We start from the raw sequence: 72,089 nt of genomic DNA, 5'->3' as shown, positions 1-72,089 counted from the left end.
TACTAAAACTTTATTCTACTATATCAAGATATTATTAAAAGGATCAAACTAAGAAAAATGGTAAAGATAGGAGTGTGATGGTGATACGATACTGGGGCACCTCCCCCAAGCTTGGCAGTTGCCAAGGGGAGTACCCATACCCATGTGTTTATGTCTCCTTCTTCGGAGGTGGTGATGATGGAGTTGTTGATGATGTAGGCTTGTCGTCCATCTTCCAAGGCATAGGCTCACCATCATAGAAGGATGATTGAGTCTCCGGGATCCTCAAATATGCAGCCAAACTCATCCTATTGAATCTATATTCATACTCACAGTTTTGGTTTTGCGGGTCATAGATCTGGGCTTGGAGGTGCTTGATTTTCTCATGAAGCTTGAAGATGGTCTCCCCATTGTTCTTGGCATCCATCTTGTGGTTATTGGTGAACTCCGCGATCATCATATGGTTGGCATTGAGTCCGCGTTCCACCATCCCTTGGCACTTGAAAACTTGTTGTTCCATTGCTTCGAGTCTTGTCTCCACGCTTCCGGTCCTCCTTGGTCCCTCAACATCGCGGATGTGCAGCACTCACTCACGCTTCTCAATGGTTTGAGGGTGTTGCAGCACCTCTACAAGGTAGGGGTTGATGACCTTCTTGAAAAACTTGTCCTTGGGGGCGCTTGAAGACGTCATGGTGATCTAGATCTGTCAGAAAAACAGCTCGAAACAAAGACAGAGGATATTTGCGTGATACGGTGGTCAAAACCTTCGAGAGATTATATAATGAGTTTTACCGACCAAAAGAAGTATCGTGCAAGAAAATAGAGTCCGGAGAGCAGACGAGGTGCCCACGAGGCAGGGGGCGCACCTAGGGGGGTAGGGCGCACCCTCCACCCTCATGGACGCCTCGTGTCCTTCCCGGACTACTTCTTATTTTCCTATTTTCTTGAATATTCCAAAACAGAGAAATATTTCTATTAGAACTGTTTTGGAGTTGGTTTACTTGCCATACCACATACCTATTCCTTTTCGGAGTTTGAAACATTCTAGAAGTGTCCCTTATGTATTCCTCCGGGGTTACGATTTCAATAACATTGGTTTCAACATTTATGGGATTACCTGAGATATAATGTTTGATCCTTTGACCTTTCACCACCTTCGGATTTGTGCCTTCGAAGTTGTTGATTTTTATGGCACCGGAACGATAGACCTCCTCGATAACGTAAGGCCCTTCCCATTTAGAGAGGAGTTTTCCTGCAAAAATCTTAAACGAGAGTTGAAAAACAACACATAATCATCTACATTAAACTCACGCTTTTGTATCCTTTTGTCATGCCATCTTTTAACCTTTTCTTTAAATAGTTTGGCATTCTCATAGGCTTGAGTTCTCCATTCATCAAGTGAGCTAATGTCAAATAACTTCTTCTCACCGGCAAGTTTGAAATCATAATTGAGCTCTTTAATGGCCCAATATGCCTTATGTTCTAGTTCGAGAGGTAAGTGACATGCTTTTCCATAAACCATTTTATATGGAGACATACCCATAGGATTTTTATATGCAGTTCCATAAGCCCGTAATGCATCATCAAGTTTCTTGGACCAATTCTTTCTAGATCTATTAACAGTCTTCTGCAAAATTAATTTGAGCTCTCTATTACTCAGTTCTACTTGGCCACTAGACTGTGGGTGATATGGAGATGCAATTTGATGATTAACATCATACTTAGCAAGCATTTTACGAAAAGCACCATGAATAAAATGTGAACCACCATCAGTCATTAAATATCTAGGGACTCCAAACCTCAGAAAAATAACTTTTTAAGCATCTTAATAGAGGTGTTATGATCAACACTACTAGTTGGAATAGCTTCTACCCACTTAGTAACATAATCAACAACAACTAAAATATGTGAATACCCATTAGAGGAAGGAAATGGTCCCATATAATCAAAGCCCCAAACATCAAATGGTTCAATAACAAGAGAATAATTCATAGGCATTTCTTGACGTCTACTAATATTACCAATTCTTTGACATTCATCACAAGACAAGACAAACTTACGGGCATCTTTGAAGAGAGTAGGCCAATAAAAACCGAATTGCAATACCTTATGTGCAGTTCTATCTCCAGCGTGGTGTCCTCCATAAGCCTCAAAGTGACACTTGCGTAGCATTCGTTCCTGTTCATGCTCAGGTACACAACGTCTAATAAAACCATCTACTCCTTTATAAAGGTGTGGGTCATCCCAGAAGTAATGTCTTAAATCATAGAAAACCTTTTTCTTTTGCTGGTATGTGAAACTAGGTGGTATAAATTTAGCAGCAATGTAATTAGCATAATCAGCATACCATGGAGCAGTACGAGAAGCATTTATGACAACTAATTGTTCGTCAGGAAAGCTATCATCAATAGGTAGTGGGTCATCAAGAACATTCTCTAACCTAGACAAGTTGTCTGCAATGGGGTTCTCAGCTCCCTTTCAATCAATAATATGCAAATCAAATTCTTGTAGTAGGAGATCCCATCTAATAAGTCTAGGTTTAGCATCTTCTTTTCCATAAGATATTTAATAGCAGCATGATCAGTGTGAACAGTTACTTTAGAGTCAACAATATAAGGTCTAAACTTATCACAAGCAAATACAACTGCTAAAAATTCTTTTTCAGTAGTAGCATAATTTCTCTGGGCACTGTCTAGAGTTTTACTAGCATATTGGATACATTTAATTTCTTATCAACTCTTTGTCCTAGAACAACACCTACGTCATAATCACTAGCATCACACATAAGTTCAAAGGGTAAATTCCAACCAGGTGGCTGAACAATAGGTGCAGAAATCAAAGCTTTCTTAAGTATTTCAAATGCTTCTACACAATCATCATCGAAGACAAAAGGAATATCTTTTTGTAAGAGATAAGTCAGAGGCCTAGAAATTTTAGAGAAGTCCTTAATGAACCTCCTACATGACCAAGGAAACTTCTTATACCTTTAATGTCTTTAGGACACGACATCTTTTCAATAGCATCAACTTTAGCTTTATCAACTTCAATACCTCTTTCAGAAATTTTATGCCCCAAGACAATGCCTTCATTAACCATAAAGTGGCACTTCTCCCAATTCAAGACAAGATTGGTATCTTCGCATCTCTGCAAAACTCGATCAAGGTTGCTCAGGCAATCATCAAAAGAAGATCCATAAACGGAGAAGTCATCCATGAAAACCTCAACAATCTTTTCACAAAAGTCAGAGAATATAGCCATCATGCATCTTTGAAAGGTAGCAGGTGCATTACATAAACCAAAAGGCATATGTCTATAAGCAAAAGTACCAAAAGGGCAAGCAAAAGTGGTCTTTTCTTGATCCTCTTTTGACACAGGTATTTGAGAGAAACCAGAGTAACCATCTAGAAAGCAAAAATGTGTATGTTTGGATAATCTTTCTATCATTTGATCAATAAAAGGCAAAGGGTAATGATCCTTTTTAGTAGCTTTATTTAATTTGCGGAAATCAATTACCATCCTATAACCTGTAACAATTCTTTGTGGGATCAATTCATCTTTATGATTAGGAACAACAGTAATACCTCCCTTCTTAGGGACACAATGGACGAGACTTACCCACTGACTATTAGCAACGGGATAAATTATACCTACCTCCAGGAGCTTTAGTATTTCTTTTCTCACCACTTCTTTCATCTTAGGATTTAATCGTCGTTGGTGATCAACAACTGGTTTGGCGTCTTTCTCCAATTTTATTTTGTGTTGGCATAGAGTGGGACGAATGCCCTTAAGATCATCAAGAGTATATCCAATAGCAGCACGGTGCTTCTTCAGAGTTTTCAATAATTTCTCCTCTTCTTGCTCTAAAAGGTTAGCACTAATAATAACAGGATATACCTTCTTTTCATCAAGATAAGCATATTTAAGAGTATCAGGTAGTGGTTTAAGCTCAAACACGGGATCAACCTTGGGTGGTGGAGAATCCCCTAGAATTTCAACAGGCAAGTTGTGTTTCAAAATAGGTCCCTGTTTAAAGAATACTCATCTATCTTCCTTCTTTCATTCATAAACATATCATTTTCAGGGTCTAGCAAATATTGTTCTAAAGGATCATTAGGAGGCACGGCAATAGAAGCAAGACCGACAATTTCATCTTTACTAGGCAATTCTTTATCATGGGGTTGTCTACGAAATTTAGCAAAATTAAACTCATGAGACATATCCCCCAAACAATAGTAACAATATCCTTTTCGCAATCTATCTTAGCATTAACATTGTTCAAGAAGGGTCTACCAAATATAATGGGACAAAAGTCATCTTGTGTGGAACCAAGAAGAAGAAAATTAGCAGGATATTTAACTTTCCCACACAAGACTTCAACATCTCTAATAATCCCAACTGGTGAAATAGTATCTCTATTGGCAAGCTTAATTGTAACATCAATTTCTTCTGTCTCAGCAGGTGCAATATCATGCATAATCTCTTTGTATAAGGAATGAGGTATCACACTTGCACCAGTACCCATATCACATAAGCCCTGATAACAATGATCTCCTATTTTAATAGAAATAACATGCATGCCTACAACAGGTCTATGTTTATTCTTAGTATCGGGTCTAGCAATTCTAGCAGCTTCATCACAAAAGTAAATAACATGCCCATCAATATTATCAGCCAAGAGATCTTTAACCATAGCAATACTAGGTTCAACTTTAATTTGCTCAGGTGGTGTAGGTGTTCTAGTATTACTCTTACGAACCACAGTTGAAGCTTTAACATGATCCTTTATCCTAACAGGGAAAGGTGGTTTCTCAATATAGGTAGTAGGAACAATAGGATCATTATAAGTGATAGTCTTTTCTTCAACTTTAATAGGTGCAACTTCTTCTACTTCAATGGGAGGATTATATTTAAACCACTTCTCCTTAAGGAGGTCAACATGAGTAGCAAATGATTCACAAAAAGAAGCTACTATCTCAGAGTCAAGTCCATATTTAGTGCTAAAATCACGAAAAGCATCGGTATCCATAAAAGATTTAACACAATCAAACTTAGGTGTTATACCTGACTCTTTACCTTCTCATGATCCCAATCTTCAGAGTTGCATTTAATTCTTCCCAATAAATCCCATATGAATTCAATAGTCTTCATCATAAAAGAACCAGTACAAGAATTATCGAGCATGGAGCGATTGTTGAGAGAAAGCCGAGCATAAAAATTCTGAATAATAATTTCTCTTGAGAGCTCATGATTGGGGCATGAATATAACATTGACTTAAGCCTCCCCCAAGCTTGAGCGATGCTTTCTCCTTTGCGAGGCCAAAAATTATATATATAATTACGATCACGATGAACAAGATGCATAGGATAAAACTTCTGATGAAATTCCAATTTCAATCAGTTGTAGTTCCATGATCCCATATCATCACATAGCCTAAACCATGTCAATGACTTTCCATTCAAAGATAAAGGGAAGAACTTCTTCTTGATAACATCCTCGGGCATACCTGCAAGCTTAAATAATCCACAAACTTCATCCACATAGATTAGGTGCAAATCGGGATGCAATGTTCCATCTCCTGTAAAAGGATTAGCTAGCAGTCTCTCTATCATACCCGAAGGAATTTCAATTTTAATTAGGTTCAGTAGGTTGAGGAGCAACTCTTTGCTCTACTGGTCGGGGTGAAGATACCCCGAACAAGCCCCTCAAAGGATTACTTTCCATAGTAACAAGTGATAGTAAATATCAGCACACTATATAAAATTTTCCTTACCAAGTTCCACTTACCAAAGGTGCTTCACTCCCCGGCAACGGCGCCAAAAAAGAGTCTTGATGACCCACAAGTGTAGGGGATCTATCATAGTCCTTTCGATAAGTAAGAGTGTCGAACCCAACGAGGAGCACAAGGAAATGTCAAGCGGTTTTTAGTAAGGTATTCTCTGCAAGCACTGAAATTATCGGTAATAGATAGTTTTGTGATAAGGTAATTTGTAACGGGTAACAAGTAACAAAAGTAAATAAGGTGCAGCAAGGTGGCCCAATCCTTTTTGTAGCAAAGGACAAGCTTGGACAAATTCTTATATAGAGAAAAGCGCTCCCGAGGACACGGGAATTATCGTCAAGCTAGTTTTCATCACGCTCATATGATTCACGTTCGTTACTTTGATAATTTGATATGTGGGTGGACCGGTGCTTGGGTACTGCCATTTCTTGGAAAAGCATCCCACTTATGATTAATCCCTATTGCAAGCATCTGCAACTACAAAAGAAGTATTAAGGTAAACCCTCTGTTGGAAAAGGCAGTGCCTAGGAGGTGCTTAGGCATGCCTAGGCGCTAGGCAATAGCAAAACGCCTCGCCTAGGGCATAAATGGAGATCTAGGCACGACGAGCAAGGAATTGCCTACCCAAGCAAGAAATATGCCACATACTGCACAAATATGCCAAACAGGTTATATTCCAATGACAGTAGATAGTAATTAACTTATTTATATGCCCTAAACAAATATCAACACCCATATAATAATCATAAATACACTACGAGTAAAAACTATATTACCGCCTAGGTCGCGCCTAGGGCGCTTAGGCACCGCCTAGGCACAAGGCAAAGGCCAACCGCCTCGCTTATGCCTACCGCCTTTTCCAACCTTTAAACCTAACCATAGCATGAAACATATGGATCCAAATCAGACCCTTACGAAGCAACACATAAACTAGGGCTTAAGCTTCTGTCACTCTAGCAACCCATCATCTACTTATTACTTCCCAATGCCTTCCTCTAGGCCCAAACAATGGTGAAGTGTCATGTAGTCGACGTTCACATAACACCACTAGAGGAGACACAACATACATCTCATCAAAATATCAAACGAATACCAAATTCACATGACTACTTATAGCAAGACTTCTCCCATGTCCTCAGGAACAAACATAACTACTCACAAATCATATTCATGTTCATAATCAGAGGGGTATTAATGTGCATATAGGATCTGAACATATGATCTTGCACCGAATAAACCAACTAGCATCAACTACAAGGAGTAATCAACACTACTAGCAACCCACATGTACCAATCAGAGGCTTTGAGACAAAGATTGGATACAAGAGATGAACTAGGGTTTGAGAGGAGATGGTGCTGGTGAAGATGTTGATGGATATTGACCCCCTCCCGATGAGAGGATCGATGGTGATGACGATGGTGACGATTTCCCCCACCCAGAGGGATGTTTCCCCGGCAGAACAGCTCTGCCGGAGCCCTAGATTGGTTCCGCCTCGTGGCGGCGGTGTCTCATCTCGAAAGCTTGCTTATGATTTCTTCCAGGGCACCGGAGGCCTTCCAGGTGGCCCACGAGGCAGGGGGCGCTCCCAGGGGGGTAGGGCGCCCCCACCCTCGTGGCCAGGGTGTGAGCCCCCTCTGGTACTTTCTTCGCTCAGTATTTTTTATTAATTCCAAAAATAACTTTCGTGGAGTTTCAGGACTTTTGGAGTTGTGCATAATAGGTCTCTAATATTTGCTCCTTTTCCAGCCCAGAATTCTAGCTGTCGACATTCTCCCTCTTCATGTAAACCTTGTAAAATAAGAGAGAATCGGCATAAGTATTATGACATAACGTGTAATAATAGCCCATAATGCAATAAATATCGATATAAAAGCATGATGCAAAATGGACGTATCAAACACCACCATGAAGCTTCACCACAATGGATTGTGACTTCGAAGTGATCTCTTCCGTCTAGGATGCCCAAGCACCCAAGAGTAACAAGATCGTCAAGGGATCAGGGGGAATCAAATATCTCTTGGTGGAAGTGTAGATTGAGGCCTTCTCCTCCAAACCCTAGAGCAACAACAAGATTTGTTGGCTAGGGAGAGAGATCGGGCGAAAATAAGCTTTAGAGAAACAATGAAGCTTGGGGGGATAAGAGGTGAGTCTTCTCGGCGAAGAAGACTCCATAGAGGGGACAAATGTGACGACCCGATCCTGGTAGAGCCCCCGAATCTCTGCGCTTCATGTGTTAGTCCCTAGATCAATTGCTAGCATGCACAATTCACGTTGAAATACCAGAAATAACACATATGAAAGTATTACATCGCAGATCCAGTCTTAAATACAATACATACCTGCTAGCTCAAGACTAGCTTGATACATTATGCGGCCGAAATACAATAATATCTTGTGGCATCCATCAACTCATAGGCATCAGTTGAGTATAGCATTGTAACCCTACTTCATATATCTTATTCGATAAGGAAATCCTGCAACATGATAGGTTGCGGCCACGAGGGTTAATACATTTAATGTATTAGCAAGCTACACCTAATAACAACATATCCTCCAATGTAACAAATGAGTAAAGGAGTCTCCAACTTGTTGTGTGACAAACCCTTTTCCAAATCCAAACCAACTATTTTTCAAGCTAGGGTGAAGAAGACATATCTACCGTTCCTAGCTATTGACCAGAATCATCCTGATTCCTAGATATGACAAGGGTCTTCTTTTCCAAGTGCGCTTTGTCAACAATGCAACATTGGGGACTCCAGAGCGCATCTATCATCGACGCATATCACTCGAAAAGGAAAAGCCTCGAAGTACAAGTGCGCACTCTATCACTGGTGCATTCAATGGGGAGTCCAAAGCGCATTTACTAATGACACATTCACCTGTTGTCAAGGCCCGAGCCTACACTACGACATAGACTCAACACTCAGTGTAAACATGTGGCTAACCTATTCCAGGTTCAGCATAGTATGACAGCAAAATGAAACATAGGAAGTATTATTAGAGATGCAACTTGCCTGGTAATCGATGAAGTTCTTCACATAAATAAATCTTGGTAATTGATGAAGTTCTTCACTCACACACAATCTTGATAAGGCTACTCTTCATTCTCTGAACAATCTATCATAAGTAAAGAGCAATCATAACCAGCCATACAATACAATCAAACATACACCAAGTGTTGCGCATGGTGTCAGTGTCATTGTGTTATGAGATCATGTGTCAAAGTTAACTCATAAGAGTTTGGAAAACAACATAGTGGTTGTCACTTGGAAAACATGTGACATAAGGGTTCACATGCAAGTTTCATAGTAAAGGTTTCATCACATAAGGAGTATGTAATGTCAAGTTGTGGTTGTAAGATCCCATTAGAAGAATCTTAACAACAGGAGTCATGGTGTATGAATCTTGTATAGCCAAGTTCATGTTCAAGTTTGAATGACAACTGTAAGTGCATCTAGTGCCCCTTAGTGATTTTGGTGTATTGAAGACTTATAGGTTAAGGGACTGATGCATTTGTGAGTGTACACAGGTCTATAAGTCTATGAGGAGTTTGATATTTACAGAGAAAGTCGACCCCTAAAAATGAAGTTCTTCGACTGAAGACTTTGATATTCTGAAGACTTTGAAAGTGAAGAAATTGGTGTGACCTTGAAGACTTGATATTCATTTGAGGAACATGAAGCGTGAAGACTTTTGTTTTTGTAGTTTCATTTTCTCTTTCTTGAGTCATAGGAAACACCGTACTGTTAAAGGGGGTCGAGGAAATACTAAGGAAAAATTTCCATGTGATGCTCAACTCAAAATCCTACACCTACCAATCCCTTCGAGTGAAGCCTTTGGAAATCTCATACAGTTCAGTCATTTTCTTTAGTGACAGAGACGAAGTTCTTCTGGTCGCTGATGAATTTGTTCTGACTGAGGAGTTAGGAATTCGCAGTGCGAATTGCCTACATAGTGAGGAACATGATAGCCCTGAGGAATTTGAGAGTCAAATTTCCGACCGTTGTTGTGCTGCGCGCCAGCTGTCCCAAAATATCCTATCCACCTAACGGTCATATCATTGAAGGGCATTTATGTCTTATCATGTCGGGCTGCTCCCTAGGCTATGAATAGCCGCCCCCTACAACCACTAGCTGGTTGGCTGCTCCTAGAGAACTTGACACTTTTCATTTGAGAGCAACCCATCCTCCGAGGACTTTGAGCAAAAATCATCAAGTGAGGAAAACCCAAAACCAAACCCCCACAAACCCAAAGTGATTGAGCATCACTGAAGAAATTGATCCTGCGTGGATCCGACGCTTGTTACCTTTGAAGACTGTGCTTCTTCCAGACGGTTAGGCGTCATGGTCTAGAGCATCCAAGAGGAATTGTGGATCGCCGAGTGACCAAGTCTGTGAAGGTTTGGAAGTCGCCTGAAGACTTACCACGAGTGATTGGACGAGGTCTGCGTGGCCTTAGTTCAAGGAGAATACGGTGAGGACTGGGTGTCCTGAGCTGCGTGCTCAGCGACTGGGTGTCCGGGACTGCGTGTCCTCGAGTTTAAATACTCAGCCGCTCCAACCAGACGTACAACTGAGACAACAGTTGGAACTGGTCTACCAAATCATTGTCTTCACCAACCTAACTAGTTCTATTTCCTCAACCCTTTCATTTCCTCATTACTGTGTTGAGTGTTTGTTCATATCTGTGTTGAAGACTTTGACTGAAGACTTTCTCAATTTCCTCAGTTCAATTTCTTCAGTCTGTTTGTCTTCATCTTGTGTATCTTGTGATTACGCTTTCTGTACTCTGTGCTAGTCTTCATTTCATCATGATGACCATGCTTGTATCCTGTTATGCTTACTTCTGAGTACTTATTCTGCTGCTAGTAGTTCTTCAGTGAAGAATTCATAAAAATCGCCTATTCACCCCCCCTCTAGTCGACATAACGCACTTTCAACAACTCAAACTTGTTGACCTTTCATGAGCTTGAATACACTACGTGTCTATAATAATAACTTGGTATGCTTCCCAATTCAATTTGAATTTGAATTAGGGTTCATCTTATTTGATTTCAAAATGACATTCAAATTTGTATTCAATTTAAGTTTGAAATAGTGATGCTAATTCAAGTCCAAGGTATCTCACAATTGACTAATATTGGTTCATGAATTCATTTGAATTAGCTTTCATTTAATTTGGATTAATTAAATGACTTCCAGGTTTATTTTAGGTTTAGCTAAATGCAATTTATTTTGTTATTCTCTCCAAAGTCAAATACAAAACCAATATAATTGCTAAGGTTCATCTATTTACTTCAAGTTCAAACTAAAGTCAACTCTAAATCCAAAATGATTTTCTATGTGTAAATAGTTTTCAAATTTATCTAACACCGAATTAAAATTAATTTAACCTAAAGTCAATTGTCACTCCAAAATAATTACTATGTTTAATTAAATTCACTAAACCATATTGCAATAGTTTTATTCAAATTAAACCTAGGGTTTCAAGGTTATTACCGAACTAAGTTTGAATTTATTAAATTAAATTCCTCTAAATTCAAATGATAATCCAAAAATATTTAGTAAAGTTCATTTCTAGTTTCTAAAACTTGTTGCAAAATAATTATCCCAGTAGACATTTTTAATTCAAGGTTAAACCAATTTAGGTTTAAATACTAGCTGAATTGTAGGTACTACTTAAACTATATTAAAATTAAAATTTTAAATCATTTGAAAGTTAGTGTACAATAGCTAAGATGAAACTACAATTCACTAGACTCATTTTTCCAAAAGAATCAACTTATTTGGATTTCTAGTTTGCAAGTTATGCCCTATTTGAATTCAAATTCATTTTGATTTAATTCAAATTTTAAATTGTTCAAAAGTGAAATATTTATGGTCTGAGTGAAATTATATTTCATGAGGATCATTTTGCAAAAAGAATCACTCAATTTGGGTTTACAAATAAAAAGTTACGAGGGATTGAAGTTCGAGGGGGTTTTCTCTTTTTTAATTTATATCGGTTTGCAGTTCTAGATAAGCTTATAGATAAAGTGGACACATGGCGCGATGGGATTGGCCGGTACCGATTCGGATAAGTTGTCTATTGTGGATTGTCGGATCTAGATCTAACGGTCGTTGATAACCCAAAGTATAGGGGGTCGCAACAATTTTTGAGGGTAGAGTATTCAACCCAAATTTATAGATTTGACACAAGGGGAGCCAAAGAATATTTGCAAGGATTAGCAGCTGAGTTGTCAATTCAACCACACCTGGAGATTAATTATCTGCAGCAAAGTGATCAGTAGCAAATTAGTATGATAGTTTTGATAGTAGTAGCAACAACAATAGTAACAGTAACAGTGATAGCAATAATTTTGTAGCAAGTGCAATAGTGACAGTAGCAGTAGTAACTTAGCAGAAACAATATAAGAGAAATTCGTAGACATTGGATCGTCGAATTCGTTGGATGATATTCATCATATAATAGTCATAACCTAGGGCGATACGCCACTAGCTCCAGTTCATAAATATAATGTAGGCATTGCTACCTCTTGAGCATGCGTTGGTTTTCCCTTGAAGAGGAAAGGGTGATGCAACAAAGTAGCGTAAGTATTTCCCTCAGTTTTTGAGAACCAAGGTATCAATCCAGTAGGAGGCTACACTCAGACCCCTCGTACCTGCACAAACAAATAAGAACCTTGCAACCAACGCGATAAAGGGGTTGTCAATCCCTTCACGGCCACTTGCAAAAGTGAGATCTGATAGAGATAATAAGATAAATAGTTTTGGTATTTTTATGATATAGATTGGAAAGTAAAGATTGAAAAATAAAATAGATCGGAAACTTATATGATGGAAAATAGACCCCGGGGCCATAGGTTTCACTAGTGGCTCTCTCAAGATAGCATAAGTATTACGATGGGTGAACAAATTACTGTCGAGCAATTGATAGAAAAGTGCATAGTTAATAGAATACCTAGGCATGATCATGTATATAGGCATCACGTCCGCAACAAGTAGATCGAAACGATTCTGCATCTACTACTATTACTCCACACATCGACCTCTATCCAGCATGCATCTAGAGTATTAAGTTCATAGGAACAGAGTAAAGCATTAGGAAAGATGACATGATGTAGAGGGATAAACTCAAACAATATGATATAAACCCCATCTTTTTATCCTCGATGGCAACAATACAATACGTGCCTTGCTGCCCCTGCTGTCACAGGGAAAGGACACTGCAAGATTGAACCCAAAGCTAAGCACTTCTCCCATTGCAAGAAAGATCAATCTAGTAGGCCAAACCAAACTGATAATTCGAAGAGACTTGCAAAGATAACAAATCATACATAAAAGAATTTAGAGGAGATTCAAATATTGTTCATAGATAACCTTGATCATAAACCCACAATTCATCGGATCTCGACAAACACACCACAAAAAGAATTACATCGAATAGATCTCCAAGAAGATCGAGGAGAACTTTATATTGAGATCCAAAGAGAGAGAAGAAGTCATCAAGCTAATAACTATGGACCCGAAGGTCTGTGGTAAACTACTCACACTTCATCGGAGAGGCTATGGTGTTGATATAGAAGCCCTCCGTGATTGATTCCCCCTCTGGCGGAGCGCCGGAAAAGGCCCCAAGATGGGATCTCACAGGTACAGAAGGTTGCGGTGGTGGAAATAGGGTTTCGTGGTGCTCCTGGATGTTTTCAGGGTATATGAGTATATATATAGGTGAAAGAAGTCGGTCAGGGGAGCCACGAGGGGCCCATGAGGGTGGGGGCGCGCCTCCCTGCCTCGTGGCCGCCTCATTTTTTCCTTGACATCCACTCCAAGTCTGCTGGATTGCGTTTGTTACAAAAATAATTCTCCTGAAGGTTTAATTCCGTTTGGACTCCGTTTGATATTTCTTTTCTGCGAAACACTGAAATAGGCAAAAAAAATAGCAATTTGGGTCGGGCCTCCGGTTAATAGGTTAGTCCCAAAAATAATATAAAAGTGCATAGTAAAGCCCATTAAACATCCAAAACAGATAATATAATGGCATAGAACAATAAAAAATTATAGATACGTTGGAGACGTATCAAGCATCCCCAAGCTTAATTCCTGCTCGTCCTCGAGTAGGTAAATGATAAAAACAGAAATTTTTATGTGGAATGCTACCTAGCATAATTCTCAATGTAATTTTCTTTATTTTGGCATGAATGTTCAGATCCAAAAAATTCAAGATAAAAGTTTAATATTGACATAAAAATAGTAATACTTCAAGCATGCTAACCAAGCAGTTTATGTCTTATCAAAATAACATTGCCAAAGAAAGCTTATCCCTAAAAAATCATATAGTTTGGCCATGCTTCATTTTCATCACATGAAATGCTCCCATCATGCACAACCCCGGTTTCAGCCAAGCAATTGGTTCATACTTTTTAACGCGCTTCAGCCTTTTCAACCCTCACGCAATACATGAGCGTAAGCCATGGATATAGCACTATGGGTGGAGTAGAGTATGATGATAGGGATTTGTGAGGAAACAAAAAAAGAAAGTCTCATATTGACACGGCTAATCAACGGGCTATGGAGATGCCCATCAATTTATGTCAATACGAGGAGTAGGGATTGCCATGCAACAGATGCACTAGAGCTATAAATGTATGAAAGCTCATCAAAAGAAACTAAGTGGGTGTGCATCCAACTTGCTTGCTCACGAAGACCTAGGGCATTTTGAGGAAGCCCATCATTGGAATATACAAGCCAAGTTCTATAATGAAAAATTCCCACTAGTATATGAAAGTGACAACATAGGAGACTCTCTATCATGAAGATCATGGTGCTACTTTGAAGAACAAGTGTGGAAAAAGGATAGTAACATTGTCCCTTCTCTCTTTTTCTCTCATTTTTTTCTTTTTTCTTTTTTCTTTTTGTTTTGGTGGGCTTCTTTGGCCTCTTTTTTTATTTGGGCTTCTTTGGCCTCTTTTATTTTTCATAAAGTCCGGAGACTCATCCCTACTTGTGGGGGAATCATTGCTTCCATCATCCTTTCCTCATGGGATAATGATCTAATAATGAAGATCATCACACTTTTATTTATTTACAACTCAAGAATTACAACTCAATACTTAGGAAAAAATATCACTCTATGTGAATGCCTCCGGCGGTGTACCGGGATATGCAATGAATCAAGAGCGACATGTATGAAAGAATTATAAAGGTGGCTTTGCCACAAATACGATGTCAACTACATGATCATGCAAAAGCAATATGACAATGATGGAGCGTGTCATAATAAACGGAACGGTGGAAAATTGCATGGAAATATATCTCGGAATGGCTATGGAAATGCCATAATAGGTAGGTATGGTGGCTGTTTTGAGGAAGATATAAGGAGGTTTATGTGTGATAGAGCGTATCGTATCACGGGGTTTGGATGCACTGACGAAGTTTGCACCAACTCTCAACGTGAGAAAGGGCAATGCACGGTACCGTAGAGACTAGCAAATTGTGGAAGGGTAAGAGTGTGTATAATCCATGGACTCACATTAGTCATAAAGAACTCATATACTTATTGCAAAAGTTTATTAGCCCTCGAAGCAAAGTACTACTACGCATGATCCTAGGGGAAGGGTTGGTAGGAGTTAACCATCGCGCGATCCCGACCTCCACTCATAAGGAAGTCAATCAAAGACACCCCATGCTTCGAATTTGTCACACAATGTTTACCATACGTGCATGCTATGGGACTTGCCAAATTTAACACAAGTATTTCTCAGTTTCATAAATACCCAACTAGCATGACTCTAACATTACCACCTTTATATCTCAAAACAATTATCAAGTATCAAATTTATCATAGTGTTTAATGCACTCTTTATGAAAGTTTTTATTATACCTATCTTGGATGTTCATCATATTAGGACTAATTTTATAACCAAAGCAAATACATGATGGTCTAAAAGACTCTCAAAATAATATAAGTGAAGCATGAGAGATCAATAATTTCTACAAAATAAAACCACCACCGTGCTCTAAAAAGATATAAGTGAAGTACTAGAGCAAAATTATCTAGCTCAAAAGATATAAGTGAAGCACATAGAGTATTCTAATAAATTCCAATTCATGTGTGTCTCTCCAAAAGGTGTGTACAGAAAGGATGATTGTGGTAAACTAAAAAGCAAAGACTCAAATCATACATGACGCTCCAAGCAAAACACATATCATGTGGTGAATAAAAATATAGCATCAAGTAAAGTTACCGATGGACGAAGACGAAAGAGGGGAGGCCTTCCGGGGCATCCCCAAGCTTAGGCTTTTGGTTGTACTTGAATTTTACCTTAGGGTGCCTTGGGAATCCCCAAGCTTATGCTCTTGCCACTCCTGATTCCATAATCCATCAAATCTTTACCCAAAACTTGAAAACTTCACAACACTAAACTCAACAGAAAATCTCATGAGCTCCGTTAGTGCAAGAAAACAAACCACCACTTTAAGGTATTGTAATGTACTCATTATTTATTTATATTGGTGTTAAATCTACTGTATTCCAACTTCTCTATGGTTCATACCCCCTGATACTAGCCATAGATTCATCAAAATAAGCAAACAACACACGAAAAATAGAAACTGTCAAAAACAGAACAATCTGTAATAATCTGTAACTTTAGAATACTTCTGGAACTCCAAAAATCCTACCAAATTAGAAAGTCCTAGGTAATTTGTCTATTAATCTTATGCAAAAATATTCAACTTAAAATCACGTTTCTGTGATTTACTAAAATTATTCTCATGCATGCAAAAGTTTCTGTTTTTTACAGCAAGATGATAAAGACTTCACCCAAGTCTTCCCAGAGGTTCTACTTGGCACAAACACTAATTAAAATATAAAACCACATCTAACCAGAGGCTAGATGAATTATTTATTACTAAACAGGAACAAAAAGTAAAGAACAAAAATAAAATTGGGTTGCCTCCCAACAAGCGCTATTTTTAAAGCCTTTTTAGCTAGGCATTGAGATTTCAATGATGCTCACATGAAAGACAAGAATTGAAGCACAAATAGAGCATCATATAGCATGTGACAAACACATCTAAGTCTAACATACTTCTTATGCATAGGCATTTTATAAGCAAACAAATTACCAAGGCAAGCAAAAACTAGCATATGCAAGGAAGAAGAAAGAGACGATAGTAATCTCAACATGAAGAGAGGTAATTTCGTAACATGAAAATTTCTACAACCTTATTTTCCTCTCTCATAATAATTACATATGGGATCATAAGCAAATTCAACAAAATAGCTATCAAATAAAATATTTTCAACATGATCCACATGCATGCAAAGTGGGCACTCTTCCAAAATAGTGGGATTAACATTAACTAAAGTCATGACCTCTCCAAACCCACTTTTATCAAAAATTTCATAAGATCAACATACTCCAAATATGTGGAATCTAAAGTTGACACTCTTCCAAAACCCACTTTCAATAATATTGCAAACACTATTATCAATCTCATATTCATCATGGGGCTTAAATAAATTTTCAAGATCATACGAAGAATCACCCCAATCATGATCATTGCAACAAGTAGTAGACATAGCAAAACTAGCATCGCCAAGCTTAGGGTTTTGCATATGATTAGCACAATTGACATCAAGAGAATTTATAGTAAAATCATTGCAATCATGCTTTTTATTCAAGGGGCTATCGTGAATCTCTTCATAAATTTCTTCATCACAATTTTTAGATTCACGAATTTCAAGCAAAACCTCATAAAGATAATCTAGTGCACTAAAATCACTAGAAATTGGTTCATCATAATTGGATCTCTTAAAAAGGTTAGCAAGGGGATAAGGATCCATAAACTTTTAGCAAGCGAAGATGCAAGCAAAAATAAGGCACATGGTAACACAAGAATGAACGGAAGGAGGGCGAAGAAAAACGGCAAGGGTGAAGTGGGGGAGAGGCAAATGAGAGGCAAATGGCAAATAATGTAATGCGAGGGATAAGAGTTTGTGATGGGTACTTGGTATGTCTTGACTTGTGCGTAGACTCTCCGGCAACGGCGCCAGAAATCCTTCTTGATACCTCTTGAGCATGCGTTGGTTTTCCCTTGAAGATGAAAGGCTGATGTAGCAAAGTAGCGTAAGTATTTCCCTCAGTTTTTGAGAACCGAGGTATCAACCCAGTAGGAGGCTATACTCAAATCCCTCATACCTGCACAAACAAATAAGAACTTTGCAACCAACACGATAAAGGGATTGTCAATCCCTTCACGGCCACTTGCAAAAGTGATATCTGATAGAGACAATAAGATAAATATTTTTGGTATTTTTACGATATAGATTGGAAAGTAAAGATTGCAAAATAAAACAGATCAGAAACTTATATGACGGAAAATAGACTCGGGGGCCATAGGTTTCACTAGTGGCTTCTCTCAAGATAGCATAAGTATTACGGTGGGTGAACAAATTACTGTCGAGCAATTGATAGAAAAGTGCATAGTTATGAGAATATCTAGGCATGATCATGTATATAGGCATCACGTCCGCGACAAGTAGATCGAAACGATTCTTCATCTACTACTATTACTCCACACATCGACCGCTATCCAGCATGCATCTAGAGTATTAAGTTCATAAGAACAGAGTAACGCATTAGGCAAGATGACATGATGTAGAGGGATAAACTCAAGCAATATGATATAAACCCCATCTTTTTATCCTCGATGGCAACAATACATTACGTGCCTTGCTGCCCCTGCTGTCACTGGGAAAGGACACCGCAAGATTGAACCAAAGCTAAGCACTTCTCCCATTGCAAGAAAGATCAATCGAGTAGGCCAAACCAAACTGATAATTCGAAGAGACTTGCAAAGATAACAAATCATACATAAAAGAATTCAGAGGAGATTCAAATATTGTTCATAGATAATCTTGATCATAACCCCACAATTCATCAGATCTCGACAAACACACCGCAAAAAGAATTACATCGAATAGGTCTCCAAGAAGATCAAGGAGAACTTTGTATTGAGATCCAAAGAGAGAGAAGAAGCCATCTACCTAATAACTATGGACCCGAAGGTTTGTGGTAAACTACTCACACTTCATTGGAGAGGCTATGGTGTTGATGTAGAAGCCCTCCTTGATCGATTCCCCCTCCGACGGAGCGCCGGAAAAGGCCCCAATATGGGATCTCACGGTACAGAAGATTGCGGCGGTGGAAATAGGGTTTCGTGGTGCTCCTGGATGTTTTCAGGGTATATGAGTATATATAGGCGAAAGTGTTGGAGATATGCCCTAGAGGCAATCATGTATGATGATATTTCCTTGTGTTTATGAATAAATATAGTCCTTGGACATTATCAATGATGTATATCAGCAAGTACGTGACTTGTTTGTGGGACTATGCATTGTATGATTACTATCCTAAAAGGTCCCTAGTCAAAAGGGTTGTGTGGACGCGCAGCCAACTAGACTAGCATATGACACGGTGGATGGCTCGGTCTCACTAGCCATGCGGCATTGGATGGTAACGGGATAATATGGACTCGGAAGGATCTGGTCAGATTCAACGTAGTCGAATCCGAGTCGAGATAAGGTCCAAGTCGGACAAACCCAACTATGAGACGCAGCGATATGTCATTTGTGAGTCTCTAGTACAACATACGTTCTATGTCCTAAGACCTGAGCTGGCGCATGTACTCGGGATGGTGACAGACCTGCTTTGGGCTGACCAAACGCTACTCCATGACTGGGTAGTTACAAAGATAGGTTTCAGGCTTGTCCAGACCCATGCTACAAGACATGGTCGAGCAAGATGGGATTTGCCCCTCCGATCAGGAGAGATATACTCTGGGCCCCTCATGTGATCCGACCAGGATAAGCATGGCCATGCGACAAGGATTATGAGTAATCCTAATAGTGGTCTGTATCACTAGAACGAGAAATAGGTCGGGCTAGCACAAGGATGACAGTCTCGCCTTGAGCCTGACAACATATATCGTGAGGCAAAGGGAACAGAAGTGTGACACGTTGTATAGGTTCGCCTAACCAGCTTCATAGTCTGCTTGATGGTCGGTGTTGGGTTCTACGGTAGGGTGCGTCGATTTCAAATTAAAATTTTCCTACACGCATAACAACAGGAACATGCTATGGGAGATGGATCATAGTTCGTTACCACTAGAGCGCAGTGTCGTGTAGCATAAGAAGAGTTGGGGCAGCGCGTTCGCATGGATCGTCTCCTCCTCGTTCGATCTCCCTCGAACAGCCGGTCGTCTGATCCCACGTACAAGTTCGCCGGAGCGGCACAAGTGCACCGCCTCTAACGATATCCGCGCGTGCAAGAGGAACACCGTGCGGCAGACTACTAGGTCCGATCACACAGTCGGCGGCGAGTGGAGGTGGCTATTCACAACACACGCAAACCCTAGTGACAGCGCCAAGCAATCAAACGCGTGAGTATGCCGCACCTCCACTTTATATAGGCGTCCATCGTGGGCTCAACACTTGGGCCTCGCACGGACCCTAAAGCCCAAAGTCTACTCTGTCGCGTTCCAAGTCCAGTTCGGATCACATCCGAGCAGTGTCCTATGAACCGACCTTGTAGGTTCCTTCCCTTAAGCACGTGACCCCTTAGGTTCAAGTCAGCCTGGTCACAGTTCGGATCACCTCTGACCTGCATGGTTGGTAGCGGCCTCTAGCAAGGCGTGCCGACCACCAAGCAGACTATGAAGCTGGTTAGGCAAACCTGTACAACGTGTCACACTTCTTTTCCCTTTCCCTCACGATATATGTTGTCGGGCTCAAGGCGAGACTGTCATCCTTGTGCTAGCCCGATCTCTTTCTTGTTCCAGTGATGCCGACCACTATCCGGATTATCTCACAATCCTTGTCGCATGGCCATGCCTATCCTGGTCGGATCACACGAGGGGCCTAGAGTATATCTCTCCTGATCGGAGGGGCAAATCCCATCTTTCTCGACCATGTCTCGCAGCATGGGACTGGACAAACCCGAAACCTACCTTTGTAACTACCCAGTCACGGAGTAGCGTTGGTCGGCCCAAAGCAAGTCTGTCACCATCCCGAGTACATGCGTCAGCTCAGGTCTTAGGACATAGAACATATGTTGTACTAGAGACTCACAGATGACATATCACTGTGTCTCATAGTTGGGCCTGTCCAACTCGGACCTTATCTCGACTCGGATCCGGCTATGTCGAATCAGACCAGACCATTCCAAGTCCATATTATCCGTTTAGCATCCAATGCTCCATGGCTAGTGAGACCAAGCCATCGACCATGTCATATGCTAGTCTAGTCGGCTGCGTGTCCACACAGCCCTTTCGACTAGGGACCTTTTAGGACAGTCATCATACAATGCATAGTCCCACAAACAAGTCACGTACTTGCTGATACACATCATTGATAATGTCCAAGGACTATCTTTATTCATAAACACATAGGAAATATCATCATACATGATTGCCTCTAGGGCATATCTCCAACAGTCGGCATGCCTTGCTAGAGGACGCTACCAACCGTGAAGGTCGGAGGTGATCCAAACGGTGACCAAGCCAACATGAACCTAAGGGGTCACGCGCTTAAGGGAAGGAACCTACGAGGTAGGTTCGTAGGACACTAGTCGGATGTGATCCGAACTGGACTTGGAACGCGACCGAGTATACTTTGGCCTTTAGGGTCCGTGCGGGGCCCAAGTGTTGAGCCCGCGATGGACACCTATATAAAGTGGAGGTACGACACACTCAAAGAGGTTGATTGCTTCGGCGCTGTGACTAGGGTTTGCATGTGTTGTGAATAGCCACCTCCACTCGCTGCTGACTGAGTGATCGGACCTAGCAGTCTGCCGCACGGTGTTCCTCCTACACGCGCGGATACTGTTAGAGGCGGTGCACTTGCGTCGCTCCGACGAATTTGTAAGGGGGATCAGACGACCGGCTGTTCGAGGGAAATCGGACGAGGAGGAGACGATCCACGTGGACGTGCTGCCCCAACTCTTCTTTCGCTGCACGGCACTGCGCGTCTAGTGGTAACAATCTGTGATCCATCTCCCGTAGCATGTTCTCGGTTGTTCTACGCATAGGAATTTTTAATTTGCAGTTGGCACACCCTACCGTAGAACCCAACAGAAAGAAGTCGGTCAGGGGAGCCACAAGGGGCCCACAAGGGTGGGAGCGCACCCACCCCCCTAGACGCGCCTCCCTGCCTCGTGGCCGCCTCGTTTGTTCCTTGACGTCCACTCCAAGTCTCGTGGATTGCGTTTGTTCCAAAAATAACTCTCCCAAAGGTTTCACTCTGTTTGGACTCCGTTTGATATTCCTTTTCTGCGAAACACTAAAATAGGCAAAAAATAGCAATTTGGGCTGGGCCTCCAGTTAATAGGTTAGTCCCAAAAATAATATAAAACTGCATAGTAAAGCCCATTAAACATCCAAAACAGATAATATAATATCATGGAACAATCAAAAATTATAGATACGTTGGAGACGTATCAGTCATGTATTCCGTAAATAGTAATACGTGCTTATGGAAAGAACGTGCATGGCATCTTTTGTCCTACCCTCCCGTGGCAGCGGGGTCCAATTGGAAACTAAGGGATATTAAGGCCTCCTTTTAATAGAGAACCGAAACAAAGCATTAACACATAGTTAATAAATGAACTTCTCAAACTACGATCATCACCGAAAAGTATCCCAACTTCTGTCACTCCGGGGTTTGCATTGAAGTGATCTTACTTTCTAATGTAGTTATCAAACTCATAAAGGCATTGACTAGGATGCATATTGTAAGGATTGTCATTGTCATTGAATTTCATTAAAGAATTTACCTCTACCACCTTAGGTGGTGGTGGTGTTTCAAGCCCATGTATTTCTTTAGAAGGTAAATTTTTGACATCCTTAGCTTTAATACCTTTTTCCTTCATAGATTTCTTTGCCTCTTGCATATCTTCAGGACTGAGATATAGTATACCTCTCTTCTTCGGAGCAGGTTTAAGCGGTGGTTCGGGAAGAGTCCAATCATCATAACTTTTCAAGATATTACTCAATAATTCTTCAGCCTGTCCAATAGTTCGTTCCCTAAAAACACAACCAGCATAACTATCTAGGAAGTCCCTAGAAGCATCGGTTAGTCCAATATAGAAGATATCAAGTATTTCATTTTTCTTAAGAGGGTGATCAGGCAAAGCATTAAGCAATTGGAGAAGCCTCCCCCAAGCTTGTGGGAGACTCTCTTCTTCAATTTTCACAAAGTTAAATATTTCCTGTAAGGCAGCTTGTTTCTTATGAGCAGGAAAATATTTTCAGAGAAGTAATAAATCATATCCTGGGGTCTACGCACACAACCAGGAGCAAGAGTATTGTACCAAGTCTTAGCATCACCCTTTAATGAGAACAGAAATAATTTGAGAAATAATGATAACGAATCTTCTCATCATGAGCAAATAGGGTGGCTATATCATTCAACTTGGTAAGATGTGCCACAACAGTTTCAGTTTCATAACCATGGAAAGGATCAGATTCAACCAAAGTAATTAACTCTGGGTCAACAGAGAATTCATCATCAACAAAGATAGGTGAAGTAGCAAACTTAGGATCACATTTCATTCTAGCATTCAAAGATTTCTCTTTCAATTTGCATAATAATTTCTTAAGATCATCTCTATCATTGCAAGCAAGAAAGTCTCTAGTTGTCTTCTCATCCATAACATAACCCTCAGGCACTTTGGGCAATTCATATCTAGGAGAACTAGGTCTAATAGGTGTTTCAAGATTTTCAGTTTCAAGCTCTTCATTAGTTTCAACATTCTCAAAAGCTTTAGTTCTAGCAAGTTGTTCATCAAGAAATTCACCTAGTGGCAGATTATCATCAAGCAAGGTACTAGCATCATCATGAGTATCATTCACAGCAGAAGTAGCATCATCAATAACTTGTGACATATAAGGATTAATAGCATGTGGTGGTGGTGCAAGTCTACTTATAATAGAAGGTGAATCAAGTGCAGAGCTAGATGGCAGTTCCTTACCTTCCCTCGTCTTGGAGGGAAAAAAATCTTAGTCTTAGCATCCTTCAGATTCTTCATAGTGATAATTCGATAATAATCCCAAGTGACTCAACAAATATAGCTATGCTCCCCGGCAACGGCAACAGAAAAAGGTCTTGATAACCCACAAGTATAGGGGATCACAACAGTTTTCGAGGGTAGAGTATTCAACCCAAATTTATAGATTCGACATAAGGGGAGCCAAAGAATATTTGCAAGTATTAGCAGCTGAGTTGTCAATTCAACCACACTTGAAGATTAATTATCTGCAGCAAAGTGATCAGTAGCAAAGTAGTATGATAGTTTTGATAGTAGTAGCAACAACAATAGTAATGGTAACAATGATAGCAATAATTTTGTAGCAAGTGCAATAGTAATAGTAGCAGTAGTATCTTAGCAGAAACAATATAAGAGAAATTCGTAGGCATTGGATAGGTGAATTCTTTGGATGATATTCATATAACAGTCATAACCTAGGGCGATACAGTACTAGCTCCAGTTCATAAATATAATGTGGGCATGTATTCCGTAAATAGTCATACATGCTTATAGAAAGAACTTGCATGACATCTTTTGTCCTACCCTCCCGTGGCAGCGGGGTCCAATTAGAAACTAAGGGATATTAAGGCCTCCTTTTAATAGAGAACCAGAACAAAGCATTAACACATAGTGAATACATGAACTCCTCAAACTACAATCATCACCGGAAAGTATCCCGACTTCTGTCACTCCGGGGTTTGCGGATCATAACACATAGTAGGTGACTATAACTTGCAAGATCGGATCTAAAACATAGATATAATGGTGATAACATAAACGGTTCACATATAAAATCATGGCACCCGGGCTCAAAGTGACAAGCATTAAGCATGGCAAAGTCATAGCAACATCAATCTCAGAACATAATGGATACTAGGGATCAAGCCCTAACAAAACTAACTCGATTACATGATGAATCTCATCCAACTCCTCACCGATCAGCGAGCCTACGAAGGAATTACTCACTCCTGGTGGAAGCATCATGGAATTGGCGATGGAGAAGGGTTGATGATGATGAAGATTGAAGATCCCCCTCTCCGGAGCTCCAAACGGACTCCAGATCTGGCCTCCCGGTGAAGAACAGGAGGTAGCGGCGGCTCCTTCCCGTGAAATGCGATAATTCTTTCTCCACGATTTTTTCCTCCGAAAATGTGATTTTATAGTATCAGGGTTGGAGTCTGCGGGGCCACCAGGTGGGGACAACCCACCTGGGCGCGCCTGAGGGTGGGGGGGGGCCTGGTGGGTTTTGCCCACCCAGGGTGCCCCCCTCCGGTGGTTCTTGGCTCCAAAAATTATCTTTTGTTGTATAAAAATTCCTCGCAAAGTTTTGTTCCAATCCGAGAACTTTTATTTCTGCACAAAAACAACACCATGGCAGTTCTGCTGAAAACAACGTCAGTCCGGGTTAGTTTCATTCAAATCATGCAAATTAGAGTCCAGAACAAGAGAAAAGGTGTTAGGAAAAGTAGATATGGCGGAGACATATCAGTCGTGAGTGCATACCCCTCCGCAAAATGAAATGATCTAATCTCAATCACCGGATCGAGATTGAACAGCAGGGAGGAGGTCACTGGCGATGACAGTCGCAGCGACGCCGGAGTTGGGAAGACGGTGGCTAGGCGGCTCGGGTTTGATGCAGGCGCCCTCTTTGGTGATCGTAGGAGCACGGGGGGGGGGGTCCACGGAGGTCAATGCGGTGCGCACGGCGGGGGGGGGGGCATTGGTGGTCATGACATTGTCGCGCTTGTTCTCTAGCACCAATGGTGGACGGACGGGGCGGCGACTCGTTCAATCGTCGTCGACGATTTGGTGCCTCGCTGCATGAGGAGAGGTGCCCGTAGACTACGAATGCATCTATCATGACTTCATCAATCTCAAGATGATGTGCCGCCTCAGTCACTCGAAGGTGCTCATAGGGGTAGGGTGTGCATGCATGCATCCATATGAGTGAGTGCATGTGCGTATGTACGAACGTTTGCTTTTGTACATCTTTTTTCACGTACTTCATCCCCCCCCCCAATAAAGAGAGTTTTTATTCACTCAAAATGAAACATCAAGAGGATACAAACACAATGAACATATGCCTGGCATGTGCATAACCAGGATGCACACAACCAACAACAACACACCCACACGAAAGATCATACCGACAATGAGCGAAGTCATCAAAGATCGAAGCTATGCCTAGGCGGATGAAAATAAAAAAGAAGAAAAAACAAAGACAACAAACGCGACCAACGACACATAAACAATAAGCAGCAGCACCATCCACCGTCTTTGGCAACACAAGAACTACGAGAAAGGTTCTTCAAAAGCAACGCCTCAAGCATGGTAACATTGTTGTTTCCGGATTCAAACACTGAAGGTTAGATCCTTGGTCTTCACCTGAGAGAGCACATCTGAGTTATCTCCAAAGCAATGACTTCAACAAGGATGCGGCGCTTGAACACCGCCACTGCCAAGTACTACCATCGATAGTCAGACCTAGGGTTTTCACCTGGAGCTCGAGACTTCGTACCTGAAGAGCACCGCCAAGCCAAAGTCACCTTATGTTGCCGCCACCACTTGTCGAAGAAGGCGATGTTGCATTGAAGAGCATGCACATGCCCATGGTCACGGGATATTGTAATATGAGCCCTTCTATGGTGCGTAGTTCCTAACATGGACATCACCAAGTGACCTCTGTGAAACATGAGTAACCACATGATGTCACCATGACGCGGAAAGGAGGCTATGACACCCGTCTCCTTCTGCCGTTGATCCAGGAATCATCCGTCGCCAAGAGGTGCCCGTTGCCGAGCCAATCAGGCCAGCCACGCGGGGCACCAAGGAGCACAACATCGTGGCGCATTGAGTGGCCTTCATCACCACCAAACATCAGGAGCAGATGTTGCTGCTAGATTTTAATGAAGGTCAGGGGATGCCGCTGTCCCGCCATGCCAATGAGTCGCACCTCAAAGGAAACGTCATTAGCAGCAGACCCACTCGCACACACGTGCACCAATGCCTCTGCAACATTGACTATAGCACAACTACGATCTCTAAGGTCACCACCGGCCATCACGCCGCCATCGTCGCTGCCAAATCATCTACACCGTCTCAGTCCTTTGAATCACATAACCACCTTCAACAAACCAAACTTGAGATGGGGGGGGGGGGGGGGGTGTTAAAGCTAACACAAATGCCTCCAACCATTCCTTGCACCCTCTGCCTCGTTGTCACTAAGATGTCAGAGGTAGACGAAGAAGGAAGGCAATGTGTGGGGGCACGGGATCCAAACTCTGTGTGAGGCAAGGTGATGGAACCGAGCCGTCGATGATGTGCTGGACCAGGGAAAGAAGCCCCCAACCAAGACCGGGGCGTCCGCCTGCCGTGCAACCACATCCGTGTTCCCCACGTCTGCATTGCTTCACTGCCACTGTTGCACGTCACCACGCTGCCATCTTTGTCTCGAGCCGATACAGATCCGCCCCAAGTCCTGCCGCCGCCGTTGGCCATACGGGCGTCATCCGACAGCAGCAACAAGGGGATTGAGATGAGGGGAGCAAACGGGAAAACCAGATCGTGCTGGCTGCCCGAACGCAGGGACACTCTTGCTTGGTTTTACTGTTTTTAGAATCTACATGTAAATTTTATTTTAACATGATTCTAGCGACAACGCGCGGAGCCACATCATCCTTTTTTTTTAAAGGAAAGCCACATGGCACTTTATTTAAAATTGTGGCAGTGTTACATCGTTGAGTACATGAGATAATAAAAAGCTGGTAGCAACATCTGCCCAAACAAAACTTACTTATCATAACAGTATCGCGGAGCCACATGTCGTTTGATTTATCTACCGGTTGCAAACGTTGTACACTGCTTAGTGAATTAGGGATTTTCTGTGTTTTCAGTTATGACCTTGCCCTCTACCCAAGCGCTTGAGTAGCTCTTCATATTCATTTCTCGTTATACTAGAAAGTAGCAATCCCAAATAAAATGCATTATTCTCTGACCCAACATGATAAAAAAACAGAGGCATGCAGTAGTGGTAACACGCATGTGTGACGGATAAAATTAGGCCGTTTTCATCTTTGTTCTTTTTCATCAGGCATAAGGCACTGTTACAGAACACACATGAAAGCAGGAGGAAGTAACCAAGCAGCTACCATCTCTAAGATCTCTTGATCCGAACGAGGCCGTCCCGATTAATCTTACACCGAGGTGGCGGCCGCCGCGCGCGCCATGAACGCCGGGAGGCTCGTGATGTGCCGCAGCAGATACGCCATCTCCTCCTCGTCGTCATCTTCGTCCTCACACATGGAGTCGCCGTCGTTGCTTCCGCTGCTGCTGTTGTCGCTGCCGTAGTGCACGACCTGCTCGTCCTGTCCGAGAAACTGCAGGAAGTTGGCGAGGACGTCCCCCTCCAGCCACTTAACGCTGGGCAGCGGCGGTGCTGCGGCCTCCTCCGCCTCTTTGAGGAACTGCACGTACTCGGCGAGGACGTCCCCCTCCAGCCACTTGACGCCGGGAAGCGGCGGTGCTGCGGCCTCCTCGGCCTCTTTGAGGAACTGCACGTACTCTGCGAGGACGTCCCCCTCCAGCCAGACCACCGGGAGCGGCGCCGTCACGCACGCCGGCTGTGCCTGTCCGACGATCTGCACGTACTCCGGGGGCGCCATGCTGCCGGCCGGCTGGTCGCTGCTCCTCGTCCCGTATGCAGATTGTGGGAGAAAGGAAGGAAGAAGAGCTAGGTCCTGACGCGATTGATGGAGGAGGATTGAGCTAGTGTTGTTCCTTGAGGTTATGTATAAAGAGTGGCCGATGCGACAGTAACTCGGTATCGGTACCGGGTCTGAGTGCCCGACGGACTGAGAGTGCATATTCGGGCCAGGTTTTGCAGTGGCGTGGCGTGCGCGCAAAGCAGTGGCGTGGAATCTCCAAGGGAAGGTGTGTGCGTACGCGTGCGTCGATCGGGCGTCGCTCGGTCCTCAACGCGGGTGAAGCACGCACGCACGCACGTGCTCCTCATCATCAAATCATCTGCTAAGAGAAAAATAAACAAAGGCTGAGCTGCTTTCTTTTAGAGACTTTCGATCTATTCATAACTATATAAGATAGTACTAGTACAAAGCACATCAAAAGCAAAAACTACATCCAGATCTGTGCCTACAAGCACCGGAGCCCGCAGTACACTACAACCTTTAGGTTCACATCAGCAGCCATTTTAATAATTATCCACAAAGTAGTACATAAGTAAGCATGAAGCTATCATCTTGGCAACACCTCTCGCTACTCTTATCTCCTTGATGAAGGGATGCAGATGTCCGAACCGAATACCAAACAGACATCGCACCAAAGTCTAACATTTAAAGCCGGATGCCCCAGCCAAGCCACAATGCCGGGACTGGGTCACGTACCGGTCCGACGCACTCTTAGAGGTCGCTGCCGCCGTCTTACACCGATCCATCTCTAGAGCAGGTACTGACGCACCAACCTTGCCAGGCCTGTCGCCGGCGCCAGACAACGGCATCATCCTGCACGTATCCATCCACACACGCCCGTCGCCGAAACACCGCAGCGCCATGCCGTCGGGATCCGCAGTCGGCCTTGCGGTACATTTAACACCGCTTCTCATCTTGTCCCCTCCAGCCAGCACTTGCTCCAAGACGATGCCCCCATGAGGGAGAACGACACCGAAGGCGCCGTCATCGTCCGATCCGGTAGGCCTAGATCTAGAGTTTCCCTTGAAACATCCCGATCGAGTTGATTTGACCTGCAACAACGATGCCTCGAGAAGAAAACAACATTAGAGACGCCACCATCGTCCGCCAAGACCGCAGTCAGGCGCGATTTTCGCTGGAAGCCGCGTCGTCCCGATCTCACGGCTAGCTGAAACCACATGGAGCTTCGCCATGAAAAGACGTACTTCGCCGCCGGTACTCAAACGAAGATCCTCCATCCCCTCACCGGAGCCCTCATCGCGCCGCCGACCATCCAAGTGAAGAATCAACAACGGATTTGGATGGGATCCAGATCTGCGGTTGCCGCCATGCCCACCATCGCCAGCACCACCAGCCATGGGGTCGTCGGTTACCGCCACATGGTCAGGGAGCTGCCCTGGCCGCGGTGTGAAGCCCCCAACCCGAGGTGCCCCAACCGCCTTGAGTGGTTGCCGCCACCTCTTCCTGCCTCAGCGCCTTAGCACCGGGCGCCGCCGCGGCCAACACCAGTGGCAGCGGCGACAGTAGATGCCTCAAAACAGGGTTAAAATGGGAGAGATTTTCACTTCCCGGCCTCTGCACCAATTATGGATGCATACAACCATTTTAGTATGAGTACCAATATAAATATGGTCCTCAATTTTTTTTAAATGAGTATCAAGATATTTCTTGATGGGTGGTTCCACCACAGACCAATCTTAACCCTCAATAAATGAGGAAAAACCCCCTGTCAATTCTAGGAATTGAACTTGGATTGTTAGGCTGCATAACCGCATGCCCAACCACTGAGCCAAGGCACTGATCCACTTGTTTCTACTGAGACGCTGTTCGTGAGTTTTTTCTTTTCAAGGTGGGAGTACTCCTCTGTCGTACTTAACTGAAACGAAACATAATCCGGCGTGGCACATACTACAATGCAAGTATTAGTTTAGCAACGTAGTACTACAACCAGAATAGACACAAACCCTGCTATCCTGGCAAAGTGTTTACACTTTAGAGCACCGACAGAAAGAAGAGAATTCAAATTTCAAACCTCACCTACACCAGCCGCTTTCATCAGGATCAGGGCAAAGCCTGCGTGGTGTAAAGCACTTTGTACCGGCCAGTGATATGCTTGTTTGAGCAATGAACTCCTCACCTGCTTACCATTTGTGTAGGAGTGATCAGGCATCGTATGCTTCTCCTGTAAGTAGCCGAGCTGCTTTCCCGGTGTGTCCTGGACCGCCCAGCCTGCAGAGCACAGAGCAACAGAAAGATCAGTAAAGGCTTTGCATTCTATTTGGTATTTCCCATAATAAAGGAGCCGCACCACAGAGACAAGGGTTGCTTTCTTTCCATTCTCATGCTCCACTCCAGCCACCATGGGTTTAATTAGGATCCTTAATCTACATGTATATGCACGCATATCACATGCATGCTCCTAGAGATTGGTTCACAACTCCTCAAAGTGAACTTTGAGGTGCCCATTGCTTATCTTTTCATGTTCAATAATTTCATAATGCATTGTTGTCTGACACGGATTCGTGTTTTTGGAAGGTAAGATGCCCGGCAAATTGAGGGGCACAGCCTACCGGTCCGGCGGGGCAACCTTTGGCACCGACGACGAGCTCCTTCTGGTCGCACAGCATGGAGCACAGACTCTAGTCCTCCTTTTCTTCTATTTTTCTTATATACCAAACAATGGTTAACTTTGAGACACGCACGGTCTTGTAGCTGATGGAGCTCCTCTTCTAAACCATCCATTGTAGCCTTGTAGGGCTTCTCTACCTCTACTCCCACGGCCACCAGCAGCAGCATTAGCAGTACCAGCCCAATATATGCACACAGATCCCGATCCAGGAGGGAAACGGCTTCATGGGGCTAATCGAGGAGACAGTGACGAGCCTTACCAGGGCCGTGCTGAACAGGGCGATCCACTACGCCGAGTCTGCCATCGCAAAGGAGGCTGCCCTCCACCTCGGCATCCAGCGCGACCAGACCTTCATCGCCGACGAGCTCGAGATGATGCAGGGCTTCCTGATGGCCGCGCACGACGACCGTGACAGCCACAACAGGGTCATGAAGATCTGGGTGAAGCAAGTCCGCGACGTTGCCTACAACGTCGAGGACTGCCTCCAGGACTTCGCTGTTCGTGTCACGGTGAGGAGGTCCTGGTGGCGTTTTCCTCGCAAGCTGCTGCACCGGCGGCGCGTGGCCAAGAAGATGAAGGAGCTCAGAGCAAAGGTTGAGGATGTCAGCCAGAGGAACCTGCGCTACCACCTCATCAAGGCATCCAAGCCAATCTCCGCTGATGAGCAGTCGTTGGCCGTCGCCAGTGCAACCATGTCTGACATTGACGAAGTAAGGCGGCAGCATGAAAAGGCAAAAGTGGCTCTCGTTCGGCTCATCAGCAAGAAGGACAATGACCTTAGAGTCATTGCGGTGTCAAGGACAAATGCTATCTGTCTTGGAGAGACCTCCATCGTCAAAAGAGCCTACGAAGATCTCAAGATACACAAGAAATTCGAGTGTTTTGCCTGGATCAGGTTGGTGCGACCCTTCAATTCGACAAAGTTCTTGCAAAGCATTGCCCGGCAGCTCTATGTACATTATCTTCAGCAGGCCAAGCAAACAGAGAAAAATCCTGCAGATGCCCAAGTTCTGAGAAAGATGGGGATGATGAGTGAGGAGGATTTGGCTAATGAATTCAAGACATATATCAGTGAGAAGAGTTACCTGATTGTGATTGATGACATACACACCGTTGAAGAGTGGGATCGCATTATAACATGCTTCCCACAAAGCAAGAAAGGAAGCCGAATCGTAGTGTCGGCACAGCAAGTTGAAGTTGCAAGCTTATGCGTAGGGCCGGAGAATGTAGCACCAGAGCACAGGCAGTTGTTTGCTGATCTTCATGCTTTCTACGAGAAGGTGACATTCAAACTCTGATTTGCCGAATATCATCTTACTAATGCTACCTCTTGTTGGCTTGCTGAACTAAGTACACATGAACCAATGTAACAAAGAACACCATCAATAACGTGAAGCAATCAATAGGTTGCCAAATCTAGTAAAGTACTTCCTCTCCGGTCAGTATTATAAGATGTTTTGGCTGTTTCAATATAGACTACATACGGATTGAAATGAGTGACCAAACACACTAAAATGCGTCTACATACATTCGATTTAGAAAAAAAGCTAGAACATCTTATAATAGTGAACAGAGGGAGTAGTAGTCTTTACATTTGATATTTCAATTTTTATATAGATCAATAAGTCCATATATCTATACATTCGCGGGTAACATTTCATTGATATTCCATTTAAGGACCATGAGCTTACGTTATTTAATTCACCCAGGCCAAATCATACTTGTGCATTGATTTTAATTTCCCTAATTTTGGCTCCAAATTGTAAAATGCAAAATATCTCAAATATTCTGAATCCACAACCGTAGACACTTAATTAAATTGAATAGCCTTGCATTATTATTTTAATCTGGAGAATACAATTCCTACCACGTTTTTGTTTACATGAATTACAAGAAGGGCCATCAAGAACTTTATGTGCTAACATGATCTTCATTCACATCAACTAGTTTAGGGGATAGTGAACCTCGGTAATTGCTAGGCCGGATAATTAACTACCCTGGACACTACTCCTAAAGGAGATTTAAAGTTTTTAGAGGCGATGTTACCCCACATGGTTACGCAATTAGACATGTTTCATATTGTTTACATGTTCAGTTTTGAAGATTACATAAACTTATGAAAGTTTTAGCACTTGACTAAAGATTGTCCAGTGAAAAAATAAAGCAGCGCCTAATCATTGTTTTCTTATGTCTAGAGTTTTCAAGATGCAGCAGATCTGGTGGAAACAGGATCTAGCTCAAATATATCCTGTATGTATAATAATAACTCTCTGTACAGGAAGAGCTTAGTTGTTTTGAAGGAATCTGAGCCCATCGGACGTGACCAAGAAAAATCTGATACTATTGAAATAATTACAAATGGTGATAGCCAACACCTTGAGGTGGTCTCTGTGTGCGGAATGGGTGGTCTTGGGAAAACAACACTAATCAGAGATGTCTATGAAAGCCAAGAGCTCAGTGGCATGTTTGAGAAGTCTGCTTTTGTCACAATAATGCATCCTTTCAATCGGGGAAAGCTCATTGAGAGCTTATCTAGACAGTTTGGAGAAAAGGATGTGGAAAACATGTACCAGTATTTGGAAGGAAGGAAATACTTGGTTGTTCTTGATGATCTCTCGTCCACCACGGAATGGGACGCTATAAAACAACATTTTCCTCCAACAGGCACAGCAAACCGGATCATAATCACCACAAGAAAAGAGGATATTGCGAAGCATTGTTCGAAGAGGCATAAGAATATATACAACCTCCAGGGGCTGGTATACAAAAATGCCCTTGACCTCTTCACACAGAAGGTACCAATAACATATGGTTTGTTTGTTTTATTTGACCGAAAAAGGCAGGTTGTAGGTTCTGATAACATATGGTTTGTTTGTACACATGTGTCAGGTCACAGAGAAAAAAAAAAGATGATTGTTACGCATGTGCTAACTATTAGTTACATGATATATTTATTGAAAATATAAAAAGAAGCCATATATTCTGATGTCCTAGGCATCAATGGTAGGGTTCAGTGTAGGCTGAGGCGGTTCCACCCGATCAACCATACACTTTGAAGGAAGGCATTGGCCAGCAAAGGGCCAGAGGGCCAGCAAGAAACAATAATAAGATGGTTGGATTAGGTTTTATCATCGAGGACCTGGTGGATGATGATGGCAGGCATGCTGTTACATCCCCGGATTCAAATTTTGGTTAAAGTCCAAACCATATGTGGTACAGCCTATGCACGTCAGCCATCTGTTTGGACTACTGTCCTCTCTTCAGTCAAAAGTATTAGGGAAATGTTTTACATCTGTAGTCTGATTTTAGCTTTTGGAAGGAAAATAGAGTTTCAATTGAACAAGGAAAGTGCCTCCATCACATGAAAAAAGTGTTTCCACATCACAATTTTGTTACATGGGAACAACTTAGAATAAGTGTTTTCATCTTAGAACTTTTATGTTGTGTATGTTTCAACAGTGTTTCCATTTCATGAGTAAAATTTTAAAATGTTTCCATAGACTCCGACCTGATGCCAGTCCATAGTCACTGCCAAAGTCCTAATTCTAAGAGTTGGCAAGTTTGGCCCAAAGAGATATTATATGCTAGTATTACTTCCTTTAGATTAACAGCTGTAGGATTAACACACCACCATGGCACAGATGATCGCACTCCAACATAGGATGCCATGGATTAGGCTATGGTTCGCTAATTGGCCTCACCAGAGTAGTAGCATGCTTCGTCGACAAGGTCGCCGGGAAGCCGCCCACCTGGAAGGCTTGGCTTATGAACAAGGCGGGCCGCCTCGCCTTTGTCAAATCCGTCATGAGCGCGATCCCTATTCACCAGCTACTAGTGTTGGCGCCACCTAAGAAGACACTTAAGCTCTTGGAAAAGATAGAACGGATTCCTCTGGGCGGGCCGCACCAAGGCCAACGGTGGCAATTGCCACGTTAACTGGCGGCGCGTTTGCCGTCCTATCCACCTGGGTGGCCTTGGTGTCCACGATCTGGAGCGTACCGGACTCGCTCTGCGCACGATGGCTATGGCTCAGCCGCGTCAACGATGGCAAGGGCTGGAGCGGCCTCGACATGCAGTTCTTGCGCGAGGAACGCGTGTTCTTCTTCGCGTCTACCACCACAACGGTGGGCAATGGGCAGCGCGCCCTTTTTTGGGAGGACCGATGGATCAACGGTCACGCCACTGGGGAGGTCGCGCCGCTCCTGTATGCCTGCATCCCCAAGCGACACCGCAAAACCAGGATGGTCGAGGCCGGCCTACATGAGAACCATTGGGCATCCGACATCCACGGAATGATCGGCATTCAAGAGGTAGGCCAATACTTGCACCTCTAGCGCATGATTGAGCACACTGCTCTCAATGCCGAGCCAGACAGTCTGTGCTGGAAGTGGAGCGTGAATGGCGACTACTCGACCAATTCTGCCTACCTGGCCACCTTCCACGGCTCCATCCAATGTCAGGCCTGGAGGCTCAACTGGAAGTGCTGGACGCCGCCACATGTTCGTCTCTTCCACTGGCTTGCCAACCTAGACCATTGCTGGATGGTCGACCGCCTCGCACGCCGCAACCTGCCACACCCGCAACGCTGCCCCCTTGCGATCAGGCTCCGGAGACGATACAACACTGCTCCTGGGATGCCCATTCTACCGGCAGGTGTAGTACGCGATCCTCTCATGTCTGCGCTTCTCTTGCCTGCCGCCCGACTATGACGCCACACTCCATGATTGGTGGCTCTCGGCCAGGCAGAGCACCCCGAAGCCCATGCACAAAGGCCTTGCGTCCACAACCATGCTCGTCCCCTGGATGATTTCAAAGCACTGCAACGATTGCGTCTTCGACGATGAACGACCCTCAATAAACACCCCGGTCGCCAGTGTTAAGCTTTTCATGCACTAGCCAACGCAACCAAAAGTCCGAACTGATGGAAAGGGCTAGGCAATCCACATATACACTTTAACACCCCCTCTCACATGTGACGCAGGGGAAGTCAACACATGAATAGACTCAGAGATATGGCTCAAGAGGCCTATACGTGGACACAACGGGGGCAGCAACAATTTTTGAATAAATTGCGAAAGTCAGGACTTGAACTCAAGACCTTAGGCTCTAATACCATGCTAAGCTTCATACACTCGCCAATGCAACCAAAAGTCTGAACTGATGGAAAGGTGGTAGGAGCTAGGATCCTACCTGGGCTAGGGCGTAGGTTGTACGGGAAGGGGGAGGGTTGACGGAGATGCGATTGTGGCTGCCGGCGGCGGGGCGCTGTGGCGCGATGAAGAAGAGGCGGCGGCGGCGCAAGAGGCGGCTAGGGTTAGGTCTCCCGGCTCCCTTCGGGAAGCCGAGCAAATAATGATTGCTTCTTGCTTGATTAGATTGATACATATCCTCTCCTTATATAGAGGTTTACTTGACTCCTAAGCAAACGGTCCTAATAACGATAAGATAATTGGGCTAAGCCCCTAATAATGATAAGATAACTTGGGCCACTCGGCTAAACCCCTAATATGCCGGTCATAACACTTCTCCCCGCCTGCACAAACAGCTCATCCTCGAGCTGTAAGGTGGGGAAGCGCTTGCTGAACTCCTCGAGGTGATCAACCAGCGTCAAACACCTTCATGACAGCTGGGGCAGCCAGGTCAGCGGCGACGGCGTCCTCCGGAATGTAGTCTGCAGCCTCCAGGTAGAAGAGTCGCGGGCAGACGTGGCCGGGCGTGTAGGGCTCGTCGCAGTTGAAGCACAACCCTTGGCGGCGACGCTCGAGTAGCTCGGCCGAGGTGAGCCGGCGGAACGGGCGCGCCGTGGTCGCGGCGAGGGGTGCCGTGGAAGCCTAAGCAGGCCGACCCTGCATGGGAACATCCGGCCAGGGTAGCGATCCAGCGGCCCGGGACGGTGAGTCTTGCTCGATGGCCACCGCGTGGCGCTCGAACGCGCGGGCGTAGTACATGGTCGTCTGGAGATCCTGGGGTCCCCGAAGCTCCATGTCCACGCGAATGTGATCTAGAAGTCCACCGACGAAGAGGTCGGCCCGCTGCTGCGCCATCACGCCTGACGCGTGGCATGCCAGGGCCTGGAAACGGTCGGCAAAGTCCTGAACCGTGGAGGTGAAGGGAAGGCGGCCTAGCTCTGCCAAGCGGCTCCCGCGGATCGGTGGCCCAAAACGAAGGAGGCAGAGCTCGCGGAAGCGCTCCCAAGGGGGCATGCTGCCCTCGTCCTGCTCGAGGGCGTAGTACCAGGTCTGTGCCGCGCCGCGGAGATGGTAAGAGGCGGGCCAGGTATGCTCCTAAGCGAGGGTGCGCTGCCCGCAAGAACTGCTCGCACTGGTTGAGCCAGTTGAGGGGGTCCTCCATGCCGTCATAAGTGGCGAAGTCCAGTTTGGCAAACCGCGGAGGTGTCTGAGTCGGAGCGTCGTGGCCGACTAGCTCGGAGGTGCGAAGCAGCGAGGATTGGGGCGCGCAATCAGCATGGCTGCGGCCCGCGGAGTGCCCCGCCGAGCCGGAGGGATCGCCGAACTGCAGAGTGGGTGTCGGCGGGTCTCCAGCCGACGTGTAGACGGGTGGCGGCGATGATCCGGTCAGGCAGGCCGGTATTGGGGACGGTGACGGCGGGAAGCGCACTTGCTGGATTGGTACGCCTCCCTGCGTGGGTGACCCAGGCCCCGTGCTGGGCGGGGGCGGGGCCGGCAGATGCAGCGGTACGGACCCGGGTGGCATGGGGGGCGCAGCGAGGGCCGGTGCCGGCCACTGTGGCCATTGAGGCGCGGCAGCGGGCGGCGATGGAGCCGGCTGCTGGGGCTGCGGCTGCCCGGACCCGGGAGGCGTCGGGGGCGCAGCGAGGGCCGGGGCCGGCCACTGTGGCTATTGAGGCGCGACAGTGGGCGGCGGTGGGGCCGGCAGCTGGGGCTGCGGGTGCCCGGACCCGGGAGGCGTCGGGGGCGCGGCGATCACCGGAGCCGGCCACTGCGACCAGTGGGGGGCGACGGCGGCTGGCGGCTGACCGGGCCAGTGGTGGTGTAGAGGCCCGATCGGCGCCGTGGTGGCCGCGTACCAGGGCAGGGCGGCTGGCCCGGTCGCGGCGGCCGGCTGCAAGGCCCGGTCGCGGCGGCCGGCTGCAAGGGCAGCGGCTGCCCGTAGGGCCCGGCCAGGTAGAGGCGTATGCCCTGGACGGCGGTGACGAGGTCGTTGAGGACCCCGGTCATCTCCGCCAGGGAGTAGATGGCAACAGCCGGGGCGGTGGAGGGCGGCGGCGTCCGGCCGGTGGAGGCACCGGCGGTGGAGTCCAGCGGCGCAGTGGAGAGAGGCAGCGGCATGGTGGTGACGGGCAGCGGCGGGTTGGGTGGTGGTGCAGACATGATTGGAATCGAGCTACCTGATACCAAATTGGTAGGAGCTAGGATCCTACCTGGTCTAGGGCGTAGGTTGTACGGGAAGGGGGGGGGTTGACGGAGATGCGATCGCGGCTGCCGGCGGCGGGGCGCCGTGGCGCGATGAAGAAGAGGCGGCGGCGCAAGAGGCGGCTAGGGTTAGGTCTTCCAGCTCCCTTCGGGAAGCCGAGCAAATAATGATTGCTTCTTGCTTGATTAGATTGATACATCTCCTCTCCTTATATAGAGAGGTTTACTTGACTCCTAAGCAAACGATCCTAATAACGATAAGATAATTGGGCTAAGCCCCTAATAATGATAAGATAACTTGGGCCACAACCCACTCGGCTAAACCCCTAATATGCCGGTCATAACAAAAGGGCTAGTCAATCCACATATACACTTCAACAGCCATGATCAAGGACGAGGCTGCTCTATGGGCCAGAACTGGGGCTCCGGGCCTATGTGCCATCTTACCGCAAACCTGGGATGTCCATTAATTTTTCTGTCATTGCCCTGTAACCTGCCTCCTAGGAGGATTGTACCAAACTTCTCGAAAAAAAGGACTGGGTGGCCACAGCAGTAGACACTCACAAGTTGTTCCTCTAACTTGGTGGGGTTAGAGGAACAGGGACAAATATATGTGGATGGGAAAGATGGGAGTAGGTAATCCATTCGATTAATGCTCACTAATTATTGTATGAAAGATAGGAAACACTAGCAGACATACAAGAACACTTTTTTTTATCATTGTTATGACAAAATTGAGCAGAAAAGATTAATCCTAGTATACCAAAAAAACATTAACACTGTATACGCATATTCTAATTCGGAGTTACATAACAGAGATACTGCTGCCAAATGGAAGGAAGAAATGCCTAGCTTCGGTTGGTGGGCAAGTGTTAGTTGTGACGCTCCTGGCGAACCACTGACATGTAGAGAGCATCACCGGAGGATGGAATCGGTTTGAGAATGAAATCGACAGAGAGAGGAACTCAACTGGGGAAAAACAGACAAGTTGCGGCGTCCAGTAAATATGAAACCCTAAACCTGAGGCTCTAATACCATGCTGGAGAAGCAACTTATCTCTATTGCATAGCACAAGGGGCAACTATATATGGTAAGGGACTTGGAGCACAAGTAAGGATATCTAGACTAATACGAATACGTAAAGAGACCTAGACCAACAGTAATAGAACTAATACTCCTAAACAGGTTCAAGTTCTCTTGACTTGAACTTGTACCTTTGTAGAGCACAGAGAAATTGCTGACAGACGAAAAAGAAAAGCATGTCTCAGGTTGCGCGGGGGAGCGTGCGTAGAATCCCATCACCTTGGTTCAAGTTCTCTTGGCACTTGGTCTGTAGAGTTTCAGAATTTTCCAAAAGGTGCAAAGACATCTCTTTTTCCGAGAAAGAATGTAACTGTGGATACGGGACATCTTCTAGAATGTTAGGTCATGTACTTCTTAGTTTATTTATTAATTAAACTTTTATTCATTAGGCGATGAGGATGTCTTGTATGCAATAGTAAAACAGAACTGTGGTTGGAAGTTCATAAAAAATTGAGCTCCAAATAGTCTGCACTCCCTCCTATCCATATTACTTGTCGCTGCTTTAGTACAACTTTATACTACAGTTGTACTAAAGCAGTGACAAGAAATATGAATCGGAGGGTGTATTAGAGTTACTTGATTGGCCTGCATATGTAGCCAGAGGACCAAGGGCACAAGTTGCAGATTTACTTTGCAAAATGAATTTTGGAAAATTCTCTTGTCCAAGGAGCCAACAAATATAACAGGAGTGTGCACCTTTAAAATCACATAGTCTGTGTTCCGTTGTAATCACAAAACTAAAGTATAAATTTGGATGACTATTGTGTGTTTAGTTTTATATTTGGTGTACTAAAAATATTAAACTGTAAAAATTTCAGATATTTGGCAAGATTACAAATTTGGATGATCAATATCCAGAGTTGGTTGAACAAGCAAAGCTGATCCTAAAGAAGTGCAGTGGACTTCCCCTTGCAATAGTCACCATAGGTGGTTTCTTGGCAAACCAACAAAACACACCTTTGGAATGGAGGAAGTTGAATGAGCATATTAGTGCTGAGTTGGAACTGAATCCAGACCTTGGGCCCATAATGACAGTCCTTAATAAAAGCTTTGATGGCCTACCATACTATCTTAAGCCTTGTTTCTTGTATATGTCGATCTTTCCAAAAGATCGCGAGGTCAGTCGGCGTCGTTTGGTGCGTCGGTGGATTGCAGAGGGTTATTCAAGGGAGGTGCGTGGCAGGTCTGCAGAGGAAATAGCAGAGGGCGACTTCATGGAACTCGTAAGCAGGAGCATGCTCCTACCATCTCAACAATCAATTCATGGTAGAAAAGGAATTGATGCATGCCAGGTCCATGATCTAATACGTGAAATCAGCATCAAGAAGTCAACTGAAGAAAATTTTGTTTTCACACTGGAGGAAGGTTATGGCTTAAGCAGACGGGCCACAGTTCGGCACCTTGCTATAAGCGAAAATTGGAAGGGAGATCAAAGTCAGTTTGAGAGCATAGTGGACTTGTCCCGTGTGAGATCAATAACAGTTTTTGGGAAGTGGAAGCCATTTTTTATTTCTGACAAGATGAGGTTGCTACGAGTGCTGGACCTAGAAGGCACACCAGGCCTAGCTGATCACCACCTTCAGCACATTGGGAAGCTTCTTCACCTAAAATATTTTTCCATAAGAGGATGTGATGATATTCATCACCTGCCACACTCCTTGGGTAACCTGAGGCAACTCCAGACACTAGATGTCAGGGATACGAGAATACTAAAGCTGCCAAAGACCATCATCAAACTTCGGATGTTAACCTATCTCCGCCTTGGTAGGAAATCGACTGACAAAAAGGTGTCATATGAGAAACTTGAAGAGAAGCTCTCAAATTCAATGGGCAACAACAGGCTATGTCTATTGACTTCAGGGTCAGTGATGCTTTGTGCAGCTTGTTGTGCACCCCGTCGTTTTGGTTATTCTGAAGACATGAACCGCCATGACATATGTACTGCTGCTTGCTGTGCTAGACTCCCTGCTGTTGCCAAGCGTCTGGACAGGTATGGAGTTCTAGCTCCTAGAGGGATGAGGAAACTGATCGGCTTGCACACACTGGGGGTTGTAAATGTTGCACGGGGGGCAGTCATTCAGGACATAAAAAAACTGACCTGGTTGCGCAAGTTAGCAGTAACTGGCGTCAACGGGAGAAATGGTGAAAAATTCTGTTCAGCAATCAATAATCTCAACCGTCTTGAGTCATTGTCAATACGGTCAGAGGGAGAGCCTGGATTATGTGAATGTTTGCACTGGATGACCTCGCCCCTGGAAAACCTCCAGAGCCTCAAGCTGTACGGTAATCTGATCAAACTGCCAAGATGGGTCCAGAGGCTCCAGAATCTTGTGAAGCTGAATTTACGGAGCACCAGGCTATCGGGGCATGATGGTGATGTGGAAGTTCTTGGGAGGATGCCAAATCTGGCCATCCTGCATTTGTTGGAGAAGTCGTTTCAGGGTGAAGAGCTTCGTTTCCAGATTGGGATTTTCAGAAGCCTCACAGTTCTTGTGTTTGGAAACTTTGGGGACATCAAATTGGTGAAGTTTGACCAAGGAGCAATGCCTAAGCTTGAGCAACTGCAGGTCAGGAATGACTGGAGGGTAAGTGCTGAAAATGGTTGTTCTGCGAATGAAGTTGCATTTTCAGGGCTAGACTTTCTCCCAAGCATCAAGGAAGCCCGGTTATGGTTAAACATTATCCCGGATGAACAACTCAAGGAAATACCAGATGAAGTATTCCTCAAGGCCAGCAACTTTGAGGAACACTTTCGGACCCAGCTTGCCAACAATCCAAGGAACCCCATTCTGAAGGTGGGTGAGCTCGAGAACCAGGACTAATATTGTATCTCTATACAGCTTGATTATTGTTGCCAATCCAAAAGGGCACATCATGGCTCCTGCCCAAGAATGTATTTTTGACTAATGTTGTATCCCTATACAGCTTGAACATGCTACTGGAGAATATGTTTTTTACTCTAAAGCATTCCTCTTGTGTTTTCTATAAATACAGGTTAAATCCTCAATGTTTACAACATTGCTATGTTCTGTTTACGAATATACCACTAATTGGTAACCCTTCATCCTGCTTCTCGGGTGAAATTGTGATGCATTCAATTTGATTGTACCAGAAAGACTCAAGTGTGCAACAGATTGTGCATATAAGTGAAATGTGCTAGTACTACTTATGGAAAATATCATGGTGAGATTGGACCCTTTCGTCATATCACCTGTGCTCTGGTTTCATTTTGTCGTGATTGAGCAGTAAGTGTAATAATAATAGAATTGGTGACATCTGTGATAAACGTGGATTGCGTGAAAATTAATGGATTATTATGTTTCTTTGCATGAACTGCTATGGCCTGCAAGGTGTTTGTTGCTGTCAGAGTTAAAGGGCGTTTCCGATGCATTTAAGCTTCTTGTTCTGAACCCATAAGGCTCATGGACTTCAGGATTCGGGAGAATAAGAGAGGTGTTCCAGCTAAGCTCTCAGGGAGCTCCTCCCATGTAAGCATGGAGAGGTTGTTGTCTAAGCAATAGCGTTAAGAGCTTGGAATGTCAACAATAGACAGACATCAAAGTTACTGAGAACTGATACCATGAACACTCGTAAACAGCCGAAACGAATTTACTAATAATCTGGCAAAACAAAATAAAAAATGCTTAAAGCACACATACAAACTAGATAGTGTGGTGAAGCCACCGCCACCTTCTTTTCCGAAAGTTCTGGACCTGCACCATTGCATCCCGTTCCTGAAAGGAATAGCTTGCATATTTAGTTTTTCTTTTCTCACTATGTTCTAATACAATGAAAGCAGAAATAGCATATCTAGCTAGGCAGCATCTTTATGCATATAGAAAAAAAAGCTTCAAGACATCGTCCGATGCACGGTAAGGTTTATGCAGCATCTTAGAGGCAGACACAATCTACTTTTGAGTCTCAGACGTTTCATGTGTAGCACACTGTCCATCAACATGTGAAAACGGGCTATAGATGTTAACCTGAGGAAGACACACATTTCTGGGTTACAAAAGCCGGGCCAGATCACTAATCGGTTTACTGATAAATGCAACTCTGCACATTCCTAAATGCAATCACCACTAAAATTTTGCTGCAGAACCAATGACGTGCCGTCATTCAAGTGCACGTCCCTAAATGCCGAAACGAAATTGAAAAAAATACAACATGTGCTGTGCTGCAGGGGATATCTTCGTTTTTCCCCAGCTTTCAGTTGAGTAGTTTCTCTGGGTGATACCTCTGCTATCCCCATCAATGCTAATAGAAGAGATCATCACAAGTTTATACACTAAAAATGCAGAGAAATCCTCAATGTCGCCATACCATGGGATCCACCATCACAGCTAGACAGTTTAATTCTGTTTCCGCAAAAAAAAAGGGGTCTAATTCTAGTTCAGATTGCCGAATTAAATCAGAAAATTGTGAACACCACATACCGAGGGCCGCTGCTAAGGGAAGCGAGCTCACCAGTCACCAGCGACCCTCTCCCTCCGACGACCCTACACCGGCGCGGCGAGGATTTCCCCGTAGTACATCCCTCTGGGCGCAACCCGTCGTCCCTTTCTCCTCCTTCGCCGCGGATGCCGCTGCCCGTCGCCGGGAGAAGCAGGATGTGTTAATTTAATGAAGGATCTGCTTTTAATGGGTCAGCTGAACTAGTGCGAACAAGCCAGCCTCGTTCCTGCCGGTGAGGTTTGTTTCCCCTTCGTCGCCATGACATGCGGGAAGGGAGAAGAGAGGCCACACGAAGAGAATTTTATTGTTTCCCCAAAAAAAGGAGAAAGTTTTGAGAGAAAACAAAATTACTTCACTGATTAAATGGACAGTACATTCACACATTCTTTTTTTTCCGAGAGTACACAAAAATTATACCATATAGTCTATACTACTATTAAACAATCAAACAAAAACTTCTTTAAGCACACCCACAAAGCATACACAGATCCAATACGATCGCACGATTAGGTCCACTAAAATCAATCTAACGATTAGCCTTAACCTAAACCATTTTCTGTGTGCACTTAGCAATTTACATTGACTGACCGTACTCCATCGTAGAGGAAAATATGAAACTTCATGCGTGGGCAATTAGGAAACTAATCATCACGGGTGCATCATATTCTAGGAAACTAAATCAGAGTGCACCCATCCTATTAGGAAACTAATCTCAGACAAATCCATCCTATTAAAAAGCTTATCTCGGACGCATCCATCCTATTAGTCTATACTACTATTAAACAATCAAACAAAAACTTCTTTAAGCACACCCCACAAAGCGTACATAGATCCAATACGACCGCACGATTAGGCCCACTAAAATCAATCTAACGATTAGCCTTAACCTAAACCATTTTCTGTGTGCACTTAGCAATTTACATTGACTGACCGTACTCCACCGTGGAGGAAAATATGAAACTCCATGCCAGGGCAATTAGGAAACTAATAATCACGGGTGCATCATATTCTAGGAAACTAAATCAGAGTGCATCCATCCTATTAGGAAACTAATCTCAGACAAATCCATCCTATTAAAAAACTTATCTCGGACGCATCCATCCTATTAGGAAGCTAATCGCGAGCCGCCTGCCACCACCATGCACGCTAGCCACGATGGGGGAAGCGCGAGGAGCTTCATCTTCCTCCAAGAACACACGTGCTGTCGCCGCCATCGTCTTCTACCTGGAGGCCAGGCGCTCTTCTGCCGCTACTGCGACGACTCCATCCACGTCCAGGGCATGCTCTCCGTCAACCATCGGCATCCCCGTTGACTTCACCTCCGTTCGCAACACCCATGCTGACAACAACCCACCACTGACGTCCTCGAAGTCCAAGCCGCCAACTGTCGTCGTCCCTAGGGCGGCACCAGTCTCGGCCGTGGCGCAGGAGGTGTCGTCATTGCCGTTCCTGTCGTCGTCCTACTGGGCCGTCGAGGACCTCCTGCAGTTCTTCCTACGTGCACAGTCGAGGGCACCGAAGGTCTATCACAAATCAATCAGGTGAACCTTTAATTTGATTTGGGGGTATTCTGCAATTTGAACGACTAATACTGCACTTTTGGCACTTGGAGGCAGGTCAGAAATTTTTGATCTGCAATTTCATCTATCAACCAATCTTCCTCTGATGCATTCTAGAAATAAAAAATTGGGACATGAAGAAATTGCTATTCCAGAGTTTAATTAATCATTTGATAATTCTTTTGGGAAATACATGTGATCTGGATCATGAAAATCATTCTCATATATACTCCCTCCTTTCCAAAATACAAGTTTTTTTAGAGATTTCAATGCGAACTACATACGGAGTAAAATGAGTGAGTCTACATTCTAAAATATGTATATATATATATATATATATATATATATATATATATATATATATATATATATATATATATATATATATTCGTATATAGTCCGTATTAGAATCTCTAAAAAAATTATATTTTGGAACGAAGGGAGTAGATATAGGAAGAATGAAACTAATTGTAAAAGTGTGTTTGTTTAGACCTATATACTTACAATGCGATTTCTATTTAGACCAAGATTAGAATGTGGCTACATGCATAAGTTTGGCTGGTTGAGAAATTTGAATTCATTATCTCTCATAAAGTGTCTGTTCAGTGGGTGCACGTGCATTACATATTAAATAAGAATCATGAGGCTTCAAGCAATCTAGAATTATAGATTTGAGATTATCTTAGGTTGTCGATTGCTGTACTGAAAATGTGTAATTAGATATGGCACGTACATAAGAATGCAGCAATCTTGTCTTACAAAGTAGGATCAAGAGGGATACTGAAGAAGTCAAGATGCAAAGTCTCTATTTCCCATGATTACTTCTCATGTTCATGTAGGCTTTCTTGGGCTTTACTTCGTACGACCATATGCATTATACTGGACCGTATCAAGAGGAAACGCCATCCCCTTGACTAGAATTTCTTTATTTGTGTGACGTTGCTTTACCTGGAATTAAGGTGGGTTGCGCCTGCCTAGGCACTAGCTCTAGGGATAGGTTGGAAATCAGAATATATGATTCATTCTTAGAGAAACCTTTACACGCGTCTCTTTAACATAATTGCATAGCAATCCAGTAAATTATGTAAGATTCAGTATGAGGCAAGATATTGTAGATGTACTACTATTTCAGTTACATGATTCTATATATCTAAAACGGGTTACATGACTCTGTAACTATTGTTAGAGAATATATCTCGCTGTTCTGTAAAGGTGTGCAATCTCTATTCCGTTCCAATAAAAAGAATTTTACCATACAGAAGGATCCAATGAAGAAACTAATTCGGCTGAGTTCCAATAAATAGATCCTTTGAAGGATCTGTCCTAATACAGCCGCCGTATATTGGTACAGAGAAATCATATAAACTGTATTCAGTCGGATTTATTTTGTTTCATGACAGAGAAACTATATACCTTTCGCTATTTTGGCACATATGTTTATTCTTATATACTTGTGCAGTTTCAAATGATCCAACATATATGCAGTCATCAAACTTGAAGACATATTGTTTAAGGCCTTATTTGCACCGCTTCTCTTTCTTTGTCTGCGTGCCTCTTTCCTTCAATAATAATAATGAATAACTTTTTCCGGATCAGGTATTACACTGTTACAAATGTATGCTGAAGCTACTCCTTACGACAAGGAAAAAGAGGATGAATGCTTTCTATCTTCACCAGTTTTGTAGAATGTTCCAAATTGTTGGCTCTTTCTTATTTGAGGATTCAACATGTTCTTTGTAATTTAGAAGCTGGCCTGAATGCTTGATAAGGTTAAGCTTAACAAATACTCTGGAATACTGTTCCTTCCATCTTTATTTTTCTTCCTAACTCATTTCAGTTTATGTACGTACATAGCGTCTTACAGCAGTGTAAGTTAGTATGGTTGCCAACGCATAAACACATACAAAACCAGATAAATACTTTCTATCATGATAATTATTGGATTTCTTTTAGCCCTTTTACATTTCAATTAGTTCTTGTAAATCATCTTTATTTTATATAGAAGTCGTTGTAGTCACATATCATCTTCTATTTCCTATTATTCATAGTAGGTAGCTATATAATTTTGGCAATCCACACAACCAAAAAATATATATAATTTGATCCAAATTAGTACAAGTATATATTTTGCTACGCAGATTAGTAGAATAAAATAAGATTCAAGAATTAAGCATCTTGAACAATATAATTGCACCGTAAGGCAGTTTATACTTTTTTTCCTGGCTACACTCGAAGAGAAGACTACACTACAAGCCTATATTATTGCATTAATAAATAATTGCTGATTTTATTTAAATGAGAATATTTTCCTGCGATTACTCTATGAAGCAACATAACCACTATTGTGTCTCACTTTTGAAAATACAATTTGAGCGACATCAAAGATTGTGTATCCATTTGGTTTATATTTTTAAAAAGATTTATTTTTTATATTATGTGAATCTCACCTGGTTTATGTTTGAGACGTGCGTTGCACGTGCATGCTTACTAGTTTTATAAAAGAAGAAAGTATAGTACAAAAGCTTCTAGCCAAATGAGAAGCAAGAGACAAGAAAAAACATGGGAAAAAGAAAAACAAGCGTCCGTCTACTCAAATACCCTACTACTCACAAAAACTTGCGATACTCTGGCATGTGACAACCACCAAATTTTCAGTTTGAATGATAAAAGGTGCAAGATCATTAGAGGCATTTGTTGTGAACAATTGTTGAACACTCTAGTATTTCTTTGTTTCCACAAAGTCCAGCATCCTCTTTGGGGATCCTCTTCTGCGTGATGTACCAACACTCCCCCAACATTTACAAATCCACTCTAGAGAACCATAAATATACTAATAATAAATAAGTGTGGCCTCTATACCAAGACAAGTGGGTACATGACGTGTCTATACCATCCATTTTGTCATGGACATTGATGTCCACACACTTCTTCTGGGGATGCGATTCTGCATCAAGCGAGGGGGGCATGGTGGGCACCAAGGGGTAGGGGTAATCATCGTCATGAGCACAATGAAGGATACAATGAGGGTCGTGGCGCATGCCGTTAGAGCGGCAAATTTTGTCACGGTGATGGTTGTGAGATGGTGGTTCGTAAAAGAAACTCGGTGGATGCAGTTTCAGGCAAACCTGCGAAAAAGTATTGATCAAGAGATCAATGGCGAGTTGGTGACCGAACGACGCATAAAAGGTTGGACCTGGTGTCGCCTCAAGACCATACAAGTATGAGTGCGGCGTGTTACCTAACCCCCCCCCCCTCTCATCTATGTGTGTCCCGTCACATGAGAAGAATACAAAGAATAGAGGTACTCTGAAGAAGCTAATTACAATTGTTGTTAAGAATTATCACTTCGATTTCCCCGCTAATGACGAACAAATGCAAAAGTTTGCACACCTCCTTGTTTATTTTGTTCCTTGCAGAAATGAATGTTTTTAATTAGGTGAAAAAGTCCAGACATATATGGGATAGTACGGAGGAGAAGATCAATTCCATACAAGTAGGCGTGGACCAAAGGCAATAGAAGAGAAGTCAGTGCATGGTATATTGAAGGAAATATGCCTAGAGGCAATAATAAAGTTATTATTTATTTCCTTATTTTATGATAAATGTTTATTATTCATGCTAAAATTGTATTAACCGGAAACTTGATACATGTGTGAATACATAGACAAACAAAGTGTCACTAGTATGCCTCTACTTGACTAGCTCGTTGAATCAAAGATGGTTAAGTTTTCTAGCCATAGACATGAGTTGTCATTTGATTAACGGGATCACATCATTAGAAGAATGATGTGATTGAATTGACCCATTCCGTTAGCTTAACACTTGATCGTTTAGTATATTGCTATTGCTTTCTTCATGACTTATACATGTTCTTATGGCTATGAGATTATGCAACTCCCGTTTACTGGAGGAACACTTTGCGTGCTACCAAATGTCACAACATAACTGGGTGGTTATAAAGGAGCTCTACAGGTGTCTCCGAAGGTACATGTTGAGTTGGCGTATTTCGAGATTAGGATTTGTCACTCCGATTGTCGGAGAGGTATCTCTGGGCCCACTCGGTAATGCACATCACTATAAGCCTTGCAAGCATTGTAACTAATGAGTTAGTTGCGGGGTGATGCATTACAAAACAAGTAAAGAGACTTGCCAGTAACGAGATTGAACTAGGTATTGAGATACCGATGAACAAATCTCGGGCAAGTAACATACCGATGACAAAGGGAACAACGTATGTTGTTATGCGGTTCGACCGATAAAGATCTTCGTAGAATACGTAGGAGCCAATATGGGCATCCAGGTTCCGCTATTGGTTATTGACCAGAGAGGTGTCTCGGTCATGTCTACATCGGCGTCTGGGCCAGACGCCAAGGATTGTGGCGTTTGGTCCTGGAGTCCGAGCGGGACTCTTGCCTAAACCGACTTTGAGGAGGCTTTTGCTCCAAGTTTCGACCCCAGGGCTCAACATATAAATAGAGGGGCATGGCTAGCACCAAAGACACATCAAGAAACACCAAGCCGTGTGCCGGCAACCCCGTCCCCTCTAGTTTATCCTCCGTCATAGTTTCCGTAGTGCTTAGGCGAAGCCCTGCGGAGATTGTTCTTCACCAACACCGTCACCACGCTGTCGTGCTGCCGGAACTCATCTACTACTTCGCCCATCTTCCTGGATCAATAAGGAGAGGACGTCATCGAGCTGAACATGTGCAGAACTCGGAGGTGCCGTGCGTTCGATACTTGGATCGGTCGGATCGTGAAGATGTACGACTACATCAACCGCGTTGATAAACGCTTCCACTTAGCGATCTTCAAGGGTATGAAGATACACTCTCCCTCTCGTTGCTATGCATCACCATGATCTTGCGTGTGCATAGGAAAATTTTGAAATTACTACGTTCCCCAACAGTGGCATCCGAGTCAGGTTTTATGCGTAGATGTTATATGCACGAGTAGAACACAAGTGAGTTGTGGGCGATACAAGTCATATTGGTTACCAGCATGTGATACTTTGGTTCGGCGGTATTGTTGGATGAAGTGGCCCGGACCGACATTACGTGTACGCTTACACGAGACTGGTTCTCGCGACGTGCTTTGCACACAGGTGGCTGGCGGGTGTCAGTTTCTCCAACTTTACTTGAACCGAGTGTGGCTACGCCCGGTCCTTGCGAAGGTTAAAACAACACTAACTTGACGAACTATCGTTGTGGTTTTGATGCGTAGGTAAGAACGGTTCTTGCTCAGCCCATAGCAGCCACGTAAAACTTGCAACAACAAAGTAGAGGACGTCTAACTTGTTTTTGCAGGGCATGTTGTGATGTGATATGGTCAAGACGTGATGCTATATTTTATTGTATGAGATGATCATGTTTTGTAACCGAGTTATCGGCAACTGGCAGGAGCCATATGGTTGTCGCTTTATTGTATGCAATGTAATCGCCCTGTAATTGCTTTACTTTATCACTAAGCGGTAGCGATAGTCGTAGAAGCAATAGGTAGCGAAACGACAACGATGCTACAATGAAGATCAAGGTGTCGCGCCGGTGATGATGGTGATCATGACGGTGCTTCGAAGATGGAGATCACAAGCACAAGATGATGATGGCCATATCATATCACTTATATTGATTGCATGTGATGTTTATCCTTTATGCATCTTATTTTGCTTTGATTGATGGTAGCATTATAAGATGATCTCTTACTAATTATCAAGAAGTGTTCTCCCTGAGTATGCACCGTTGCAAAAGTTCTTCGTGCTGAGGCACCACGTGGTGATCGGGTGTGATAGGTTGTACGTTCAAATACAACGGGTGCAAAACAGTTGCACACGCGGAATACTCAGGTTAAACTTGACGAGCCTAGCATATACAGATATGGCCTCGGAACACGGAGACCGAAAGGTCGAGTGTGAATCATATAGTAGATATGATCAACATAGTGATGTTCACCATTGAAAACTACTCCATCTCACGTGATGATCGGACATGGTTTAGTTGATTTGGATCACGTGATCACTTAGATGACCAGAGAGATGTCTATCTAAGTGGGAGTTCTTAAGTAATATGATTAATTGAACTTAAATTTATCATGAACTTAGTCCTGGTAGTATTTTGCAAATTATGTTGTAGATCAATAGCTCGCGTTGTTGCTTTCATATGTTTATTTTGACATGTTCCTAGAGAAAAATTGTGTTGAAAGATGTCAGTAGCAATGATGCGGATTGGATCCGTGATCTGAGGTTTATCCTCATTGCTTCACAGAAGAATTATGTCCTTGATGCACCGCTAGGTGATGGTGTTAGGGAACGTAGCAATAATTCAAAATTTTCTATGCATCACCAAGATCAATCTATGGAGATTCTAGCAACAAGAGAGGGAGAGGACGAGTGTATCTTCATACCCTTGAAGATCGCGATGCGGAAGCATTACAAGAACGCGGTTGATGGAGTTGTACTCGCGGCGATTCAAATCGCGGAAGATCCGATCTAGCGCCAAACGGACGACGCCTCTGTGTTCAACACACATACAACCCGGGGACGTCTGCTCCTTCTTGATCCAGCAAGGGTATAGGAGAAGTTGAGGGAGAGCTCCGGCAGCACGACGGCGTGGTGGTGGAGCTTATGGTATTTCTGGAGGGCTTCGCCAAGCTCTACGGAGGAGGAGGAGGTGTTGGAGAGGGAGAGGGCTGCACCAGGGAAGGGGTGCCTTTCCCATGCGCCTCCCCACTATATATAGGGGTGGAGGGGCTGGTTTCTTGTCCTCCAAGTCCATTGGGGCATTGGCAAAGGTGGGGGAAATAAATCCCATCATTTCCTTTCCCCACCGATTGTTATCCCCCTTTTTTAGGGATCTTGATCTTATCCCTTCGGGATATGATCTTATTCCTTCTAAGGGGGGATCTTGGTGCGCCTTGACCAGGGGTGTGGGGCCTTGCCCCCACTACCCACGTTCATGTGGGTCCCCATGCAGGTGAGCCCCACTCCAGAACCTTCTAGAACCTTCCCAGTACAATACCAAAAAATCCCAAACATTTTCCGGTGGCCAAAATAGGACTTCCCATATATAAATCTTTACCTCCGGACAATTTCGGAACTCCTCGTGATGTCCAGGATCTCATCTGGGACTCCGAACAACATTCGGTAACCACATACTATTTCCCATAACAACTCAAGCATCACCGAACCTTAAGTGTGTAGACCCTACGGGTTCGGGAACCATGTAGACATGACCGAGACATCTATCCGACCAATAACCAATAGCGGGATCTGGATACCCATATTGGCTCCCACATGTTCCATGATGATCTCATCGGATGAACCACGATGTCGGGGATTCAATCAATCCCGTATACAATTCCCTTTATCAATCGGTATGTTACTTGCCCGAGATTCGATCGTCGGCATCCCAATACCTCGTTCAATCTCGTTACCGGCAAGTCACTTTACTCGTTCCGTAATGCATGATCCCGTGACTAACTACTTAGTCACTTTGAGGTCATTATGATGATGCATTACCGAGTGGGCCCAGAGATACCTCTCCATCATACGGAGTGACAAATCCCAGTCTCGATTCGTGCCAACCCAACAAGCACTTTCAGAGATGCCTGTAGTGTACCTTTATAGCCACCCAGTTATGTTGTGACGTTTGGCACACCTAAAGCATTCCTACGGTATCCGGGAGTTGCACAATCTCATGGTATAAGGAAATGATACTTGACATTAGAAAAACTTTTAGCAAACGAACTACACGATCTTGTGCTATGCTTAGGATTGGGTCTTGTCCATCACATCATTCTCCTAATGATGTGATCCCGTTATCAATGACATCCAATGTCCATGGTCAGGAAACCATAACCATCTATTGATCAACGAGCTAGTCAACTAGAGGCTCACTAGGGACATGTTGTGGTCTATGTATTCACACATGTATTACGGTTTCCAGTTAATACAATTATAGCATGAATAATAGACAATTATCATGAACAAGGAAATATAATAATAACCATTTTATTATTGCCTCTAGGGCATATTTCCAATAGTCTCCCACTTGCACTAGAGTCAATAATCTAGTTCACATCACTATGTGATTGTAATGAATCCAACACCCATTGGGTTTGATCATATCTCGCTTGTGAGAGAGGTTATTAGTCAACGGGTCTGAATCTTTCAGACTCGTGTGTGCTTTACAAATCTCTATGTCATCTCCTAGATGCAGCTACCACGCACTATTTGGAACTATTCCAAATAACTGCTCTACTATATGAATCCGGTCTACTACTCAGAGTCATCCAGATTAGTGCCAAAGTTTGCATCGGTGTAACCCTTTACGACGAACTCTTTTACCACCTCCATAATCGAGAAAATTCCTTAGTCCACTAGTTACTAAGGATAACCTTGACCGCTGTCCTGTGATCCATTCCTGGATCACACTTGTACCCCTTGACTGACTCATGGCAAGGCACACTTTAGGTGCGGTACACAGCATAGCATACTGTGGCGCTTACGTCTAAAGCATAGGGAACGACCTTCGTCCTTTCTCTCTCTTCTGCCGTGGTCAGGTCTTGAGTCTTACTCAATACTCACACCTTATAACACAGCCAAGAACTCCTTCTTTGCCGATCTATTTTGAACTCCTTCAAAATCTTGTCATGGTGCGTACTCATTTGAAAGTACTATTAAGCGATTTTGATCTATCCTTATAGATCTTGATGCTCAATGTTCAAGTAGCTTAATCCAGGTTTTCCATTGAAAAATACTTTTCAAATAACCCTATCTATATGCTTTCCAGAAATTCTACATCATTTCTGATCAACAATATGTCAACAACATATACTCATCAGAAATGCTATAGTGCTCCCACTCACTTCTTTGAAAATACAAGTTTCTCTTAAACTTTGTATAAACCCAAAATCTTTGATCATCTCATCAAAGCGTATATTTCAACTCCGAGATGCTTACTCCAGTCCTTAGAAGGATTGCTGGAGATTTGCATACTTGTTAGCATCTTTTAGGATTGACAAAACCTTCTGGTTGTATCACATACAACCTTTCCTCAAGAAAATCATTGAGGAAACAATGTTTTTTTGACATCCTATCTGCATGATTTCATAAATAATGCATGAACTGCTAATACAATTTCAACAGACTCTTAGCATCGCTATGAGTGAGAAAGTCTCATCGTAGTCAACTCCTTGAACTTCTCGGAAAACATCTTAGCGATAAGTCGAGCTTTCTTAATGGTGACACTTACCATCATTATGCGTCTTCCCTTTTAAAATCCATCTGTACCCAACAGCCTTACGACCATCAAGTAGTTCTTCCAAAGTCTACACTTTGTTTTATACATGGATTCTCTCTCGGATTTTATGGCCTCGAGCCATTTGTCAAAATCCGGGCCCACCATCGCTTCTCCACAGCTCGTAGGTTCATTGTTGTCTAGCAACATGACCTCCAAGACAGGATTACCGTACCACCCTGAAGCAGTACGCGTCCTTGTCGACCTACGAGGTTTGGTAGTGACTTGATCCGAAGTTTCATGATCACTATCATCAGCTTCCAATTCAACTGGTGTAGGCGCCACAGGAACAACCTCCTGTGCCTTGCTACAGATTACTTGAAGTGATGGTTCAATAACCTCATCAAGTCTCCACCATCCTCCCACTCAATTCTTTCAAGAGAAACTTTTCCTCAAGAAAGGACCCGTTTGTAGAAACAATCACTTTTGCTTCCGGGTTTGAAATAGGAGGTATACCCAACTGTTTTGGGTGTCCTATGAAGATGCATTTATCCGCTTTGGGTTTGAGCTTATCAGGCTAAAACTTTTCCACATAAGCTTCGCAGCCCCAAACTTTTAATAAATGATAGCTTAGGTTTCTCTACACCATAGTTCATACACTGTCATCTCAACGGAATTACGTGGTGCCCTATTTGAAGTGAATGCAGTTGTCTCTAATGCCTAACCCATAAACGATAGTGGTAATTTGATAAGAGACATCATGGTATGCACCATATCCTATAGGGTGCAGCTATGATGTTCGGACACACCATCACACTATGGTGTTCCAGGTGGTATTAGTTGTGAAACAATTTCCACAATGTCTTAATTGTATACCAAACTCATAACTCAGATACTCATCTCTATGATCATATCATAGACATTTTATCCTCTTGTCACGACGATCTTCAACTTCACTCTGAAATTACTTGAACCTTTCAATAATTCAGACTCGTGTTTCATCAAGTAAATATACTTAGAATCTACTCAAATTATCTGTGAAGTAAGGGCATAACGATATTCACTGCATGCCTCGGCACTCATTGGATTGCACACATCAAATGTATTACTTCCAACAAGTTGCTCTCTTGTTTCATCTCACTGAAAACGAGGCCTTTCAGTCATCTTGCCCATGTGGTATGAGTTGCATGTCTCAAGTGATTCAAAATCAAGTGAGTCCAAACGATCCATCTGTATGGAGTTTCTTCATGCATATATACTAACAGACATGGTTCGCATGTCTCAAAATAAATAAAAACGAGTGAGTCCAATGATCCATCAACATGGAGCTTCTTCATGCGTTTTATACCAATATGACTCAAATGGTAGTGCCACAAGTATGTGGTACTATCATTACTATCTTATATCTTTTGGCATGAACATGTGTATCACTATGATCGAGATTCGATAAACCATTCATTTTAGGTGCAAGACCATTGAAGGTATTATTCAAATAAACAGAGTAACCATTATTCTCCTTAAATGAATAGCCGTATTGTGATAAACATAATCCAATCATGTCTATGCTCAAAGCAAACATCAAATAACAATTATTTAGGTTTAACACCAATCTCGATGGTAGAGGGAGCATGCGACGCTTGATCACATCAACCTTGGAAACACTTCCAACACATATCGTCATCTCACCTTTAGCTAGTCTCCGTTTATTCCGTAGCTTTTATTTCGAGTTACTAACACTTAGCAACCGAACCGGAATCTAATACCCTGGTGCTACTAGGAGTACTAGTAAAGTACACATTAATATAATGTATATCCAATATACTTCTGTTGAACTTTCCAGCCTTCTCATCTACCAAGTATCTAGGGTGGTTCTACTTCAGTGATCGTTCCCCTCATTCCAGAAGCACTTAGTCTCGGGTTTGGGTTCAACCTTGGGTTTCTTCACAAGAGCAGCAACTGATTTGCCATTTCATGAAGTATCCCTTCTTGCCCTTGCCCTTCTTGAACTAGTGGTTTTACTAACCATCAACAATTGATGCTCCTACTTGATTTCTACTTTTGCGGTGTCAAACATCGCGAATAGCTCAAGGATCATCATATCTATCCTTGATATGTTATAGTTCATCATGAAGCTCTGGTAGCTTGGTGGCAGTGACTTTGGAGAACCATCACTATCTCATTTGGAAGATAGCTCCCACTCGATTCAAGCGATTGTAGTACTCAGACAATTTGAGCACATGCTCAACAATTGAGCTTTTCTCCCTTAGTTTGCAGGCTTAAGAAACTTGTCGGAGGTCTCACACCTCTTGACGTGGGCACGAGCCTGAAATCCCAATTTCAGCTATTGGAACATCTCATATGTTCCGTGACATTTCAAAATGTCTTCGGTGCCTCAATTCTAAACCGTTAGCATTATGCACTGAACTATCACGTAGTCATCAAAACGTGTATGTCAGATGTTCGCAACATCCACAAACGTCGCTTGAGGTTCAGCACACCGAGCGGTGCATTAAGGACATAAGCCTTATGTGCATCAATGAGGATAATCCTCAGTTATGGACCCAGTCCGCATAATTGCTACTATCAACTTTCAACTAAATTTTCTCTAGGAACATATCTTAAACAGTAGAACTAAAGCGTAAGCTACGACATAATTTACAAAGACCTTTTGACTATGTTCATGATAATTAAGTTCATCTGATTATTTAATGAACTCCCACTTAGATAGACATCCCTCTAGTCATCTAAGTGATACATGATCTGAGTCAACTAGGCCGTGTCCGATCATCACGTGAGACGGACTAGTCATCATCGGTGAACATCTTCATGTTGATCGTATCCACTATACGACTCATGTTTGACCTTTTGGTCTCTTGTGTTCCGAGGCCATGTCTGTACATGCTAGGCTCGTCAAGTCAACCTAAGTGTTTCGCGTGTGTAAATCTGGCTTACACCCATTGTATGTGAACGTTAGAATCTATCACACCCGATCATCACGTGGTGCTTCGAACAACGAACTTTCGCAACGGTGCACAGTTAGGGGAACACTTTCTTTAAATTATTATGAGGGATCATCTTATTTACTACCGTCGTTCTAAGCAAATAAGATGCATAAACATGATAAACATCACATGCAATCAAATAGTGACATGATATGGCCAATATCATTTTGCTCCTTTTGATCTCCATCTTCGGGGCTCCATGATCATCATCGTCACCGGCATGACACCATGATCTCCATCATCATGATCTCCATCATCGTGTCTCCATGAAGTTGTCTCGCCAACTATTACTTCTACTACTATGGCTAACGGTTTAGCAATGAAGTAAAGTAATTACATGGCGTTATTCAGTGACACGCAGGTCATACAATAAATAACGACAACTCCTATGGCTCCTGCCGGTTGTCATACTCATCAACATGCAAGTCGTGATTCCTATTACAAGAATATGATCAATCTCATACATCACATATATTTCATTCACCACATCCTTATTGGCCATATCACATCACACGGCATATGATGCAAAAACAAGTTAGACATCCTCTAATTGTTGTTGCAAGTTTTTACGTGGGTGCTACGGGTTTCTAGCAAGAACGTTTCTTACCTACGCCAAAACCACAACATGATAGGCCAATTGCTATTTACCCTTCATAAGGACCCTTTTCATCGAATCCGATCCGACTAAAGTGGGAGAGACTGGCACCCGCTAGCCACCTTATGCAACAAGTGCATGTCAGTCGGTGGAACCCGTCTCACGTAAGTGTACGTGTAAGGTCGGTATGGTCCGCTTCATCCCACAATGCCGTCGAAACAAGATAGGACTAGTAACGGTAAGCATATTGAACAAAATCAACGCCCACAACAACTTGTGTTCTACTCGTGCATAGAATCTACGCAATAGACCTAGCTCATGATGTCACTTTTAGGGAACGTAGCAATAATTCAAAATTTTCTACGCATCACCAAGATCAATCTATGGAGATTCTAGCAATGAGAGAGGGAGAGGACGAGTGTATCTTCAAACCCTTGAAGATCGCGATGCGGAAGCGTTACAAGAACGCGGTTGATGGAGTCGTACTCGCGGCGATTCAAATCGCGGAAGATCCGATCTAGCGCCGAACGGACGACGCCTCCGTGTTCAACACACATACAGCCCGGGGACGTCTCCTCCTTCTTGATCCAGCAAGGGGATAGGAGAAGTTGAGGGAGAGCTCCGGCAGCACGACGGCGTGGTGGTGGAGCTTGTGGTATTTCTGCAGGGCTTCACCAAGCTCTACGGAGGAGGAGGAGGTGTTGGAGAGGGAGAGGGCTGCACTAGGGAAGGGGTGCCTTTCCCATGCCCCTCCCCACTATATATAGGGGTGGAGGGGGCTGGTTTCTTGCCATCCAAGTCCATTGGGGCGTTGGCAAAGGTGGGGGAAAGAAATCCCATCATTTCCTTTCCCCACCGATTGTTATCCCCCTTTTTTAGGATCTTGATCTTATCCCTTCGGGATATGATCTTATTCCTTCTAAGGGGGGGGGGTCTTGGTGCGCCTTGACCAGGGGTGTGGGGCCTTGCCCCCACTACCCACGTTCATGTGGGTCCCCATGCAGGTGGGCCCCACTCTGGAACCTTCTAGAACCTTCCCGGTACAATACCGAAAAATCCCGAACATTTTCCGGTGGCCAAAATAGGACTTCCCATATATAAATCTTTACCTCCGGACCATTCCGGAACTCCTCGTGACGTCCGGGATCTCATCCGGGACTCCGAACAACATTCGGTAACCACATACTATTTCCCATAACAACTCTAGCGTCACCGAACCTTAAGTGTGTAGACCTTACGGGTTCGGGAACCATGCAGACATGACCAAGACATCTCTCCGGCCAATAACCAATAGCGGGATCTGGATACCCATATTGGCTCCCACATGTTCCATGATGATCTCATCGGATGAACCATGATGTCGGGGATTCAATCAATCCTGTATACAATTCCCTTTGTCAATCGGTATGTTACTTGCCCGAGATTCGATCGTTGGTATCCCAATAGCTCGTTCAATCTCGTTACTGGCAAGTCACTTTACTCGTTCCGTAATGCATGATCCCGTGACTAACTACTTAGTCACTTTGAGCTCATTATGATGATGCATTACCGAGTGGGCCCAAAGATACCTCTCCGTCATACGGAGTGACAAATCCCAGTCTCGATTCGTGCCAACCCAACAGACACTTTCAGAGATGCCTGTAGTGTACCTTTATAGCCACCCAGTTATGTTGTGATGTTTGGCACACCCAAAGCATTCCTACGGTATCCGGGAGTTTCACAATCTCATGGTCTAAGGAAATGATACTTGACATTAGAAAAGCTTTTCGCAAACGAACTACACGATCTTGTGCTATGCTTAGGATTGGGTCTTGTCCATCACATCATTCTCCTAATGATGTGATCCCGTTATCAATGACATCCAATGTCCATGGTCAGGAAACAATAACCATCTATTGATCAACGAGCTAGTCAACTAGAGGCTCACTAGGGACATGTTGTGGTCTATGTATTCACACATATATTACGGTTTCCAGTTAATACAATTATAGCATGAACAATAGACAATTATCATGAACAAGGAAATATAATAATGACCATTTTATTATTGCCTCTAGGGCATATTTCCAACAGACGGACCTATTGCAGTTGCAGATGCAGATGTTATGAACGTTTGGCTAGCTCAATATGATGACTACTTGATAGTTTAGTGCACCATGCTTAACGTCTTAGAATCGGGACTTCAAAGACGTTTTGAACGTCATGGGCCATATGAGATGTTCCAGGAGTTGAAGTTAATATTTCAAGCAAATACCCGAGTTGAGAGATATGAAGTCTCTAACAAGTTCTATAACTAAAAGATGGAGGAGAATCGCTCAACTAGTGAGCATGTGCTCAGATTGTCTGGGTACTACAATCGCTTGAATCAAGTGGGAGTTAATCTTCCAGATAAGATAGTGATTGGCAGAGTTCTCTAGTCACCATCACCAAGTTACTAGAACTTTGTGATGAACTATAGTATGCAAGGGATGACGAAAACGATTCCCGAGCTCTTCGTGATGTTGAAATCGACGAAGGTAGAAATCACGAAAGAGCATTAAGTGTTGATGGTTGACAAGATCACTAGTTTCAAGAAAAGGGCAAAGGGAAAGAAAGGGAACTTCAAGTAGAATGACAAGCAAGTTTTCACTCCCGTGAAGAAGCCCAAAGCTGGACCTAAGCCTGAAACTGAGTGCTTCTACTGCAAAGGAAATGGTCACTGGAAGTGGAACTACTCCAAATTTTTGGTGGATAAGAAGGATGGCAAAGTGAACAAGGGTATATTTGATATACAGGTTATTGATGTGTACCTTACTAGTGTTTATAGTAGCCCCTGAGTATTTGATACTTGTTCGGTTGCTAAGATTAGTAACTCGAAACAGGAGTTACAGAATAAATAGAGACTAGTTGAGGGGGAAGTGACGATGAGTGTTGGAAGAAGTTCCAAGATTGATATGATCATCATCGCACACTCCCTATACTTTCGGGATAAGTGTTAAACCTAAATAAATGTTATTTGGCGTTTGTGTTGAGCATGAATATGATTTGATCATGTTTATTGCAATACAATTATTCATTTAAAGTCAGAGAATAATTGTTGTTCTGTTTACATGAATAAAACCTTCAATGGTCATACACCCAATGAAAATAGTTTGTTGGATCTCGATCGTAGTGATACACATATTCATAATATTGATGCCAAAAGATGAAAAGTTAATAATGATAGTGCAACTTATTTGTGGCACTGCTGTTTGGGTCATATCGGTGTAAAGCGCATGAAGAAACTCCATAAAATATGGATTTTCGGAATCACTTGGTTATGAATCATTTTATGCTTGCGAATCGTGCCTTTTGGGCAAGATGACTAAAACTCCGTTCTCCAGAACAATGGAACGAGCTACTGACTTGTTGGAAATAATACATACTGATGTATGCAGACCAATGAGTATTAAGGCTCGTGGCGGGTATCGTTATTTTCTCACCTTCACAGATGATTTGAGCAGATATGGGTATATCTACTTGATGAAACATAAGTCTGAAATAGTTGAAAGGTTCAAAGAACTTCAGAGTGAAGTAGAAAATCATCATAACAATAAAATAAAGTTTCTGCGATTTGATCTCGGAGATGAATATTTGAGTTACGAGTTTGGCCTTCAGTTAAGATAATGTGGAATAGTTTCACAAACTCATGCCACCTGGAACACCACATCATAACAGTGTGTCCGAACGTCATAACCACACTTTATTGGATATGGTGCGATCTATGATGTATCTTACCGATTTACCACTATCGTTTTGGGATTATGCATTAGAGACAGCTGCATTCACTTTAAATAGGGCACCATCAAAATCCGTTGAGACGACACCGTATGAACTATGGTTTAGCAATAAACCTAAGCTGTCGTTTCTTAAAGTTTGGAGTTGCAATGCTTATGTGAAAAAGTTTCAACCTGATAAGCTTGAACCCAAATCGGAGAAGTGCGTCTTCATAGAATACCCAAAGGAAACTGTTGGGTACACCTTCTATCATAGATCCGAAGGCAAGATATTCGTTGCTAAGATGGATCCTTTCTAGAGAAGGAGTTTCTCTCGAAAGAAGTGAGTGGGAGGAAAGTAGAGCTTGATAAGGAATTGTACCTTCTCCCAAATTGGAAAGTAGTTCATCACAGAAATTAGTTCCAGTGATTTCTACACCAATTAGTGAGGAAGCTAATGATGATGATCATGAAACTTCATATCAAGTTACTACCAAACTTTGTAGATCTTCCAGATTAAGATCCGCACCGGAGTGGTACGGTAATCCTATTATGGAAGTCATGTTACTAGACCATGATGAACCTACGAACTATGAGGAAGCGATGATGAGCCCAGATTCCGCAAAATGGCTTGAAGGCCATGAAATCTGAGATGGGATCCATGTATGAGAACAAAGTGTGGACTTTGATTGACTTGCCCGATGACCGGCAAGCCATAGAAAATGAATGGATCTTCAAGAGGAAGACGGACGTTGATAGTAGTGTTACTATCTACAATGATAGACTTGTCGAAAAATGTTTTTGACAAAGTTCAAGATGTTGACTATGATGAGTTTTTTCTCACTTGTATCGATGCTTAAAGTCTATCCGAATCATGTTAGCAATTGCCACATTTTATGAAATCTGGCAAAAGGATGTCAAAACTGCATTCCTTAATGGATTTATTAAAGAAGAGTTGTATATGATGCAACCATAAGGTTTTGTCAATCCTAAAGGTGCTAACAAATTATGCAAGCTCCAGCGATCCATCTATGTACTGGTGCAAGCATCTCGAAGTTGGAATATATGCTTTGATGAGTTGATCAAAGCATATGGTTTTATATAGACTTTTGGAGAAGCCTGTATTTACAAGAAAGTGAGTGGGAGCTTTGTAACATTTCTAAAACTATATGTAGATGACAAATTGTTAATTGGAAATGATATAGAAATTCTGGATAGCATAAAAGGATACTTGAATAAGAGTTTTTCAAAGAAAGACCTCGGTGAAGCTGCTTACACATTAAGCATCAAGATCTATAGAGATAGATCAAGACGCTTGATAAGATTTTTCAGTGAGTACATACCTTGATAAAGATTTTGAAGTAGTTCAAAATAGAACAGTCAAAGAAGGAGTTCTTGCCTGTGTTGCAAGGTGTGAAGTTGAGTAACACTCAAAGCCCGACCACGGCAGAAAATAGAAAGAGAATGAAAAGTCATTCCCTATGCCTCAGTCATAGGTTCTATAAAGTATGCTATACTGTGTACCAGACCTATTGTATACCTTGCTCTGAGTTTGGCAAGGGATTACAATTTTGATCTAGGAGTAGATCACTGGACAACGGTCAAGCATATCCTTAGTGAGGACTAAGGAAATATTTCTCGATTATGGAGGTGATAAAAGAGCTCGTCGTAAAAGTTACATCGATGCAAGCTTTTTACACCGATCCAGATGACTCTATGTCTCAATCTGGATACATATTGAAAGTGGGAGCAATTAGCTAGAGTAGCTCCGTGCAGAGCATTGTAGACATAGAATATTTGCAAAATACATACGGCTCTGAATGTGACAGACCCGTTGACTAAGCTTCTCTCACGAGCAAAACATGATCATACCTTAGTACTCTTTGGGTGTTAATCACATAGCGATGTGAACTAGATTATTGACTCTAGTAAACCTTTTGGGTGTTGGTCACATGACGATGTGAACTATGGATGTTAATCACATACAGATGTGAATATTGGTGTTAAATCACATGATGATGTGAACTAGATTATTGACTCTAGTGCAAGTGGGAGACTGAAGGAAATATGCCCTAGAGGCAATAATAAAGTTATTATTTATTTCCTTATTTCATGATAAATGTTTATTATTCATGCTAGAATTGTATTAACCGGAAACTTGATACATGTGTGAATACATAGACAAACAAAGTGTCACTAGTATGCCTCTACTTGACTAGCTCATTGAATCAAAGATGGTTAAGTTCCTAGCCATAGACATGAGTTGTCATTTGATTAATGGGATCACATCATTAGGAGAATGATGTGATTGACTTGACGCATTCCGTTAACTTAGCACTTGATCGTTTAGTATATTGCTATTGCTTTCTTCATGACTTATACATGTTCCTATGACTATGAGATTATGCAACTCCCATTTACTGGAGGAACACTTTGTGTGCTACCAAACGTCACAATGTAACTGGGTGATTATAAAGGAGCTCTACAGGTGTATCCGAAGGTACATGTTGAGTTGGCGTATTTCGAGATTAGGATTTGTCACTCCGATTGTCGGAGAGGTATCTCTGGGCCCACTCGGTAATGCACATCACTATAAGCCTTGCAAGCATTGTAACTAATGAGTTAGTTGCGGGATGATGCATTACGGAATGAGTAAAGAGACTTGCCGGTAACGAGATTGAACTAGGTATTGAGATACCGACGAACGAATCTCGGGCAAGTAACATACCGATGACAAAGGGAACAACGTATGTTGTTATGCAGTTCGACCGATAAAGATCTTCGTAGAATATGTAGGAGCCAATATGGGCATCCAGGTTCTGCTATTGGTTATTGACCAGAGAGGTGTCTCGGTCATGTCTACATAGTTATCGAACCCGTAGGGTCCACACGCTTAACGTTCGTTGATGATATAGTATTATATGAGTTATGTATGTTGGTGACCGAATGTTGTTCGGAGTCCCAGATGAGATCACGGACATGACGAGGAGCTTCGGAATGGTCCGGAGGTAAAGATTCATATATTGGATGATATGGTTAGGCCAAGGAGTCAGGCCCACGGGGCTATAAGTCGGTGCAAAAGGAGTTTTGCGGAGGCTAGGGGGCCAAACGCCGGAGACCCTGGCGTCTGGCCCTGGGCCAGACGACGAGGCCCATGGTGTCTGGGCCAGACGCCAAGGATCGTGGCGTTTGGTCCTGCAGTCCGAGTGGGACACTTGCCTTTCGGGCAAAAACGACTTTGAGGAGGCTTTTGCTCCAAGCTTCGACCCCAGGGCTCAACATACAAATAGAGGGGCAGGGCTAGCACCAAAGACACATCAAGAAACACCAAGCCGTGTTCCGGCAACCCCGTCCCCTCTAGTTTATCCTCCGTCATAGTTTCCGTAGTGCTTAGGCGAAGCCCTGCGGAGATTGTTCTTGACCAACACCATCACCACGCCGTCGTGCTGCCGGAACTCATCTACTACTTCGCCCGTCTTGCTGGATCAAGAAGGCGAGGACGTCATCGAGTTGAACGTGTGCAGAACTCGGAGGTGCCATGCGTTCGGTACTTGGATTGGTCGGATTGTGAAGACGTACAACTACATCAACCGCATTGATAAACGCTTCCTCTTAGCGATCTTCAAGGGTATGGAGATACACTCTCCCTCTCGTTGCTATGCATCACCATGATCTTGCGTGTGCGTAGGAAAATTTTGAAATTACTACGTTCCCCAACATATATGGCTGGCACTGCTCATACCAACAGTCATAACATGTGCCACCGATTCCATGATGTCATCCCTGACAACATTCGTGAATTGGCCGAGCCAAATTCGCAACAGAGACACTCTGAAACCCTATTTTGCTCGTCTACACTATATAAAGGAGGGGAAGGCCTGATGACTCATCTATCTTCAACCATTCATAGTTGCCGCTTAGCCGCCATTAACATCTCATCTCCATTTCCATATCCACCACCATAATCTCCATCTCCATTAGATTAGATACTTGTTACCGAGATTTCATCGCGGGCAATGACATTGTAAGACTACCAATCATTCATCTTCAAGAAACTTCATGTACAACACCATCTGCTTGTGATTCAATCACGATTTGTGAGTAATTCCCTCAGGATAAGGGTCGAGGCGTAGCCTCATAGCCCCGTGTATGCGCAAGGGATTAACGCATGAATTTACTTCATATTTTTGTGGAATTATTTATCTCTTGTCTCTACATTGATCTCAGGGCTTGCTGATACCCGAGGCACAAAATATCAGTACAAGGAGAGGTAAAGGGTAGGGCGGAGTGGAAGGCTATACCCAAAGTCAGTGATAGTTAGTACAGTAGACGGGGCCGATTCTCTATGGGAGACAACGACATAGTCATCAAATGCAAATGCAGGTTGGGATTATCCTTAATAACCAAGGTCGCCCCGCAAGTCAGACACGACCAAGGTTGGATAATCTAATCCTTGATGCAGAGGTAGTCGGTCATGGTGTCACAAGGATGCATCACTACTTATTTATTTTTGCAATTTACATCTTATTACTTATCAATGCATTGTTGATCTATCTACTTATAATCCCAAGTTTGTGTACATAGTTGCATGTGAAATCTTAGCTCTAACCCATTTCTTTTATTTTGGACCCTACCAATTTACAAAATAAAGTTTGACCCCTCAAAATTAGGGTGTATTTTTTGGCTACAAGTATGCAACATTGAATTTTTTCTGAGAAATCTCGTCCAGCTTTATTGAGTAATAAAAATATTCATAGGTACAAGAATCGGGTCATGGGGATGACCCATCCGCACATGGCGCCCTGCTACCTCTTGAGCACTGCATTGGTTTTCCCTTGAAGAGGAAAGGGTGATGCAGCAAAGTAGCGTAAGTATTTCCCTCAGTTTTTTAGAACCAAGGTATCAATCCAGTAGGAGGCTCCTCAAAAGTCCCACGCACCTACACAAACAAACAAGAACCTCGCAACAAACGTGATAAAGGGTTTGTCAATCCCTTCACGGTAACTTACGAAAGTGAGATCTGATAGAGATAATAAGATAAGATAAATATTTTTGGTATTTTTATGATATAGATTGGAAAGTAAAAGATGCAAATAAAAGTAGATGGAAAACTTATATGATAAAAGATAGACCCGGGGGCCATAGGTTTCACTAGTGGCTTCTCTCAAGATAGCATAAGTATTACCGTGGGTGAACAAATTACTGTCGAGCAATTGATAGAAAAGTGCATAGTTATGAGAATATCTAGGCATGATCATGTATATAGGCATCACGTCCATGACAAGTAGATCGAAACAATTCTGCATCTACTACTATTACTCCACACATAGACCGACTCCTGCCTGCATCTAGAGTATTAAGTTCATGTAGAACAGAGTAACACATTAAGAAAGATGACATAATGTAGAGGGATAAACTCATGCAATATGATATAAACCCCATATTTTTATCCTCGATGGCAACAATACAATACGTGCCTTGCTGCCCCTGCTGTCACTGGGAAAGGACACCACAAGATTGAACCCAACGCTAAGCACTTCTCCCATTACAAGAAAGATCAATCTAGTAGGCCTAACCAAACTGATAATTCGAAGAGACTTGCAAAGATAACTAATCACACATAAAAGAATTCAGAGGAGATTCAAATATTTCTCATAGATAAACTTGATCATAAACCCAGAATTCATCGGATCTCGACAAACACACTGCAAAAAGAGTTACATTAAATAGATCTCCAAGAAGATCGAGGATAACTTGGTATTGAGATTCAAAGAGAGAGAAGAAGACATCTAGCTAATAACTATGGACCCGAAGGTCTGTGGTAAACTACTCACAACTCATCGGAGAGGCCTTGGAGATGATGTAGAGGCCCTCCATGGTCGATTCCCCCTCTGGCGGAGCGCTGACGAAGGCTCCAAGATGGGATCTCACAGATACAGAAGGTTGCGGCGGTGGAATTAGGTTTTCGTGGTGCTCCTGGATGTTTTCAGGGTATGGGGGTATATATAGGCGAAGGAAGTACGTCGGTGGAGCAACAAGGGGCCCACGAGGGTGGGGGCGCGCCCACCCCCTTAGGGCCCGCCGGGCACCCTCGTGGCCGCCTCGTTTACAGCTTGACGTCCACTCCAAGTCTCCTGGATTGCGTTTGTTCTGAAAAGATCGCTCCCGAAGGTTTCATTCCGTTTGGACTCCGTTCGATATTCCTTTTCTTCGAAACACTGAAATAGGCGAAAAAACAACAATTCGGGCTGGGCCTCCAGTTAGTAGGTTAGTCCCAAAAATGATATAAAAGTGTAAAGTAAAGCACATAAACATCCAAAACGGGCAATATAATAGCATGGAACAATCAAAAACTATAGACACGTTGGAGATGTATCACACCCCATACCTAACAAGCACGCGTTCTTGACAATATTATGAGCTTCACAATTGAAGTTCCTACGTTCAAAGATAAAATTACAAGTCTAGAAACCTGTCCTTCTTCCAATAATCTCTCTAATTATAGTTGCACGTGGTCAAATGATTCCTTCCTCTATATCTTGCACCACACCTTTGAAGTCTGACGCTATCTAGATCTTTGTCAGATTTAGATGTTCCGCAAATGTCACTGCCTCTCTGTAGGCCAGGGTTTCTAGTAATGTCGGGTATGTGATTCCATCACACACAATTTCCGATGAACCAAGATATTGACATGATCTCTACAGAATGTCGCTACTTCTCCCCTTGCTCCGCTATGGGAAACAACTTTGTCTGCATTGAATTTTGCATAGTCAGTAGGAGGAGGAAGCCATCGGTGTTCGTGGGTAGATGGTATGTTAGGTTCCATTCCCCTCTATGGCAACAGTTTGGCTAAAACTTGAAGATCACTTAAATACGACTCAATAAAAGAGTTGATTGAGCTCGAAGTTTGGAATATTGCTTTATGGATGGCCTTCCTCCCGGCGTACCAGATTGCCCATGACTAACTTGGCAAACCTATCATGGGGCATAGTTTCATTCATATCGAAGATCCAATTCCTTGTGTTTGGTTCACTGTTTTGAGATATTTGGTTGACTAGAACTTCATCGGAGAGTGCCCAAATGCAATGTGTCATCATGCAGTTAGGAAGAGAGTATCTTCAAGAATCCTTCGCCCTGCCACAAGGCATAAAACTCAAATGCGCCATATTTCGATGATGCAGCACATCGAAGGTTGGTAGCGCCTATTTTGCAAGTCTCCAAAGGAAGACCTTCAGTTTGGAAGGAACATAGATTTTCCAAAGTGAGGTTCAAGACTTATCCTCTTTGTCATCCCCCAATGAATCACTTCTACCCTCTAGCTAGTGTGGAAAACGTAGCATGCAATTTCAAAAAAGTTCCTACACTCACGCAAGATCTATCTAGGAGATGCATAGCAACGAGAGGGGGAGAGTGTGTCCACGTACCCTCGTAGACCGAAAGCGGAAGCATTTGTTTAATGCGGTTGATGTAGTCGAACGTCTTCTCGTTCCGACCGATCGAGTACCGAACGTACGACACCTCCGAGTTCTGCACATGTTCAGCGCGATGACGTCCCTCAAGCTCTTGATCCAGCAGAGGGTTGAAGGAGTAGATGAGTTCCGTCAGCACGACGGTGTGGTGACGGTGATGGTGATGTAAATCCCTGCAGGGCTTCGCCTAAGCACCACGAGAATATGACCAGAGGCGTAAACTATGGAGGGGGCGCTGCACATGGCTTGGAGCAATTGGTGTGTCTCATAGGGGAGCCCCCGTATATAAAGGAGGGAGGGAGAGGAGACTAGCCTAGGCGCGCCCCAAGTGGGGGGAGTCCCACTTGGACTCCTAGTGGGATTCACTCCCCTTCCTTTTTTCGGAGGGGGTAGGGGGAAGGAGTAGGAGACAAAGAAGGAAAGGGGGGGGGGGCGCCGCCCCCACCCCTTGTCCAATTCGGTTTCCCCTTGGTGGGGGGGGGGGCGCCAGCCCCTTGTGGGCTGGTGTGCCTCCCTCCTATGGCCCATATCTTTCCCTGGGGGGTTTCGGTAACCCATCCGGTACTCCGGTATGTACCTGATACACTCCGGAACCCTTCCGGTGTCTGAATACTACCTTCCAATATATCAATCTTTACCTCTTCACCATTTTGAGACTCCTCGTCATGTCCGTGATCTCATCTGGGACTCCGAACAACCTTCGGTCACCAAAACACATAACTCATATAATACATATCATCATCGAACGTTAAGTGTGCGGACCCTACGGGTTCGAGAACTATGTAGACATGACCGAGACACCTCTCCGATCAATAACCGATAGCGGAACCTGGATGCTCATATTGGTTCCCACATATTCTACGAAGATCTTTATCGGTCGAACCGCTATGTCAACATACGTTATTCCCTTTGTCATCGGTATGTTACTTGCCCGAGATTTGATCATCGATATCTTCATACCTAGTTCAATCTCGTTACCGGCAAGTCTCTTTACTCATTCCCCTAATGCATCATCCCGCAACTAACTCATTAGTCACATTGCTTGCAAGGCTTCATATGATGTGCATTACTGAGAGGGCCCAGAGATACCTCTTCGATACTCAGAGTGACAAATCCTAATCACGATCTATGCCAACCCAATAAACACCTTCAGAGATACCTATAGAGCATCTTTATAATCACCCAGTTACGTTGTGACGTTTGATAGCACACAAGGCATTCCTCCAGTGTCCGAGAGTTGCATAATCTCATAGTCGGAGGAATATGTATTTGACATGAAGAAAGCAATAGCAATAAAACTAAACGATCATTATGCTAAGCTAACGGATGGGTCTTGTCCATCACATCATTCTCCTTATGATGTGACCCCGTTCATCAAATGAGAACACATGTCCATGGCTAGGAAACAACCATCTTTGATCAACGAGCTAGTCAAGTAGAGGCATACTAGGGAAACAGTGTTTTGTCTATGTATTCACACATGTATCAAGTTTCCGGTTAGTACAGTTCTATCATGAATAATAAACATTTATCATGAATAAGGAAATATAAAATAACAACTTTATTATTGCCTCTAGGGCATATTTCCTTCAGTCTCCCACTTGCACTAGAGTCAATAATCTAGATTACATTGTAATGAATCTAACCCCCATGGAGACTTTGTGTTGATCATGTTTTGCTCATGGAAGTGGCTTAGTCAACAGGTCTGCCACATTCATATCCGTATGTATTTTGCAAATATCTATGTCTCCCTCCTTGACCAAATCTCGGATGGAGTTGAAGCATCTCTCGATGTGTTTGGTCTTTTAGTGAAATCTGGATTCCTTTGCCAAGGCAATTGCTCCAGTATTGTCACAACAGATTTTCATTGGACCCGGTGCACTAGGTATTACACCTAGATCGGATATGAACTCCTTCATCCAGACTCCTTCATTTGCTGCTTATGAAGTAGCTATGTGCTCCGCTTCACACATAGATCCTGCCACGACGCTCTGCTTGGAACTGCACCAACTGACAGCTCCACCATTGAATAAAAATACGTATCCGGTTTGTGACTTATAGTCATCTAGATTAGTGTCAAAACTAGCGTCGGCGTAACCACTTACGACAAGCTCTTTTTCACCTACATAAACGAGAAACATATCCCTAGTCCTTTTCAGGTACTTCAGGATGTTCTTGACCGCTGTCTAGTGATCCACTCCTGGATTACTTTGGTACCTCTCTGCTAAACTTATAGCAAGGCATACATCAGGTCTAGTACACAACATAGCATACATGGTAGAACCTATGGCTGAGGCATAGGGAATGACTTTCATTTTCTCTCTATCTTCTGCAGTGGTCGGGCATTAAGTCTGACTCAACTTCACACCTTGTAACACAGGCAAGAAC

At 43.5% G+C, this 72,089-nt stretch overlaps 2 protein-coding genes across 19 annotated transcripts; one reads left to right on the top strand and one right to left on the bottom strand.

The window, feature by feature from the left end:
* Positions 1-27,890: 27,890 nt before the first annotated feature.
* On the bottom strand, positions 27,891-44,426 carry LOC123155951 (uncharacterized). 18 transcript variants are annotated; one of them, XM_044574103.1, is made up of 4 exons: positions 44,094-44,426; positions 43,317-43,391; positions 30,589-30,780; positions 27,891-28,870 (listed from the first exon to the last, which is right to left on the bottom strand). In XM_044574103.1, exon 4 carries the CDS (start codon positions 28,708-28,710, stop codon positions 28,042-28,044), a length of 669 nt encoding a protein of 222 aa, XP_044430038.1. In that variant the 5' UTR covers positions 28,711-28,870; positions 30,589-30,780; positions 43,317-43,391; positions 44,094-44,426; the 3' UTR covers positions 27,891-28,041. The 18 variants fall into 18 exon arrangements, with proteins under 18 accessions (XP_044430038.1, XP_044430048.1, XP_044430051.1 ...); XM_044574113.1 differs by having other exon boundaries at positions 43,348-43,391; XM_044574116.1 differs by having other exon boundaries at positions 30,689-30,780; positions 43,348-43,391.
* LOC123155950 (disease resistance protein Pik-2) lies at positions 31,277-42,615 on the top strand. Its single transcript, XM_044574101.1, has 3 exons — positions 31,277-32,460; positions 33,376-33,975; positions 40,476-42,615. The coding sequence occupies exons 1-3, from the start codon at positions 31,405-31,407 to the stop codon at positions 42,477-42,479; spliced, it is 3,660 nt and encodes a 1,219-aa protein (XP_044430036.1). The 5' UTR covers positions 31,277-31,404; the 3' UTR covers positions 42,480-42,615.
* Positions 44,427-72,089: the final 27,663 nt, after the last annotated feature.

Source organism: Triticum aestivum, chromosome 7B (genome assembly GCF_018294505.1).
Source record: "Triticum aestivum cultivar Chinese Spring chromosome 7B, IWGSC CS RefSeq v2.1, whole genome shotgun sequence".
NCBI lineage: Eukaryota > Viridiplantae > Streptophyta > Magnoliopsida > Poales > Poaceae > Triticum > Triticum aestivum.
Note: the sequence above shows the minus strand (reverse complement) of the source record. Positions and strands in the feature narration are given on the sequence as shown.

Bases quoted from the DNA above. Each gene is read 5' to 3' on its own strand.
- LOC123155951 (XM_044574103.1), bottom strand. From the start codon at position 28,710: ATGCACTCTCAGTCCGTCGGGCACTCAGACCCGGTACCGATACCGAGT.
- LOC123155950 (XM_044574101.1), top strand. From the start codon at position 31,405: ATGGGGCTAATCGAGGAGACAGTGACGAGCCTTACCAGGGCCGTGCTG. The intron at 32,461-33,375 runs GTGACATTCAAA...TCTTATGTCTAG, and splicing joins TTCATGCTTTCTACGAGAAG to AGTTTTCAAGATGCAGCAGA. The intron at 33,976-40,475 runs GTACCAATAACA...TAAAAATTTCAG, and splicing joins TTGACCTCTTCACACAGAAG to ATATTTGGCAAGATTACAAA.